We start from the raw sequence: 72,089 nt of genomic DNA on the forward strand, positions 1-72,089 counted from the left end.
TCTGAACTACAAACCCCATGATACTTTGCTCCAGCCAGCACTTTCATTTTGAAGTTGGCATGATAGCAGCATGGTATTGAACTTCATTAGCAGATTCAGCTCAACCCTGTGACAGATGTATACGGAATACCTAGTTGCTCAGTCTACAGTCACACAGCTGCAACCTACTACTTACTTCTCCCCAAACACGGTACACAAGATTTATCAGTGACCTCTGGTCTCCACAGAAGCAGGTATAAGCAAGAGCATTTCTGCACACCAATCCCTGGTAGTAACTCACATCAATCTTACTACTTGTAGAAGTGGACATGGCTATTAACTTCAGCAAGTACAGTCACTTAGAAGAGATTGAGCTGAAAAGAAAATCACTGAACAGAAAACTAGTTCAGTGCCAGCTCAAACCAGGACTCACCTCCATCAGGCTGTGGGACGAAGGTCAGTATTATAACATGATTAATTGAGGATCCAGTTGCTGTGTAATCCCGGTTTATCTCCTGGAAAGGCAGAGGAAACTGCACACACCACAGCCTCCCGTGGTAAAACAGAAAGCCACAAAGGCACCAAAACCGAAGAAACAAACAAAAAACCTCAAGCCAACCCCCTGTCAGCGACGGGACGCAAAGAAGGAGGGGCCGCAGCCGGCGGATGATCGAAGCTGCTCCCTTCAGCAGCCAGGTGGCGTCCTGCCTCCACCGCTCCACCGGCGCCGGTCATGTGGTTGCCGCGCGCTGCGGCCTGGCGGCTCCTGCCGCTGTCGTCGTCGTCGCCGCCGCCGCCCCTCCGGCGCGCCGGAGCCGCCTTCACGCCGCAGCGAGCGGCAGCTCGGGCGTTAGAGCAGGTGAGGCGCGGGGAGGGGTCAGCGGCGCGGGGAGGGGTCAGCGGCGCGGCTGGCCTGCGGCAGTTGGAAACGGGGCGGGAGAGGCTCTCAGACTTCCTGAATGTCCCGGGCGGGTGCTCTTCCTCCGGCTTAGGGTCCGTACATAAACCTGTCCGGGATCAGTCTCTTCCGTCGCCGGCGGAAGCGGTCCTGCGACAGCGGTTTGTGTTCTGCTTTCCTCTTCTCCACCCGAGGGGGGCCGCTGCGTCTGCCTGCGAGCAGGGCAGAGCCAAGCTTCTCGATTTAAAAATGTGGCGTTCGCTGTTTGGGGCGGTTTATTCCTTTTACAGAGAGAAATCGGACCCACAAATGCACTGTGATGTTTAATTAAGAAGCAACAGAACTAACTCGGGAGCTTAGCAGTTCCTTCAGGTTCTACCATCTGCAGTTCTTTAAGCTCGGTGGGGGCGGATGTTTGGCAGGAAAGGGAAACAGGAGGAAAGACAGTAGGGTGATTGAAGTGGGAGCTGCTGTCTCTGCTTAGAGAGGAAAATCTAGCAAAATGTAGTAAACACCTTTGGGGTTTGCTATTTGAATGGCATGCGTTTGCTTAGAACCCAAAAGTTCTTCCTTTTCGCCCAAATAAAATGCTTTTATAGGCTAGACAAAAGCGTTGTCTGGAAACTGGATTCTTTCCTTCAAGTGTGCAGTAAGCCAGTCTCATACACTGATAGGAGATGGAGATTTATTACAAAGCTGTGCAACCCTGGGTGCTAGGGGGTGTCCCCACAAGTCTGTCGTGGTGGATATTTAATACACAGAATATATTAGCAATGCCTTATGTCAACACCTGATAACCGAATATTAGCTGGTTTCTTACTTCACTTTAAAGATACACCTCCTTTTAAATTTATTAGGCATGCTCAGACGGTTAGGGGTTTATTTGGGTAGGGGGCTTTCTAGCTAGGAGATGTGGATTTTAACGTTATAATGAAGGTAGTTCACTGAAATCTAATCTTAGTTCTCTTACCAGTGTCCTGACACATCTCATTTCCCAACATGCATAAACCTAAGGACTCTCTTCCTTTCAAGAGCATGTCTTACAGTGTTTTACTTCGTTTGATAGGAACTTCCAGCACAAGCTAGGCATCATCAGTCTTTCACCCCCTCTTCAAGGATATGGGCCCTTAACAAGACATGTTGTGTTTGTACAAAGTAACCAATTTTACATCATAAAGCCTCTGATTAGTGCTCCTCCTTAGAAGACCAATGCAGTATATTCAGCTCCAACTTACACAGTATTCTCAAACAGTTTCACTTGGGTAAGAAAAGCACCAGAAGATGTAGCCAATATTTTTTTAACTTATTCCTGGAATCAGTATTTGCAGTGCTTTGTGGCTCAACTCCAGGTGACATCCACAATAACTCCACAATTTCTTTTAGTTACGCACATGGGTATATCTTGGCAGAGGTGGTTATAACTCGGGATCATAATTCTGCCTTGCTTATTTTGCTCCTGGAGTATTAGAGTCTCAAGAATCATGATATTATTAGCAAAGTTATGGAGGAGTGTTATCAGCAAGCTCTGAATGACCTGTTCACAAGTAGGAAAGAAAAGAGTATGCTATCTTAACTTGTTTGTTCTCTGAAATTTCTGTTAGATGTTGAATGCATGCATGATGTGATCTTGATATTTGAGCATCCTAGTATCGGTGATCTGAAATAGACTTAAATTGATAAAATACTCTTTTCATAATTCTATTGAGAACTAGGGAGGGTTTAATTTGTTTGGCTTTACTGCTTTTCTGCATTTTCTTTCTCTGAAGCTGGGATATAAAACAGAAGGGAAACGTCAAAAGCAGATTTGTCAGATTGTTCTGGATCATTTTGAGAAGCAGTACACAACAGAACTAGGAGATACATGGACACGCATCAGGTCTGTTGTTTTGGGAAGATGGGGGAGGGAAGGAGAGGTTCTGTTATTTTTAAGTGCTTCATGAAATAACTTTGAAAAGAGTCACAGACTGTAACAACTGCTTAAGTTTATTTTCAGTTTACAACCGGCATAAATGTGTTAAATAACAGAGGACTAAAATTTGGATTATTTGAGTTTATACTTGATTCTTCTGGATGTGATGAAATTTCTGTTCTCCTGTATGCATAAGCACTGCAAGGAGACTGCCATAGTTTGTTTGTTGACTCTTTTGTTAAAACATGTTCCAGAAAGCATCCCTTTATACTTAACAGCTGCTAGGGATTTGTGTTTGTTTTTTTTTTTTTTTTTCTCCGCAGCTTTATGGTATCTGGAGAGACTGGGACAAATATGTTAGAAGTACATCCCCTAATTTCTTCCATTAGAAGAAGCTGAGTATTAACAACACGTGCAGAAAGTCTTTTGGGTGTTGATTACACAGCTGCAGAAGAACTGCCTGTGGTATTGAGAGCTAGCTTCCCTGGTAGCTAGTGGTTGGCACTCACAGAAAAGCCATTAGAAGAACTGTTCTGAAGAAGTTCACTGCTTGGCTTTTAAACTTTTAAACAGGTATTTAAACTGAAGCAGCTGACTTTGACTCAAAGTCCATGAGAAATGCTCTCATGATCAGTGCTGTGTTACTTTGAAGAGAGAAGAATCTTACATAATTGGAGTCTTAGAAACCACATGATTCCTTTGAGTTACCGTTTTGGCTTAGCCTATTTGGATTAAAAGGTAGTTTAAAATAGGTGTCTCCATTGATTAACAACCAACCCAAACCCAAATAAACACACACAAAAAAACCCCAAAACCAAAAACCTGAACAACAAAAAAGGCATATATGTATAACATTAGTTTAAGTGAATCAAACTAAATACTCTCTTAGATTGGATCAAAGTATATTTTTGGTTTAGACAATGAATATTCCAGAGGAGTATTTTTTTTTTTGAGGATAAATGAGAAAAATACTCAGTGAAAGTTAAATACAAAATGAAGCCAATCATGTAAAAGAAGTTCTGAAAAAGTGAACTGAAATAGAAACAGTTGTGTTCCTACCATGTAAGTACTGCTTTTTTTTTACTTTCCAAGAAAGTAAAAAAAAAGTTGAAGTTTTTCTGGCCCAATGTTTGCAAAACATAAAAGGAAATTTTGAAAAGGACACTCATTAAAAACTGTGGTTTATGATGTTGGCTGGAATAAGTGTTGCAAAGCCAATGTGATTTTTTTTTTTTTATTGCTATGTTTACCACTAAGGTTATGGTTGTTCTTTGTCTCTAGAGAAGTAGACTTTATAATCAGAGCATTACACTTCATTATTTCTACAGTAGTTGGTTAAAGAATTATGAAAAATAGAGAATGTGTTTCAGGAAAAATCAGTGTTTTAAATGCAATAATTAAACAGTGGCTTGATTTCCTATTGAAATTATTTTCCTGTGTAGTCTTACTTAATTGTATCTAATCAAAGTATTTCCCTTTTGATTGTATCAGTTGTCCAATAGTGAGATCATTACCCTATGTAAGAAAAGGCTTCCTTACAGTATGGAAAGCTTGTTTTATTTGTCAGATTGCTAAATAACTTTTCCTGGTTTTCACTCTAGAGATGTACTCATGCATCCGTGGTGCTGGCAGTATGCTATTCTGCTTAACAAATTCAGCCAGTCTGCTGAACTGGAGGACACCTTGCGTGGGAAGGGATATTATCCTGCCTTTCAAGAAAGTTTGACCTATCTTCCATCATCATTTCAATGTTACATCAGGAGAAGTCCTGGGAGATTCCCTGCACAAAAACACCAGGCTGGTAAACTGAAAGAATATTTTCTGCTGAATGCTGCTTCACTATTACCAGTGTTGGCATTAGAAGTGAAAGATGGGGAAGATGTTTTGGATCTCTGTGCTGCTCCAGGGGGTAAATCAGTAGCTGTGCTGCAGTGTGCTTATCCAGGTAATGTATTGAGATGTTGTTAGAAGCTGATCTCTGGCTCGTGTGCCTGGGCTGTTTCTGTACAAGATTTGGACTGGGGGCAAATACGAAACCAACAGTAGTTTCATGCTATTCAGTAAGATTTTTATGAAGTCTGTTTACTTAAAAGAGTATAAGAAATGTGGTAGTTATATAGGTTACTGCAGACTGACAGGCAAAAGTGCAATAGCAAACGTTTTTCTTCCTCCATTGTTTCCCTTATTGCAGCTTCTCAAGAAGTTAATGAAAGTCATATAGATTTTTTGGCACAGGGAGGTAAATAATCTGCAGTCTCAGAATACTTTTACTTTTTTTTTCTTTTCCTTTGCTACCTCTCTGATCAATGCTATGCAAACAGTGTAAGTAAATTTAATTGTACTGATGTTAAACAGAGCATAATAAATGTGCAAGATTTAGGTAGAGGGAGAAAGCCTATGATAAGGAATTTTTCTATATTGGTATTTAATAAGCAACGTGTTTCAATCCACCTAGATGTTGCAGAAAGGCTCTAAGGTAATCACAGAGTTTAGAAGGCAACAGCAAGCAGGTCTGCTAGGCCAGGGAGTTAAGACAAGCTGTGTTGCTGTTTACAGGTTTATATGTTATCTTGGATAGTAATTGTCTCAAAGTGTTTACAGCACCTCATGTTCTTACTGATGAGATCATCACATCCTGCACCGGTTGATTATAGCCCTCTTCAGAGGAATGAGGTGATGCCAGTAAAATAAATTAAATGTGGATTTCCTTTTAGAAAGGTTTGAGAAAACCCCCACACTTTTACCTCATGGCTGTTTCTGATACAAAATGGTTGCTGAAAACCTAAAATGGAAGGAAATTGATTCTTAATATACCTCAGAGAATGCTAAAATTTACCATGTTGTGCAGCAAATGTGGTGTGAGATAACCTGTAGAGTCATGAAAGTAGAGATTTTACTACATTAGAAAACAGAAGTAAGGGAAAAATACCCCCCTGCATTTCTGGTCTGAGTACAAGCAAAACTGTTGTTTCTTCTCAAGGAGTAACTGCTCCAGCTACATTGTTAAAAGTGACTGCAACTAAAAGGCTTTTGTTAAAACCACTCAGCTTCTGATACATAAACCTGATGTTTTATTTATTTAAAATATTATCAATGGATTAATAAGGAGCATACACTTCATTTAGACAATGGCTGGAGTAGCCCAGAAAGGCACTCACTTAGCAGTGGTCTTTGGATGTGGATCATGTTTAAAGTCTGCTTCACTGTGGAAGTTTATTGCTACAGTATTTGCCAGTAAATATCATGGATTACTTTGTAGAAGTATGTTTAAATTTAGTCGAGTTTATGAAAACTCAGCGTTGTCAAAATGTGCAGTAACATAAGCACACAGGGTATAAGCTCTATAGCAGTCATGGTAAAACAGTAGAACTTCTGAAGTCAATCTAACTCCTTATATTTATAAAGAAACAAACCAAAAACCAAAGACTTATTTTAGGGTGTTTACTTACTCTTTTTTTTTATTTTCTAAGGTCAGTTTCATCTTAATGAATCTGATGTTTTGAGGTCAAGATGGTTGAAACAGACAATAGAATCCTTCATCCCAGATCCTTTTATTAATTTAGTAATGTTCTCTACACTGGATGGTAGACAGATCGGAGATCTTAAGCCTGAACTGTATGACAAGGTAATGTTATTACTTATTAGGAAATTATATTTCTGCATTTTCCTTAATTTTCTTCTTATCCTGCTCTCTTTTTATTTTTCACAGTCTTTTTTTCTGGCCTCCACAAAAATACCTCACCTGTCAAGGGGAACCAAGATCAAGTACAGGTTTTGCAGAGCCTCAGGAATCACTTTAGGAAGACTGCTGTGCATTTATCATGGTACTACCTACTTCACCTTGGCGGTGAACTGTTACAATCTTGCAGCAGCGTTCTGTGCACAGTATGCTATTAGGATGGAGGGGAGCAAGTGAGAGCTATTTAGAGAGAGGGTTTTGTAGTAATTTCTTATCTGGCCTCTCCCCAAATAACTCTCTGAAATTATCTCAAAATAATTGAATCATTTTAATTAATGAGACATACTTGCAGAAATCCCATGGGCTAAGACCCTGGAGGGTAAAGGAACCCAAGAAAGTTGGCAAATTTTTAAAGACCACTTCTTCTAAGCCCAAGCTAGGTGTGTTCCCTTGAGTAGGAAATCAGGTATATGTGCTAGGAGACCTGCCTGGCTGAGCAAGACGCTCCTGAAGGAAATCTTAGAGAAGAAACAAACTTACAATTCATGGCAGAAGGGATTTGTCACTTGGGAGAACTATAGAGAAGTTGTCAGGGCATGTAGGAAGGCCAAAGCCGTCTTGGAACTAAAACTTGCAAAGGAAGTAAAAGAGAACAAGAAGGCCTTCTTCAAATATACCAGTAGGAAAAGGAAGAATAGGGAAGGTGTGGGGCCACTTCTGAGCAAGGAGGCAGCCCTGATAACTGAGGATACAGAGGAGGCAGAGTTGCTGAATGCCTTCTTTACTTCAGTCTTTACACCCAAGACTGAACTCCCCTATGTACTCCAGTCCCTGGATGAAGGAGAGGAAGCTTGGAGGAGGGAATGCTCCCACTGGTCAGTGAAGACTGGGTTAAGGATCAGTTGCATCAGTTGAATATTCACAAGTCGATGGGCCCTGATGAGATGCACCCAAAAGTGTTGAGAAAGCTGGCTGATGTTGTCCCTCTGCCATTCTCCGTAATTTTTGCCAAATCCTGGCAGACAGGAGAGGTGCCGGAGGACTGGAGGAGAGCCAGTGTCATTCCAGTCTTCAAAAAGGGCAAGAAAGAGGTTCCAGGGAACTATTGACCAGTTAGCCTCACCTCCATCCCTGGAAAAATGATGGAGCGGCTCCTTCTGGAGGGCATCTCAGGGCACTTGGAAGAGAAGAAGGTTATCAGGAGTAGTCAGCATGTATTTACCAAGGGGAAATCATGCTTGACTAATCTGATAGCATTCCGTGATGCCATAACTGAATGGGTAGATTCAGGGAGACCAGTAGATGTAGTCTGCCTTGACCTTACCAAGGCCTTTGACATCATCTGCCATGACATCCTAGTGAGCAAGCTCAGGAAGTGTTGGATGGAAGAGCAGACAGTGAGGTGGATTAGGAACTGGTTACAAGATAGAGTTCAAAGAGTGGTGATCAATGCCAGGTCCAGCTGGAGAGCTGTAACTAGTGGAGTCCCCCAGAGATCAGTTCTGGGTCCAGTGCTGTTCAACATCTTCATCAATGACATTGATGAGGGAACAGAGTGTCTGCTCAGCAAGTTTGCTGATGACACCAAGCTGGGAGGCTTGGCTGGTACAGCTGAAGGCTGTGCGGCCATCCAGCAAGACTTGGACAGACTGGAGAGCTGGGGACAGAGGAACCAAATGAGGTTCAACAAGGACAAGTGCAGAGTCCTGCACCTGGGAAGGAATAATAAACTGCACCAGTATAGGTTGGGAGGTGATCTGCTGGAGAGCAGCCCCATGGAGAGGGACTTGGGAGTCCTGGTAGATAACAAGTTATCCGTGGGACAGCAATGTGCCCTTGTGGCCAGGAAGGCCAATGGGATCCTGGGGTGTATGGTGTCCAGCAGATTGAGGGAAGTTCTCTTCCCCCTCCAGTCTGCCCCGTTGAGACCTCGTCTTGAGTACTGTGTTCAGTTTTGGGCTCCCCAGTTTAGGAGGGGCAGAGACCTGCTGGAGAAGGTCCAGCGGAAGGCTACGAGGATGATTAGGGGACTGGAGCACTGCCTTATGAGGAGAGGCTGAGGGAGCTGGGGCTTTTTAGTCTGGAAAAGACACGACTTAGAGGAGATTTAATAAATGTTTATAAATATCTGAGGGCTGGGTGTCAGCAGGGAGGGGACAGGCTCCCTGTGGTAGGACAAGGAGCAGTGGATGTAAGGTGCAGCACAGGAGGTTCCACATCAACACAAGGGGGAACTTCTTTACTGTAAGGGTCACAGACCACTGGAAGAGGTTCCCCAGAGGGATTGTGGGAGTCTCCTTCTCTGGACACTTTCAAGGCCTGTCTGGATGCATTCCTCTGTGACCTGAGCTGGATTGTATGGTCCTGCTCTGGCAGGGGGGTTGGACTCGAAGATCTCTAGAGGTCCCTTCCAACCCCTGACATCCTGTGATCCTATGAATGTCAAATAGAAAATAAAAAGTCTATTCTAAGTGTTTGCAAAAGTAAGTTTGAATAGATTTTTTGCACACTGTTCAGACAGTGAATATCTTCACTGTAAATTGTTTCATTTCCTGTTATTTATTTTGCAGGTGCTGGTTGATGCTCCTTGCTCAAATGACAGAGGTTGGCTATTCTCTTCTGATATTCAACAAGCTACACTTAGAGTAATACAAAGGAAGGAGTTACCATCTCTACAGTTCCAGCTGCTAAGGTGAGAAGTGTAAAGGGATGCTATTAAAGGAGCTTTTGATAATTAATAACAAGGCATAGAGGCAAGATTTGTTATGTTTAGTAACCAAAATCAAGTTTCACCATGTGAAAAGAATGCGATGAGTATGCTGCTATAGTGCTGTTTAGATCTAGGTTAATGTGAACATGGAAGTTTGTATGGAGTAATATTAACAGTGAGGCCTAGGTCCTTTACTGCCATACTGCTGGGCAATCCTCTTGACTTGCTTATTCCCATATATGCTCTTTATCAGATGACTGAGAACAGTCTGGTACCATATCAAAATATTTTTGATGGAAACAGCTAAAATGGTTTCAGAAGTATTCCTCAGATGAAGGAAAAACAGACAAACTTTTAAATAGCGTTTTTTCTTTAACTGTATGTGAAAATATTCTATAAACCTGCCAAACTGGACATTCTTCCTCAAACTCTGTTTATTGCTGCTGTTGTTCTTTCACGTAATTACCCCTTATGGTTCTTTGTAATAGTCTTTTTCATAACTGAGCTCTAAATCAGGACTGGTTACCAACTATCACTTGATTCAGTAGTTCATGTAGCTTCAGAATTTACTTTCTGGGCTGTTTATATCACACAGTATACAGATATACACAGAGTATATGAGGGGCTGGAAGGGAACTCAAGAGATCCTTGGGTCCAACCCCCCTGCCCAAAGCAGGATCACTTAGGGTAGTCCACACAGGAATGCGTCCAGGTGGGTTTTGAAAGTCTCCAGAGAAGGAGACTCCACAACCACCCTGTGGAGCCTGTTCCAGTGCTCCGTCACCCTCACTGTAAAGAAGTTTCTCTTCATGTTGAGGTGAAATCTTCTATGTTCAAGTTTGAACCTGTTGTTCGTTGTGTTATCACTGTGAAACACCGAAAAGAGCCTGGTCCCCTCCGCTTGACACCCAACCCTCAGATATTTGTAGACATTGATGAGATCCCCTCTCAGTCTTCTTTTCTCAAGACTAAACAGCCCCAGGGCTCTCAGTCTCTCTTTGTAGGGGAGATGCTCAAGTCCCCTGATCATCCTTCTGGCTCTCTGTTGGGTTCTCTCCAGCAGTTCTCTGTCTTTCTTGAACTGGGGAGCCCAAAACTAGACACAGTATTCCAGGTGTGGTCTCATCAGGGCAGAGTAGAGAGGTAGAAGAACTTTCCTAGACCTGCTGGACACTCCTTTCTTGATGCATCCCAGGATCCCATTGGCTCTCTTGGCCACAAGAACACATTATTGTTCCATGGAGAACTTGCTGTCCACCAGCACTCCAAGGTCTTTCTCTGTGGAGCTGCTTTCCAGCAGAGCAGCCCCCAACCTGTACTGGTGCCTGTTGTTATTCCTCCCCAGATGTAGGATCCTGCACTTGTCTTTATTAAACTTCATGAGGTTTGCCTGCACCCAGCTCTCCAGCCTGTCCACGTCACATTGGATGGCTGCACAGCCTGATGTGGCATCTGCCAACCCCTCCAGTTTTGTATCATCAGCGAACTTGCTGAGGGTATTCTCAGTCCCCTCATCCAGGTCGTTGATAAAGATAGTGAGCAAAACTGGACCCAGTACCAATCCCTGGGGACCACCACTTGCCACAGGCCTCCAAATTGACTTTGTGCCACTGATGACGATTCTCTAAACTCTGTTGGAATCCATCTCACTGACCAACCATCTATGTCATGTCTCTTGAGCTTTTCTATGAGGATGTTATGGGAGACAATATCAAAAGCTTTACTGAAGTCAAGATATATGACATCCACTGCTCTTCCCTCATCTACCCGTTTGGTCATAACTTCATAAAAGGCTATCTCCCCTTGGTAAATCCATGTTGGCTACTCCTGATAAACCTTTTTGTCTTCCATGTGGTTAGAGATGACCTCCAGGATGAACTGCTTTATCATCTTTCCAGGGATGGAGGTGAGGCTGACTGCTCTGTAGTTCCCTGGGTCCTCCTTTTTGCTTTTCTCGAAGACTGGAGTGACATTTGCTTTCTTCCCGTCATCAGGCAGCTCTGCTGTTCTCCATGTTCTCCATGACTTTTCAAAGATAACGGAGAGGTTCAGCAACAGTATCAGCCAGCTCTCTCAGCACTTGTAGATGCATCCCATTGGGGCCCATAGATTTATGTGTGTTGAGATGGTATAAGAGATCTCTAACCATGTCCTGCCTGACCAGCGGGATGTCCACATCTGTCCAGTTCTGCTCCCTTGCTTCTAGAGACTAAGGTTCCTGAGGGCTGGTCTTAGGAGTGAAGACTAAGGCAAAGAAGGCATTCAGCAACTCTGCCGTCTCTGCATCATCAGTTCCCATATGTCCCATCTCATTCAGCAGTGGGCCCACCTCTTGCCTGCTCTTCCTTTTATGATTGATGCATTTGAAAAAAGTCTTCTTGTTCTCTTTCACCCCTCTGGCAGATTCAGTTCCAGGAGGGCCTTGGCTTTCCTTTTTGCATCTCTACATTCTCTGGCTATATCTCTATAATCCTACCAATTAACTAGTCCTTTTTTCCACATATTGTAAAGCTGCTTTTTGTTTGTGAGTTTTACTAAGAGTTCGTTGCTTATCCATGCAGGTCTTCTGCTTGCCTTACTTGAATTTTTTTCAAGGGAATACATTTCTCTTGAGCTTGGAGGAGGTAATGTTTGAATACTAACTAGCTCTCTTGGGCCCCCCTTCCTTCCAGAACCCTAGTCCACTGTATATTTTTAAGTAGAGTCTTAAAGAGGGCAAAGTTGGCCCTTTTAAAGTCCAGGGTTGAGTCTTTGTCTATTGGTATTAAACTCTTACCATGTCATGGCCTCTGCAACCAACAGTACCCCCAACCTTGATATTCTCAACTACTCCTCCTTTGTTAATATCAGGTCCAGCATTGCACTTCTTCAACTATTTGCAGGAGAAAGTTGTCATCAATGCACTGCAGGAACCTTTTGGACTGTTTGTGCTTGGCTGTGTGATCTTTCCAGCTAATATCCAAGTGGTTGAAGTCGCCCACAAGCACCAGGGCACTTGATCCTTGAGGCTACTTCCAGCTGCCTGTAGAAGGCCTCGTCAGTAGCTTCTTTCTGGTTCAGTGGTCTCTAGTAAACACCCACAACTGTATCATCCATGTTTGTACATCCCTTTACTCTTGCCCATAAGCTTTTACCATTTCCCTCTGGCTTGAGCTCAACACATTCTAGTTGCTTATTCACATAGAGAGCAACTCCACCACCTGGCCTTGTCAGCCGGTCCTTTCTGAAAAGTACATAGTTGTCCATAACCACATTCCAGTCATGGGAGCTGTCCCACCATGTCTCTGTAGTTGTAACAAGGTCATAATCATTTCAACTGCACACAGATTTCCAGTTCATCCTGCTTATTCCCCATGCTTCTTGAAGTGATATACAGACACTTCAGAGACTTAGCAGAGGAGTATGTTACCATTGTGGGTGTTGCATAATCCACTATCCCCTTCAGCCCCTGGGATAGCAGTGGAGCTGGTACCCTACCTCACAATTGTCCCAGGAATGTCCTCAATGAGGCTTGTTTTTTCCCTCTTCCCCTTCAAAATTAGTTTAAGGACCTATCAATCAACCCTGCCAGTTCTTGTCCCAGGATTCTTTTTCCTCTGAGACAAGCAGGTTTTTTTCTATAATCAGCAGGCCCGGAGTTTTGTAGAGTAGCCTGTGATCAAAGAACCCAAAGACCTGCTGTTGACACTAGTCCCACAGCTATGCATTAATCTGCTGGATTTTCATGTTTAGTCCATCATTAGGCATAGCTAGTGGGAGGACAGAAGCAAATACTACTTGTGCTCCTGACCCCTTAACCATTCGTCCCAGGGCTCTGAAGTCCTTCATTGATCTCAAACTTCCTTTTGAAATTTTATCATTGCCTACTTGGAAAACCAACAATGGATAGTAGTCAGATGGACAGACTAGGGCAGAAAGTTTTCTTACTACGTCCTTGACCCTGGCCCCAGGTAGGCAACAGACTTCCCTAAAGAGTGGATCAGGTCTGCATATAGGACTCTCAATACCCTTCAGAAGTGAGTCCCTGATGACAGGCACCTGTCATCTCTTCTTGACTGCAGATGTTTTGACAGTAGGTTTTCTCACCCCTAGCCTCTCTGAACAATGTAAACTAGATAAGCTTTCATAGCTGCTGTTAGTTGGCTTCACTTGCTGAACATTGGTTTTAGTGGAAACAGAAGAGACTGAGTTCACTACTGCACATTCGTACATGCTGCTCGAATTTAATATGCATATCACAGGATGTTAGGGGTTGGAAGGGACCTCTAGAGATCTTCGAGTCTGACCCCCTGCCAGAGCAGGACCATATAATCTAGTGTAGGTCACACAGGAATGCATCCAGATGGACCTTGAAAGTGTCCAGAGAAGGAGACTCCCACAATCCCTCTGGGGAACCTCTTCCAGTGGTCTGTGACCCTTACAGTAAAGAAGTTCCCCCTTGTGTTGATGTGGAACCTCCTGTGCTGCAGTTTACATCCATTGCTCCTTGTCCTATCACAGGGAGCAAGTGAGAAGAGCCTGTCCCCTCCCTGCTGACACCCAGCCCTCAGATATTTATATGCATTTATTAGATCCCCTCAGTCTTCCCCTCTTCAGACTAAAAAGCCCCAGGTCCTTCCTTACAGGGCACGTGCTCCAGTCCCTTAATCACTGTGGTAGCCCTCTCAAGTAGATCCCTGTCCTTCTTGAACTGGGGAGCCTGGAACTGGATGCAGTGTTCTAGGTGGTGCTTCACTAGGGCAGAGTAGAGGGGGAGGAGAACCTCCCTCGACCTGCTGTACGCACTCTTCTTAATGCACCCCAGGATCCCATTGGCCTTCTTGGCCACAAGGGTACATTGCTGTCCCATGGAAAACTTGTCCTCCAGGACTTCCTGTCCTTCTCCTCAGGGCTGCTCACTAGCAGATCACCTCGTAATCTGTACTGATACAGTTTATTTATTATTTCTTCCCAGGTGCAGGACTCTGCACTTGTCCTTGTTGAACCTCATTAGGTTCCTCTGTGCCCAGCTCTCCAGTCTGTCCAAGTCTCCCTGAATGGCCACACAGCCTTCAGGTGTATCATTAGCAAAGCCTCCCAGTTTGGTAGTGTCAGCAAGTTTGCTGGGCAGACACTGTCTGTCTGTCCCATCATCAATGTCATTAATAAAGATGTTAAACAGGACTGCACCCAGCACTGATCCCTGGGGAACTCTACTTGTTAAAGGTCTCCAGCTGGACCTGGCACCATTGATCACCACTCTTTTGCACTCTATTGTGTAACCATTTCCTAATTCATGTCACTGTCTCTTCTTCTATCACCCATCTCCTGAGCTTATTCAAAAGGATGTTGTGGGAGACAGTGTCAAAAGCCTTGTTAAGGTCAAAGTAGACTACATCCACTTGTCTCCCTGAATCTACCCATTCAGTTACACCATCATAGAACGCTATCAGATTAGTCAAGCATGATCTAGTCTTGGTATATCCATGCTGACTGTTCCTGATCATCATCTTCTCTTCCAAGTGCATAGAGATGACTTCCAAAATAAGCCGCTCCATTGTTTTTCCGTGTAACTATTTGTAGCACAGGAGACTACTGATCATAAATGATAGGGTAACAAGATAGAAGAATGTGGGGTTTGGTGGAAGAGGTAGGATTGTTTGTTTATTTTTCAAGAATATCCGCTGAATAATCAAAATCAATGTTGCTGTGTATTACACTTTTTAATGATCCCAGCCATAGGCTAGGATTTTTGAAACATTTCAAACTCTACATTCTCTCCAGGAAAAAAATAATAGTGACTTCCCAATAATACCTTCTAGACTTCAGTGTTTCTTTGCAAAGTAACAGTCACACCTGAAGTCTCTCTGTCAAAGGAAATTGAGGGAAAAATAGCATACTACAAAAAAGAAAAAGGAAGTTTTTATGGAGAGTTCCCATTGCTGCAGCTCACAATAGTTTTATATGACTTCCTGTTAAAAAAGGCCTAGCAGAAGCTATAACAGAAATAGGAAGATCTTATTGCAGTAATGCATCATGTCCTTTGAAGAAATCAATCACATTTAAAATACTGACCTGTTTAAGTTTTCCCTTTTCAATATTTGACACATAAAATCCAATTTTCGACCCCCTATTAAAACAATGCATATATTATGCAGAGTAATTTCAAGAATTTGCATAAATCAGTCCAGATCATAATCCTGAAGTAGAGAGCTCATGACAGCAGGAATCTTTTTTTAAAAGGAAGCATTCCTGTCAGACCCAATCAGATTGAATTATTCTGAAATCAAGAAGAGAACTTTGCTTCTATTAAAAGTATACTTTACTATAGTAACAGCAATAAGAGTTGGGTTTATGAGGACAAAATGCTTTTGATACATAAATAGAATTAAAAGGATGGTAATTTCAATTTAATTTCAACATAGATCTCAGTAGTTCTGTAAAGTGACCAATCTATTTTTATGTACAGTGGATTTTTTTTTCTTTTTAAAAAGATTTTGAAGCATAGGAAATAAATGGTTAGGTTCAAGAGTTAGAGATTGCAAGTGCTATCAGGTAAAATATTTGACCTATAGTAAATGGTATAGCTGTCCATTGTATTTTTATTGTTCCTTTGATCACTTTTGAATGAATATTCTGTACTGAAGATATCCCAGATCTGGTGTGATAGGGAAAAAGGAAATGATACATTAAGACCAGGAAAATCTAAATGATTCATACAAGCACATTAGAAGTTTCGCAAAACTACAGTTGTGGAATGCTACTCAATTCAAGGTTTGTGGCTAGAGTGCATGATTGTAAATAAAACATTGAGTTTGAATCCCATCTCTGATACATACAGTAATATTCAGGGAAGCTGAACCTACATTAATCCAGCTGTATTGCATCTTATAGGAGTCAACTCTTGCAGAGCTGCCTCTGATTTACGTATTCAGATTATGTGATGCTTTATGCTTGTGGGCATTTCTCACCTGGTTCCTGTATCCATGAAAAAAAATAAAAACTGGATCTCAGATATTTTGTTGAGACTAGCTAAGAAATATTGTGTGATTTGAAGATGAACCTTAAAATACAAGGATGAAGCATTATTTCAGTTTAACATTGTATTAAGTATAACACAGAATTGTGAAGAATGAAATGCAACAGGGAGGTCTAGTTTCATTTCTGTCAAGTGACACTCAGCCCAAAATTTCAGTTTCCCTCTTTCTTAATTAGGTAAATGCTTTGGTTGTAATCTTGGAATCTGTTTTTCTGAGTTTGGACATCTTCCTGCTCATCGTGCAAGGAAGGAAAATTATTTTATGTGGTATAGTGTAAATTTTTAAGTACATAGAGGCTTCAGAGAAGCCCTTTGGAAGAAGTGTTGAAATTGATGCAGTGATCTTCCTACTCCAGTTCAATAAAATATGAAATGTAAATAAGTCGCATAAATGCTGAACAGCGAATTTTATAAGCATCCCTGCTGAGTGCTATAATCCAAGAACATGTTGCAAATCTTGTTTTTATTTGATCATGCAGAAAACAAATTGCAAAGTAAGGAAAGAGCGTTCATCTCCTGATGCTAAATGCTAGCACAAAATGCAGTCGTTCACCTAAGTGAATTTACCAGTGTTAATGGTTCTCAGATAGAAAATCAATTTTGGGTTAAGCTTCAATGCATAGTAACTGACTGGTTAATGGATATTGTAATTTTTCCTTGCCCAGTTACTGCAGCTGAAACAAGCTGTGTTAAGGTCCAGCTGTAAAGAAATCAAACAGGATACAATTTAGAAAATGTGGAAAGAGCGTTCAGACTATTGTAACTCTTCTATACACAACATCTCCCAGTAATTAAACAGCAGTAATTGATGTTTAATAACAGGAACTCAGACTAACTTTAAAAGATACATATTGGTCGCCTCTTTTTCTGTCTAGTAGTTAGCTAGGAGGGAGTTTGTTTTGAATACCTAAGAAATGCACACACCAAGAGATATGGGGCAATTCAGAGTGCTTTGAACTGCTGTTTGCAAAGCCAGTCATACAAAATGCTCGTTTTCCTAGTTGATCTCTTTGAGATTGTATGCATTTTCATTTTTCAGAATTCTGGATAAAGCATTAAACCCATCTTGAGAAATCCAGAAAACCATTTATTCTTCCTAGCTAATGAAGTGCTTCAATCCCTGTTTTGCTTGTAAAAATAAATTCTTAAGGAACCATGTTCTGTATAGCATACGTATGTCCTTTTATAAGCCCTATGGAGGTGGAGCACAATAGTGAGATAACGTGAATGTTTTCCTCTGTACTAAGAACTTTTCTGCTTTGGGTATCAATTATAACATAATGTTTGAAATTGCTTATTTTTTTTTAAGAAAAGATTACCTGAAATTGTGAGGCTCATTGGTTGTTTCTTTGTTTTCTTTCTCCTTGAATAGTTCAGGAGGTAGGAGGATTTGTGCATGTGCTTTTATTTGGAAGGAAAAATAAAAAAAAAATCAACCCAAATATTCTGAACCTGTTTTTCTGAATTAAATGGTACTGAAACTGTCAATTAACATTGTATGTAATTACCTTGGTGTTGTGCAAGTGGCTTCATGAAGATTTAGCTCTGTTTGTCATGCTGCTTCAGTCCCAGAACAGAGACTGCTGATCATCCAGCCTCTGTATGATGGTTTACTAGTCTGCACACATGGGAAGTAAAATGAGATTGACTGTTTCTCTTAAGTCATCAGGTAGAATTGCCAGCCTGTTTCTAAAGGTTAATCTACATACCCCAGCACCTACTTTATTTTTCTCCGTTCCAGAATTTGAAAAAAATTTATCTTAGAATAAATGTTAAAAATACTGGTGAAAACCTAGGACACAAATAAATAATCTTAAGTTACAAGCTGTTCTGTTTTCTCTGATATGTGACATATAGACTTACTCTTTGGAAAAGAGTCTTTTTCACATTGTGTGTTGTAAATAATATGATTTACTGAAAAAATCTTCATACATCTCCACATTCATTCACCTTTATGTTTTCACCAAAACATAAGAGTTTTCCACATGAATCTAGAGGATGAATTTTGTGCTCTTAATTGTAGGAGTTGTGCTGGTTTGAGCTCTGACTGGAGTTTAGGAGCTCAAATGATAACAGATTCTTCCACCCTCTGTTTTTGTCCTGGCAAGGTAGAGAGGGAGGAAAGAAAAAAAGGGGTAGGGGAGAAGAGAAGTAAATTCACGAAAGAATAGTCTGGAATCGGTTTGGAAGTAGAAAAGGTAAATTTTTTTACACCCCCCCACCCACCCCCCCCCACCCCCCCCCAAAAAAAAAAATATAACAGTAATGGGGAGGGTTCACAAAGGTAAGGAATGAGGGTAAATGGGAAAATATAGAAAACCAAGCCTGGATGTCCTTGTTGTATTCCCCTGGAGGTGAGTGGATTCAGTTGGAAGAAATAGGCCATGGCCATGTGGTCAGTGCAGGAGGCAGCTGCAGCAGCCCATGTTCTTTCGAGCAGATGAGACAGGAAAGAAAGCAAGCAGCGAGATGTCTGCCCTTTTTATAGGCTTGCCAGAGGGGAAGGAGGAGTGGAACAGACCACCTTTGAGCCAGGGAACCCCTTCTCCTGGTGGGGAAGGAACCAAGTCCCACCTGGATTAAGTTTCTTTTGTCCACCTGGGGGCTGGGTTCTTTCAGCCCTATCCAGGATGGATGTAACCCAGCACAGTTCACCCCTTTATTCCACTTCCACTTTCTATCACAGTCTCTTTATCCAGTCATGAATTGTAGTGAGTGTTAAAGTTCTTGTTGTGAGTCCCTCTTTATCCCGGCTGTCTCTCTCTCAGGGCAGTCTCTTTCTCTGGTGACAGTTGATGCAGGTGGTGTTTGAGCTGGAGGAATGTGGAGAAGAGTAAGAAAAAATAGGAAACTGTCTCTCAAGGGGGATCAGGAACAGTCTATTGCTGTAGGGGAAACAGGAACAGTCTTTTGCTGTGGGAAGCAGGAACAGGTGTAGGTGAGACAATGCACAAGTCCTCTGGGCTGGTGCCTGTGTGCAGTGGGTTCGTGTTGGATCCTGGATGTCAGGTTGCTATCAAACTAGGAAAGAAAACTTTTAGCAACTTATAACTATTATACAGTGAATATATTACATTATTTGGTGTTACCCTCTGAGGCTATACTTTTTCAGTCAAAGTCACGTTTCGTTGTGGGACACATTGAATATCCCCAGTCTCTAGCATGACCCAGTATGTGTGACCAGGCCCCTCAGCAGAGAACACCCCTCAGGTTGGTTTGCCCCCACCAGCATCAGGGAAGTCCCATACTGATTTTCCCATAGCTTTTTCTGATAGATTACAGGAACTCCATCTCCAGCTACTGTTCGCAGCAGGTTGGACTGGGCAGGACCAGCTCGGTTTACAGATCCTCTGCTATTTGCTAACCAAGTGGCCTGAGCTAGGTGTCTTTCCCGGTTCCTAGAGGTTCCACCCCCTCATGGCTTTTAGGGTGGTCTTCAGCTAGCCATTGTAGCATTCAGCCTTCCCTGCAGCTGGTGCATGTTATAGGATATGGTAAATCCATTCAATTTCATGTTCTTTTGCCCAGTCCCTTATGAGATGGTTCTTGAAATGGGTTCCACTGTCTGATTCGATCCTCTCTGGGGTGCCATGTCTCCACAGAACATGTCTATCCAGGCCCAGAATAGTGTTGTGCGCAGTGGCATGAGGCACTGGGTAGGTTTCCAGCCACCCTGTACTTGTCTCTACCATAGTCAGTACGTACTGCTTGCCACTGTGAGATCAGGGAAGGGTGATGTAGTTGATCTACCAGGCCTCTCCGTACTTATACTTTGACCATCTCCCCCCATACCACAAAGGCTTCATGCGCTTAGCCTGCTTTATGGCAGCACAGATGTCACACTCATGAATAATCTGGGAGATGGCTTCCATGGATATGTCCACTGATCTGTCCTGAGCCCACCGGTATGTGGCATCTCTCCCTTGGTGACCTGAAGTGTCGTGGGCCCAGCGAGCTAAGAATAGCTCACCCTTGTGTTCCCAGTCCAAATCTATCTGGGAGATTTTAGCAGCCAGATCTGCTTGGTGGTTGTGCTTGTGTTCCTCAGTGGTTTTGCTTTTGGGAATGTGTGCATCGATGTGCCGTACCTTTATTGGCAGTTTGTCCAGATGGGCAGCAATGTCTTGCCACAGGTCTGCAGCCCAGATAGCCTTTCCTTTCCTCTGCAATCCGTTCTTCTTCCATTCCCTCAGCCACCCCCACAAGGTGTTTGCTACCATCCAGGAGTCAGTGTAGAGGTAAAGCACCGGCCAGTTCTCCTGTTCTGCTATATCCAGGGCTAGCTGAACAGCTTTTACCTCTGCATACTGACTGGATTCACCTTCTCCGTCCCTTGCTTCTGCCACTTGCCTTGTTGGGCTCCAGACATCTGCCTTCCATCTCCGCTTGCTTCCTACAAGATAGCAAGATCCATCTGTGAATAAAGCATAGCCCTTTTCATTATCAGGGAGGTCATTATATGGGGGAGCCTCCTCAGCACGAGTCACTGTCTTCTCTTGCAGCATCCCGAAGTCAGCACCCTCTGGCCAGTTGTAATTAGTTCCACTATGCCAGGGCATTCGAAGATCCCCATTCGAGCTCGCTGAGTTTTCAGGGCCATCCATTTACTCCAGGTAGCATCTGTGGCATGATGTGGGGTTGAGTCTCTCCCTTTAAACATCCAAGTCAGGACTGGAAGCCTTGGAGCTAAAAGAAATGGTGACTGAGTCCCAATCACCTCAGAAGCAGCTTGGACTCCCTCATATGCAGCTAGGATTTCCTTTTCTGTTGCAGTGTAGTTGGCCTCAGAGCCTTTTTACCCTTTACTCCCGAAACCTAGGGGCCTGCCCCTTGTCTCACCAGGAGCTTTCTCTCACAAGCTCCACATAGGACCACTCTCACCAGCCAGAGCATGCAGCGCATTCTTGATCTCTGGCCTGGTTCGAACGGTTCCCAGAGCCATAGCATGGACCACTTCTTGTTTTATCTGGTCAAATGCTACCTGTTGCTCAGTTCCCCACACAAAATTATTTTTCTTCCATGTTACATGGAAGAGGGGTTTCACTATTTGACTGTACCCAGGAACGTGCGTTTTCCAGAAGCCCACAAGCCCCAAGAAGGATTGTGTCTCTTTTTTACTAGTGGGTTGCACCATAGTGGCTACCTTATTCACCACATCCTGAGGGATGTGGCAACGGCCATCTTGCCATCGAACTCCCAGAAACTGGATCTCCCTGGCAGACCCTTTTACCTTGCTTCTCTTTATGGCAAAGCCAGCCTCCAACAGGAAATCGATTATCCTCTTACCCTTCTGATAGACCTCCTCTGCTGTCTCACCCCATACAATGATGTCATTGATGAACTGTGTCATGGTGAGGAGGATTAGGGACAAGGATGATGGTTATTAATTATGAATTATGAAATATGAATTATGAAATTATTTATGAATTGTTAAAATTATGAATGAGAATTAATCACCATATATATATATATATATTGATTTGATGCACGATTGTAACAATATAGTCCATAACTGGTTCAGTATATACAATTATACCCAATTATAATATTTACAGAATCAATTTCTAATTAAGGGAATGAAAGGTGTATTTCCGCCACTTGTCCACTAGATGGAGACTCGACAAGATGCTTGGCGGCTTGCAACTATGGACAGAGATATTTATAATGTTATCACGAGGCAAGTTAAGCTAGAAATATCACGCGGCTACAACCAAGGCGCTTTGAATAGAATGTTACTGAATGTTGCACACATGGAAAGATACATTCTGTCTTTCTGTGTAGCGAGGCAAATTGATGGATTACACAGGCTGCTTGCTGCTGCCGGCTTTCTGCCCGGGACTGGTCCCATTCGGGCGGCGACTTTCTTTCTCCCCCCCGCCTCTGCAGGTGGGGGCAAGGCTTTCTTTCTCCTCCCACGGTCGTGAGGAGGGGTGGCTTGCTTTCCGCCAATCGCGGTTTCCCTTAGCAGGGTTGGAGTGGCTCCCTGAACCGATGGTTGGCCAGGCAGGGCTGGTCTGGAGGAGCGGTTCTCTGCACGGCGGCGCTGGGTTCTTTCGGGGGTCGGCCCTCGTGATTGAGATGGCGGTTCCCGGTAGGCGGGTTTTGGGGGGGGGTGCTTTCCCCTTCGGCTCGGCTCGAAGTGAGCTGACTGCTCCCATTGAGGTTACAATGCAGTCTTTGCCTTGATCTCAATGGAGAGGCTATCTTTCACTCTCGGGGAACTACACAAGGCTATGGAGCAGTTACGGCTCCTTTTCTCTCCTGCAAACGGCGGGGGTTACACAAGATGCGTTTCTGCTTGATTAGCTGCTTAATTAGCTTGCAGCAGATCTGGACTGCCAGGCTTGGGCTAGTCCTTCCCCTCTCTCGGGGCTTCCTCAGTCCTTTCGACTGAGTTAGAGCTTACCCTCTCTCGGGCTTTCTCAGTCCTTTCGACTGGACTTACGACGGCTGTTTGGTGAAGGGATCACCCTTTGCTGGTTCCTTGAGCAGCTCGGTGAGCTGACTTCTTTCCGTGGTGCAGACGCTTCTAGTATGCTTGCATGTGGGAGTGAGAAGACTTAAGGGTTGCGAGCTTCTGTGGCTCAGCCAAAGTGAGAGAAAGCAATAGGAGAGAGCAAGGTAGTAAACAAATGGAGTAGTACTTATAGATTTCTCGAGGCTGGATCTGGCCAATGGGCACACTTGTCAACAACCTGCTTCAACCTATAGAAAAGGTGAAGCTAGAATTGTGCCATTAGATGGCAAGAGCATAAGCATGCCATGCGATGGGTGCATGCAGTTGTTTACCCCTTAGGAGACAGGTTGGCGGCTGGGCCTTTGTCCTCCTCTCCTGAAAGGAGGGTGGAAAGGGGGGACTTACCAGAACATGTTGGGACAAGTCTGCTGGTGTCTGGGGGCATAATTCTGGGCATTTGGTACCTTCACTACAAACTGCAGGTGCTCAGGGGCTTCACCTTTCTCCAGTGCAGTTTGGATCACCTCGTGGCAGATGGTAGAACTGTGTTTCCACCCCTGGGGGAGATGATTCCACTGGTATTGGACACCTCTCCAGGTAAAAGCAAACTGTGGCCTACATTCTTCTGCAATGGGAATGGAGAAGAAAGCATTAGCAATGTCTGTTGTGGCATATCACTTGGCTGCCTTCGATTCCAGTTCATACTGGAGCTCCAACATGTCTGGCACAGCAGCGCTGTTCTTTATTAAGGGTCATCAGTACCACTAAGAGGAAAAAACCTTGGAGATTAATTATCTTTAATGTGGTTTATTTTTAAACAATATAATAAGAGAAAGATGAAAAAATATATGATCTTTTGACCATCGTTCTAGATTTTTTGAACTTACAAAATACTTAGACACTGAATACCTTCTGCTAAGAGTTAAGGTTTAAGTAAGGATTTGGGGGATAATCATGGTGTCATGGTAGCAGTGGTGGATTCTGCTAGATGTCTGTTAAGTTATGCTTTAGATCTGATGTCTCCCTTAGATAACCTTGTTTCCCTCCATTGATAGGAACCCTAGTTTCTTAACTTTTATTTGAACACATACTCCTACGAATGAATTCTTGGTCATGCTGATGACGAGGAGACCAAAATCCCTGATTCTGCTTCTCCCAGTGCAGTATCACCCTGTGACTTTGAGCCCAGCACTTCACTTTGAAATTTGCAGCTCAGTGCAGGTTTATCAAAAGCCAAGCACAGCTTAATCAGGGATAGTGGTTAGCTGACTTTAACACAGTCCCTGAAACAACTGTTGCCAAACTTGGCAAGATATACAGATAATGTTGATTAATTTTGTAGCATAAGTAATCCTCCTTAGATATTTTAATTTGTAACTTAGTTATCAGAGTAGGTAAGTAAACTGAAAAGCCTTGCCTTTTTGCATCATGGGCCAGTGAAGATTCCCAAGCTAAGGAGACAGAGGGGTTTTTTGATGTGAGACTTTCAGGATTTCATTCAGAAACCTGTGCTGTACTTTCCTCTAAATAACTGCCTCTGTGACTCATTTGTAGGAGCATGGTTCTTTTAATATTGTCTTGAATGGTTGTTACTTTATTTATAGTAAGAAAAGGACACTTTGCAAGTTTCCAGGCTATTAACCCTGTAAGCTATAGCCCTACTGATTTTTTATATATATATGTGTGTGTGTGTATATATATATATATACACACACACCCCTTTACCTTTTCCACTTCTACATGGTAAAAATATTTTACCACTTGCTTATATGTTCATGTAGTATCCACCTTAAAGGTAGGAAAGCACTTGCCATTACCTGCTTCTATGAGTAACATTACCAGGTATGTTAGTTAAAAGTACATCTTTAATATCACACAAAAAGATGTTCACATTTTCAAGCCAACCAGCTGCTCTGTCATGACTCAGCATTACTGTATGCATGAAAAAGGTGTAACTGGAGGGGGCAATTATGAAAATTAGTAAAGTAGCTGGTTTCTAATAATACTGTTAGGATCGGTTCATCTTTATGAAAGCCTGTTTAAACTTCAGTCTTCTTTGAGTTCTAATGTGAAAGCTAGAAAGCAAGCAAGCATTACAGGGGAAAAAATGCTTTTATGTTTTCCATAACTGGTATGAGACCAAGGAGACAGAGGATCAGTGTGTATTTCTTTTTGGCTTATTTATGAGAATAGAAAATAGTATATTCCTGTTCTGCTTTACAGTAGTTACCTTCCATACATATGGATGCACTGTGGTTGCTCAGACAGGCCAAAGAGCAGCAGCATAGGCCCTGTCCTTTTAGATAGACAGCTGCAGCCACAGCAGATAACTGCAAACAGGGAAGGTAGCTGGAGACAGTGGGGACAACCTAGGGCCTTGGATGCAGTACTAGTGCTTTTGTAGTGTGCTGAGGAGTATATGTGCATTGGCATGCAAAAGGGGAAAAGGATGAATATCTGGGGCTGGGCAATTCAATTGTATACAGATGACTGCAGCATTTTAGAAAATAAGATCTGAAAGGGGAAATCAGAGGGCACCTGTTCTGTTTTGTGGTCTCAAGGCAGCATTGTAAATGTTGTCCTGTAGCAGGCTGTGTCTAAAACATTCTTAAACATATTTGCAGACTCTCAAAAGCTACTCACAGGTCTGAGATAATCTTTCTGTTTCATAAATAGCTTTAGTTAGGATGAGTTGGTTAGACCCAGTTAAATTAAAAGTATTCAGACTAAGTGCTCTGTAACCCATTTTTACCTATAATATGCTGAACTTGAACTGCACACTCAAGCTAAATGTGCTAGCTCTCTGCTCACTCTCCCATCTTTTTATTGAAGACTGATTTTCCTTTGAGCATCACTTGCTGAAAGAGCTCTGTTCTTTTAAGCTATCTAAAATTGGAGTAGTATAGACTCCAGTAAACTACGTACTTGGCTTGCTGATTAATGTAATTGAGACTCAGAGAAGAAATTAGTTAGATAGCATTTACAGTTCCCAGAGGAACAGGTTGACTGTAAGGCACAGGAGTTTTCACCTCGGAAGGTGAACAGAGTTGTATTATCTCTGAAACAGTCATTTGTTCCGGTATTTCCTTGTTGTTTTGGACAAGGACATTCAAAGAAGCTTTCATCTGTTATTTGCTCTGATCCTGCTTGTGATGAGGCTTTTTTGTATTGATTCTTTTCCTGAAAAGACCCAATTCAATTAAAAAGACTTATCTTTTCCCCTTGTATTTTCTGGTTTTTTTTTTGTTTGTTTTTCAACTTTTTTTGTTCAGCTATCACCCTTAGCAAGTCATCAGATTGTCTCTACAGGAGCTGCTGTCGCAATGGCATTGGTTTTTTTTATATCTGGGCTTAGAATCAGGTTTGCTGCATTTGGGGGCTGCTCACCTCATCTGCCGTTCTTTTTTCTGCCCTTTTTTTTTTTCTTGTTGTGGTCGTTTGGCCCTGCCTGGGGGACAGGTGCCCACTAAAGCTATTGCATCACTCCCATTCTTAGATGGACAGGGAAGAGGGAAATTATAACAAAAGGCTGGTAAGGTAGAAGCAATTTAATAGGATGAAAAGCAAGAGCAAAGGCAATGAGCAGAGGCAAGAGTAAACAAAGATATCATTCTCTACTTCCCATCAGCAGATGAAGTCCACTCCCTCCCTGAGAAGCAGGGATTAATATGAACAGTCATTGTTTTGGAGGACAGACACTTTCAACAAGTACCCCTACACTTCCTTCTTTCACTTAGCTTTTATATCTAAGCTGACATCATATGGTATGGAATACCCATTTGGTCAGTTTGGGTCAGCTGGCCTGGCTCTGTCCCCTCCCAAGATCTTGCCTATTCCTCAGCCTGCTGTTGGGGGATGGGAAGAGTTGGAAAAGCACAGCCTTGGTGCTTGGTTCAGCAGTAGCCCAAACACTGACGAGTTATCAGCGCTCAGCTACAATATTGCAAAACACAGCACTACAAAAGATGCTGTGGGGAAAATTAAGTACATCTCGGCTAAACCAAATACAGTTCTAGATTTTATTTGGAGGAGTCAATACAGTAATATCTACTAATCTAAGATTATTCAGTGTCTTTCCATACAGCAAGAATGTGTGTGTCATTCTGCTCCATGAGTCTGTACTTTCAGTACCTGCCTTGCCCCTTTTCATTTACCAGTTTCTCAGTGGCACGCTTGTAATTCCCTATCTTGTTGTCTGTTTGATATTCACAAGCTGAGTAACAACATTCAGCTTTTCAGATTCTTTTGTCTTTAACAAAAGAAGTTTTGTTTAGGGAGCAATTGTATCTTAGTATGGTATTCGCTTCAGCCCAGTAGCATCTGTTTTCCAAAAGCAGTGATCTGTTTGAATACTAGCTTACAATTCAGTCTATGAGCCATTATACTCTTGAAGGTTCCAAAGTGTATGATTAGAAAGGATTATCCTAAGAAAGCATTTTAATAGCAAGTGAACTTTTAGTGCAACTTCCTCTTTCACTTATATGGTGGTACGAGATTTGAAGAATGCTCATGTCATGCAAAATTTAGAATTTTTCTCCTTACTCTTCTAATTTAGGTTAGATGAATATGGCTTCCATATATCACTTCTATACTTCATTATTTTATCTGGCTGAAAAAGAACTTTGCAGATCTGCTTTAATGGAAAGTAAACAGTCTGTTACAACTCAGTTTCAGTGGGAAAGAGAAAAAGAACTTACAGTCTATCTGTCTACCAGTCTGTGAACAGACAATATGATCCACTTAGTTGTATTTCCTTATTAAATCAGGTTGAAAATAGTGATTCAGTGAAAACCCCAAGGCCTCTTACATTCTAAATAAGTTGCAAAATTTGCAGAAATCACTAAAATTAGAGCCCAGTAATTAGTTTAGGCTATTACTGCAACTGTATGTTCTAATATTTGTTCACATAAGTAGCTAGCTAAATGTCTAACTAGCAGTTTTGATGTGACGTTACCCATTTTATATACGCAGTTGCAGTATTTTTACAGTTGTGCTGTGCATATAAATGTTCTGTAACTCTGAACAAATGCTGCTTTCTGCTTGTCTTTGTTGTATAGAGAATACCTTCAGTTAACTGAAAATACATTCATTCCAAAATGTGTTGCAGGTGGTGTTATGAAGTATAACATATTGTTAAGATGTTTTTATTATGTTATTTTTGTCTTATTTATTTATGTCTATTTATAAACTTAGATTTATGAGTCTTTACATGTTCCTCTGGCTTTCATATATCACTGATTATACTGATTTTATTTTATTTTTTTTCACTATTTACAGGTCTGCTATTAAAGCGTTGCGTCCTGGTGGATCATTAGTCTATTCTACATGCACTCTTTCAAAGGCAGAAAACAGTGATGTAATAAATCTCATTCTAAACTCCTTCAGCAATGTAACACCTGTAGACCTAAGTGAAATGGCCAAAGCTGTTTCTCAGGAATTCACTTTTCTTGGCGGAATGCAACAACATGAGCTTCTGGTTCTTCCAGAAAAAGGGAGAGCATGGGGTCCAATGTACATTGCTAAATTAAAGAAAATGAAGATCATGTGATGCCTGTTAGTTTTGCATAAGAGGTATATGATAAAGCTAATACAGTATGTGTATATGAACATACCCAAGGCAACTGAATTTAGGGCATTGCATTTTTTTTATCAGCTGCTGCCTAATGCAGAGGAAACTAGACACCTTAATTTAGCTTGAGATACAGATGTGTTTTCTAATGCAGACTTGTGGGCATCTGTGAAGTCCATATTAGGTCAAGTGAGATTTGTATTATGTTCAGTAGGATGCTTTTAGAGGCCCAAGTACTGATTTTTTTTGCACTGAGATTTCTTTATTTTTATTTAATTATTAATTTGGGTTTAATACAGCATATTTTAAAATAAGTTACCTGAATGGTGGATGCTTCTGAAGTCATGGAAATCCTGCATTCTCTTTCCAGCACATCTAGAAATCTGTTTTCTGGTAAAAACTGATTTGTATGCAGAATGCATCAGTGACTATTCCAAGCACTGGCAAAACAGGCTTCATATTTGTGAAGTTCTTTACTGGTTAAAAACTGTCTTTTGTTTACAGTCGCAAAGGTCAGCAGCTGTATCAGTACCAACTCTTTCTTTTGTTATATTTTTGGTCTTACAAAAAAATGTCCTTAAAACACTAGATTTGGTAGACTTAGGTATGTTTAGCTTTGGTACTCGGTTTGCTGGATACATTGCATTATACCACAGTCTCTAGAGCATTTATTTTAAACAGAAGCTGTAGAGAAATGGCTAGAAGATAAAAGGCCACGAGCTGCACAATCCAGCCTTTTAGCTAAGCTAACTAACTATAGACAACCTGGCATGTCCTTTAGAGGCTGATAAGAGAAAGCTTGGCAAGCCTATAAACAGGACGTGAAGCCAGGTGCTGAAGCTGCAAGGTAGGAAGATATTGCTGATATTATATTCCAATCAGCATACAGCAACAGGCACGTGAACAATGTATGTTAGCCAGTAGCAAGCTAATGTTATTCGCGTGGACAGCACATAATACTATAAAAGCCTGTGACTTTTAGCAATAAATGAGCAAGATCCTGAACTCATATTGGGTCCGTGTCTTGACTCTGGCTGAGCAAGATTTTAACTCATATTGAATCCGTGTCTTAACTCTGGCCAATCTCCTACATTTGGCGCCTGAACAGGGACTAGATCAGGACGTCTCTATTAAGGATTTAGTTGCATTGCAATGAGAAAACAGGCTATGCTGAGAAGTAGTGGCAGAAGCTGGCAGAGAGGATGAAGATAAGGAAGAGGATAAAGATAGGGAAAAGGAAAGGTGGGAACCCTTGCATAACTTACCACCTCCTTATTATCGGGGCAGGGGTCGAGGTCAAGGTCCCCTAAATCCAACAGCTCCTCAGCTTACCCCTCGTCACTCACCCCCTCGAACAAGAAGCAGGGTCAGGGATGAACAAAGAGAAAGCAGTGTTGGGTTACATCCACTTAGGGAGGTGCCTCTGGGGGGTGCTGAGGGGGCAATAGGTTTCGTGGCCGTGCCTCTCAATACATCAGATGTGCGTAATTTCAAGAAAGAGATGGGTCTTCGTTGGACGACCCTTTAGGTGTAGCTGAGAGCTTGGATCAATTTTTGGGTCCTAACACATATACCTGGAGAGAAGTACAAGCAATTTTGAGTATTATATTTACTGCAGAGGAAAGACATTTGATCAGACAGGCCGGAATGAGGATATGGGAGAGACAAAGCCAAGGGGGGCCACCAGGAGATCAGAAGTGGCCTAATCAAGATCCTGGGTGGGACCATGAACAACCTCAGGGGAGACAGAATATGAGTGACCTGAGGACTATATTAATACAAGGAATTAAAGAAGCTGTACTCAGGGAAAAAAATATTGACAAAGCTTTTAGTGAACAACAGAGGAAGGACGAGTCTCCCACTGAATGGGTGGAAATCCATCTGAAATGGGTTAAGAACAGGCTGGAGGGCCGGGCCCAGAGAGTGGTGGTGAATGGTGCCACATCCAGTTGGCAGCCAGTCACCAGTGGTGTCCCCCAGGGATCAGTTTTGGGCCCTATCCTATTCAATATCTTTATTGATGATGTAGAGAAGGAATTGAGTCCATCATCAGTAAGTTTGCAGATGACACCAAGTTAGGAGCAGGTGTCGATCTGTTGGAGAGTAGGAGGGCCCTGCAGAGGGACCTTGTCAGGCTGGGTGGGTGGGCAGAGGCCAATGGGATGAGATTGAACAAGGCTAAGTGCAGGGTTCTACACTTTGGCCGCAACAACCCCAAGCAGCGCTACAGGCTGGGGACAGAGTGGCTGAAGAGAAGCCAGACAGAAAGGGACCTGGGGGTGCTGGTTGATAGTAGGCTGAACATGAGCCAGCAGTGTGCCCAGGTGGCCAGGGGAGCCAATGGCATCCTGGCCTGGATCAGGAATAGTGTGGCCAGCAGGACAAGGGAGGTTCTTCTTTCCCCTGTGCTCAGCACTGGTCAGGCCACACCTTGAGTCCTGTGTCCAGTTCTGGGCTCCTCAATTCAAGAGAGATGTTGAGGTAGTGGAACGTGTCCAGAGGCAACAAAGCTGGTGAGGGGTCCGGAGCACAGGCCTGTGAGGAGAGGCTGAGGGAGCTGGGGATGTTTAGCCTGGAGAAGAGGAGGCTCAGGGGAGACCTCATTGCTGTCTACAGCTACCTGAGGGGAGGTTGTAGCCAGGTGGGGGTTGGTCTCTTCTTCCAGGCAACCAGCAGCAGAACGAGGGGACAGTCTCAAACTGTGCCAGGGGAGGTCTGGGCTGGATATTAGGAGGAAGTTCTTCACAGAGAGAGTGATTGCCCATTGGAATGTGCTGCCCAGCAAGGTGGTGGAGTCATCATCCCTGGAGATGTTCAAGAGGAGACTGAATGAGGCACTTAGTGCCATGGTCTAGTTGATTGCTTAGGGCTGGGTGATAGGTTGGACTAGATGATCTTGGAGGTCTCTTCCAACCTGGCTGATTTTATGATTCTATGATTCTATGAAAGACTGAAGAAAAGTTTACAAATGTATTTGGGAATAGACCCCGCTTATGCAGCTGGAGTGATACTTCTCAGAACGCAGTTTATAGTGAAATCATGGGGAGATAGTAGAAAGAAGTTGGGGAAGATCGAGGATTGGCAAGACAGAGGGTTAGAAACTTTATTACGAGAAGCTCAGAAGGTATATGTAAGAAGAGACGAGGAGAAACAAAAGGCTAAAGCTGACTTGTTTCCAAATGTTTGAAGAGAAAGTCAGAAAACACTAGGAGTAGAAACAGACTGACAGGGTTCGGAAGGAAAAATTTACCATTTGCTATTACGGCAATATAAAGGTAGTGATTGATAGCTTAATGACAGCTTGTAAACGGTAGGACAAGAAACTTTTCCTACTCCGCATCCTCTCACCCCCTTTCACGCCCCCTTTTTACTCTCTGTTCTCTCTCCCATGCCTGCAGGCAGCTGCACGCGGCGAAATTTAAAATAACAGTGTTAAGGTTGAAGAAAAAGGTATTTGATATGGGTAGTGTTTCTGGTATTATTTTTGATTGTATGTAATTTTGGACACTTACTCTTTTGATATTTGTAGTCATTGCATTTTTGCACTAAAGATAATGCTTAATAAGTAGGTGTAAGTTGTTTTATAAGTTTGTAGGTTAAGGGTTTTTTTGGGGGGGTTCGAACCTTTTTTTCTTTTTGAGTGTGCTGGCAATTTTTATTTTTTTTTTTAAAAAAAGAGCTCTGTAAAGAAATTTTCGTTTTGAGAAGCACGCTTTATGTGATATACCCTCTTTTTGCACTTTTCTTGTACATTACCTTGATAGTTTAATTTTCATATAGTTCATTAAGTTTGTAGGATGCCTATTTGGCAGGATTTAACAGCTTATTTTAGAAACGTTATAGAATGTTATTTTGGTCTTTGTGTTTATAAAGGTTGTTAAGATAGGGATTTTATTCCTGATGGCAGACTCAAAGAATGGGACAAACGGCAATGTTGCACAACTGAAAACTGTTTTGAATAGTCTTAGAGATATTGTTAAAGAGCAGGGGAAAAGTATGGCTCGGGAGCAGAAACCTGTCCTAGAAGCCTTTCAGAAACTCTTTAAGCAACATGAGAAGTTTATCGGTACCTCTGCTCTTCATTAGATGCTCTTTTCAGCAACCGAGCACCCCTTGTCTAACACTAGAAGGATAGTTTATGATCCAGGAATCTGGGATAAGATCAGACCACTGAGTCTGACCACAGTGCCTGTTTAACTGCGATCAGAAGCGTAAATCTGAAGCTGATCGCATGACGGTCCCCTGAGGAAACCTCTCATTTGGGACTGAATGTCTCAATGCCTTAATGTCATGTAATTAGGGAATATGTTTATGTGGATTTATATGTTAACTCACCAGAATGTTGTAGTTAAACATGTTTACCCAGGAACAGACCCCAACCTACCTATCTGGTAAAGTTAATTCGTTATTGCAATTGTGGGCTATCACTCATGTTCCTGGTATTCCCCATTCCCCTACATGGCACACTGAAGCAACTTTTGCAAAAACAAAGAGGGTGAATGGCAGGAGATTCTCCAGAGGCCTGGTTAAACAAAGCTATGTATGTTTTAAACCTTTTGCAATTCTCGAATGATTCCCAGGAAACACCAATGATACATCATTTCAATTCTTTGACCACCACCAGTGTAGTGCCATCAGGTATCAAAGTAAAAGTTCAGGATCTAGAAACACGTCAATGGTCTGATCCCAGTGAATTAATAACCTGGGGTGGAGGATATGCTTGTGTCTTAACAGGTTTTGGACAGCACATAATACTATAAAAGCCTGTGTCTTTTAGCAATAAGTGAGCAAGATTCTGAACTCATATTGGGTCCATGTCTTGACTCTGGCTGAGCAAGATTTTAACTCATATTGAGTCCCTGTCTTAACTCTGGCCAATCTCCTACAAGAAGCAAAATAGTTAATAATTGCAATAATGGCACAGTATTCAGAGAGTTTTGTTACATATTTACAATCATGAGAAGCAAAACAGACAATCTGGAGAATGACTTATCCACTAAGTTAAGAAATGGTATGTGAATTCATGGTGTCATGTCAATGGTGTATAAGGACATAGGTGCTGGTGTTGCTTTCAGGTTCTCTCAATTCTGGTACACAATGCTATGGATAAATGTATAGAAATATGTACACATGTTCATGTAGATGCTCATGCAAACTGTGTCTTTCCATGTACAGCCTTGGATTAGGTACAAAATCTGATCCAGCAGTGCTTCAACTATGCCTATGAGTGGCTCAAGTAACTGTGTATATATTAGATCAAATGCTTGTCTTGAAGCAGATTCATCCCTCACTGAGCAGGGGTCCTTTCCCTGACTGAAGCTTATAATAATTGTTTCTTTAAGGAATGATGCTTCAAAGAACATTTTTTATTTTTCTGATAGATGAGTTGCTTGTGTGGGGATGTGTGTGTCAGATTGTGTATATTTATGTATTTTGTGGTTTAGCTGTACATATCTGTGTATACACGTAATTGTAATTCTTTTCAGTCAGAAACATGTCTTTTTAATGCAGATTCACTATTTATTGTTTTTCCTTGAATACAACAGAATATCATCTTGTAAATACTGGAAAAAAAGCCTACCAAAGTGGCGATTCTGCACCTCATTAACATAGGCAGGAACAAAGTTGGTTGCCCAAGATCTTCTGTAAGGATTGCCATGTAACCACACTAGAAATGCAGTACTGCATTCTCCAGTGACTCTGTTACTGTGAGCACAGAAATACTTGTTATAACTGTGGCTGAACTGCCTTATGTCTCTAAAACACTCAGCTGAATTTTCACTGCCTTTATTCTCTGCTCACCTTGTTGCTCAGATGACCCTTGACTCTGCATTCACACCAGTTCTCCATCAGTACATCTGTGGTCATGAAGCACTCAATATCTGTCCCCAAATTGGGGCTTCTGTGTAGGTCCTGTCCGTAGTATCTAGAGGAGCAAGAAGGCAGAGTTCAAAAGCACAGCACCTGAACCAAAATAAATTTTAGTTGCTTAAAAGCAGATTCTGCTTGCGATCAGAAGCTGTGGTTCTTCAGGCTTCTGTGACTAAGAGGAGCATGTATTTGGCATCTTTTCTTGCTGCTGCACCTTTTCCTGAAGGAAATAAGTACATAAATTACTAATTTTTGCCCCTTTGGTGCAACAGCTTCCACAGTTATTCTTTCCCCTACTTTGTGATGAAAACTGAGGTGTCCCTGTGGTACTAAATTGTCAGCAGTGCCTCTGAAAACTTTAGAGGCAATAAAGCATATGCAGTTTGAGGCATAGAAATTACAAATGTATGCTGATACTACTATGTTTCTATGAAAAGACCTGACAGCATCTGTCCCAGAAACATCAAATGTGATATCTAGATTTGGAGTCATCTCAGGCTACTAGATGCTGTAACAATGCCCTTGTCAAAATGCTTTCCATCAGTTTCATTTGCCCTCAGGGAATTGAAATGGAAAACCAAGAATGCTCTCAGGGATGTACTTAATATGTGTGGTTAAGCTAAATGGTTGAGGAGAACATGGACTAGTGTAGTTAAGGCACCATATGCCCAGAATTATACCCCCAAGTACCAGCAAACTTGTCCCAACATGTTTTGGTAAGCTCCCCCTTTCCGCCCTCCTTCCAGGAGAGGAGGACAAAGGCCCAGCCGCCAACCTGTCTCCTAAGGGGTAAACAACTGCATGCACCCATTGCAAGGCATTCTCATGCTCTTGCCATCTAAGGGCATAATTCTAGCTTCACCTTTTCTATAGGCTGAAGTAGGTTGTTGACAATTGTGCCCACTGGCCAGATCCAGCCTCGAGAAATCTATAAGTATTACGCCATTTGTTTACTACCTTGCTCTCTGCTTTTGCTTTCTCTCACTTTGGCCAAGCTACGGAAGCTTGCAACCCTTAAGTCTTCTCACTCCCACATGCAAGTGTACTAGAAGCGTCTGCACCACAGAAAGAAGCCAGCTCACCGAGCCACTCGAGGAACCAGCAAAGGATGATCCCTTCGCTGAGAACCAGCGTTGTAAGCCCAGTTAAAAGGACTGAGGAAGCCCTGAGAGAAGGTAAGCTAGAATCCAGAAGGGGAAGGACTAGCCCAAGTCTGGAAGTCCAGATCTGCTGCAAGTCATAAGCAGCCATAAGCAGAAACGCATTCTGCGTGACCCTCGCCGTTTGCGGGAGAGAAAAGGAGTCGCCTACTGTAGCCGCTCTGCTACAGGGAAAAGCGCCTGGGATTTCCCCGAGAGCGAGAGAGAGAGAAAATATCCTCTCCATTGAGATCAAGGCAAAGACTGCAGCATTGTAACCTTAATGGAAAGCAGTTGCTGATATTCGGCAGAGTCAGCTCACTTCTAGTCGAGCCGAGGGGGAAGCATCACTTCACTGCACCCCCCACCGAAACCCGCCTACTGGGAACCGTCACCTCCCCGCGACCATGGGAGGAGGAAAGCCTCGCCCCTCCACGGCCATGGGAGGAGAAAGAAAGCCTTGCCCCCACCCACGGAGGCGGGAGGAGAAAGAAAGTCACCGCCTGGATGGGACCAGTCCCGGGCAGACAAGCAGCGAGCCAGCATAACCTAGCAACTTACCTCGATATAAAGAAAGAATGAATGTATCTTTCCAAGTGTGCAACATTCAGTAACATTCTATTCAAAGTGCCCGCGCGTAGCTGCGGGATATTTCTAGCTTAACTCGCCTTGTGATAACATCATAAATGTATGTGTACATAGTTGCAAGCTGCAATGCATCTTGTCGAGTCTCCATCTAGTGGACAAGAGGTGGAACTGCACCTTTTCGTTCCTTAATTAGAAATCGATTCTGTAAATATTATAATTGGGTATAATTGTGTATACTAAACCACTTATGGACTATATTTTTACAACCGTGCATTCGAATCAATATATATATATATATATGGTGATTAATAGTTATTCATAATTTTAATAATAAATAATAATTTTCATAATTAATATTTTGTAATTCATAATTAATAACCGTCATCCTCCATCCATAATAATCCCCTCCCACGACAACTAGATAATCACTGAAGGAAGAAAGGGATCCTGGAAAACAGAACTTCACCTAATCTCAGGTTATGGGCAAGTCTCTCTGAACTGCATCACATTAGACCTAAATTATGCAGCAAGGCCTCCTGATGTGTGTAAATCTGCACTGATTTCTGTATAAACCTTTGCTGATCTGGAGTTTCTTTGCAACTAGTGTAAAAGTGCGCTGAAAAGGCAGGAAAAATATAGCTAATTGATAAGTGATACTTAGCTTTGTAGCAGATAACTGCTACTGCAGAGTTGGGGTTTTTTTGTTGTTTTTTTTTTTTCTCTCATTAGTTCTGGGATATGGTAAGTATGTGTGAAGGGAGAGAAAATGTGGCAAGAAAAGCAGAAAGGATAAGAAACGTTCCTGTGGAGGTAAGAGGCAAGGTTTGCACATAGGCTTGCATGTGGAGAAGTAGCAGGATACTATACAAGGGTTGTTTAAAAGCTTTCATGTTTGTTCAGGTACGTCTTAGAGACTTCTGATGTGCTAAGGAAACTCCTGCTCACCTTCAGAACAAGGCTGCAACATTTTCCCATTTATCACCTTTTTCTCAGGGAACCATAAGTTAATTCCTATGTCCTGCCTCCTCTTTTTACATACAACTCTGATGGAAACAAGTGAGGCTCTCTAACTTAGAGGAGATTGCACTCTCAGGAAAAAGGAAAGTAAGCAAGCTAATGGCAAGAAAATTACTTTTTTTTTTTGATTGCAGAGTGGCTAGAGAAATCTGTACCCAGAGTAATCTCTAATGAAGCAACTGATAAAGTGTTTTTCCAGATGCTCAGAATCATGTTGTATATAGCATACATCAGTGCCACTTTATTTCAGAGCCAGCAGAGATAACAAGCTCAAATACTGTCATGCTTTACTGCCATTCCCTTTTCAAACAGTAAAAGAAATTTCCTTGATTTTGGGGGGGAAAAGAGGGTGGTGACACAATAAGGAATTAAAGCCTTATTGTGGTGATTAGGAGGAGGATGGTTATTAATTTATGAATTATGAAATATGGATTATGAAAATTTTATTGTTAAAATTATTAATAACCAATTAATCACTTTATGTATTAATTCTAATGCACAGTTGTGAAGATATATTCCATAACTGGTTTAGTGTATACAATTTGACCCAACTAGAATATTTACAGAATTAATTTCTAATTAAGGGAATGAGGGGTGCAGTTCCACCACATGTCCACCAGGTGAAGACTTGACAAGACACTTGGTGGCTGCAACTATGTACAGACATATTTACAATGTTATCAAGAGGCAATTCAAGCTAGAATATCACATGGCTAGGTGTGGGCGCTTTGAAATGAATGTTAGCGAGTTTTGCACACATGAAAAGATACACGTGGAAAGGTACACTGTGTCTTTCTTTGTAGCAAAGCAAGTTGCTGGGTTACGTTGGCTGCTCGCTGCTGTTTGTCTGCCCGGGGCTTGTCCACCCGGGCAGGGGAAGGCTCCTGGGGCTGAGGCTGTGGCTAAGTCACTGGTGGGCTGTGGGGGGGCTTTCCTCCAGACGATGACTTTCTTTTTCCTCCCACCTCCATGGGAGGGGTGAGGCTTTCTTTCTCCTCCCACGACTGCAGGTGGGGCAAGTCTTTCTGCTGGTCAGTGGTTTCCCTTGGCCGGGTAGTCCCACAGTGCAACTGTGGCAACCGGGGGCTGGCAGGATTGATGCGGCTTCCTGGACAGAGTCAGCCCAGCGGCCCGGTCTGTGGGAGTGGTCCGGCATGGTGGGGGCTGGTTCCTTCGGGATCAGCCCTTGTGGTCGGGGTGATGATTCCCGGCAGGTGGGGTCAGCTGTCTATGATCCTGGAGACGAGCTTTGGGGAAGGGGTGTGGTTATGCTGCGATTCCCCCTTGCTTGGCTCAAAGTGAGCTGACTATGCTGATCTCAGTGACTGCTTCCCATTTAAGGTTATGATGCAGTCCTTGGCTTGATCTCAAAGGAGAGGATGTCTCTCTCTCTTGGGAAATCCCAGGTTACGTTATCCTGATGGAACAGGGTTGTGGAGCAGTGACAGTGGGCGTTTCCTTTATCTCCTGAGAACAGCGGGGGTCACGCAAGGTGCGTTGCTGCTGGTCAGCTGCTTATGGTTGTAGCAGGTGTTGGGCTGCCAGGCTTGGACTAGTCCCTCCACTTCGGGGCTAAAGCTTACCCTTGGGGTTCCAGTCCTCTCGAAGACGTGACTGGGCTTACGATGCTGGCTTTCGTAGCTTCAGCAATGGGATCTCCTTTGCTGATTCCTCGAGCAGCTCAGGGAGCTGGCTTCTTTCCATGTTGCGGAGGCCTCTAGTATGCTTTCATGTGGGAGTGAGAAGACTTACAGGTGCTGCGAGCTTACGTAGCTTGAGCAAAGTGAAAGTAAAAGGAGAGAGCAAATTATTAAACAAGAGGGGAATACTTATAGATTTCTCAAGGCTGGATCTGGCCAGTTGTGAACAACCTGCTTTACCCTATAGAAAGGGTGAAGCTAGAATTATGCCCTTAGATGGCAAGAGCGTGAGCATGCCATGTGATGGGTGCATGTAGTTGTTTACCCTTTAGGAGACAGGTTGGCACCTGGGCCTTTGTCCCCCTCTCCTGAAAGGAGGGTGGAAGGGGGGACTTGCCAAAAAATGTTGGGACAATTTTGCTGGTATTTGGGGGCATAATTCTTGGCATATGGTGCCTTCACCACACATATAAAGGCAACTTCAGTATTTGCAGTATTTTATCCTTTACACAGTGGCATCTGACACAATTCAACTGTGGCTTCTCAGGAGTATTCTTCACTGTGGAATAGTGGAAAAATAGATTGCACACAAATGGTGGTGGATTTTTACAGTCAACTAGGGGACTAACAAACTCTTGGCTACCTTACTCAGGTGCAAAGAAAAGGTGAAGTACATTGGAAGAGAGGTAAAATGAAGAGATCAAGAATAGAGCAATGGAATGAAAATGTGAAATACTGGAGAAGAGATTGAAAAGCAGCAATGCTGCACTGTCTGCAGCGAAAGATCTGTGAGTGTCTGGGTGGTGATGAAAAGAGGAGAGTGGGAGCCACAGTTATCTGTGCTGGGGTGGAAGGATCCCATTAGTTCATTTGGCTGTGTTGGCAGGGGGAATGTCTTTGAGAACTTCAAGTATGAAAACTGCAGGGGACTTGCTTTAGATTTACAGCATATTTAAATTAGTTATGAACACTCAATAGAGCATGGTTAGTTGTTTTTTGAACAATGAATCAGCTCCTATCAGAAAAATTGATCTGGTGGGAAGAACTTTTGAGAATCTGATCTGGCTTAAATAGTCTATTCTGTCATAAAATGTGGTCTGCTGCTAAGATGATTTAACTTTATGTTATGTTCGCTATATATGAGATCTCTCTTCCAGGGAAGCTTGAACAACACATTATTTTCATCTCCTAACTTCTGTGTATCAGGTAAAAGTGAAACTTTTAAATTGTCAGTTACCAATTTTTAAAACTTGGGTCAGAGAGGGCAAAAAAACGGTGCTGCTCTGTCCCCAACACATGATTTTTTTACTAAAGATAGGTTTTTATGAGAGAGATCACAGCATTATTTGTCAGAAAATGCTGTGGTTGGCTGATCTTCCTGGCCACCTCTTAAGATTTTAAGTCCAGGGCTAATGACCTTGGAAAGTTTTCTTTTCATAATAGTTGTACATAGGTTTTCAACAGAGGCAAGCATCATAGACCTCCCATGGCTCCATTCAGGTCATGCCAAAATAAAATATGTCAGTCTAAAAGTCACAAGTACCTTTGAGAGAGAGATGGAACATAAACTTAGGTTCCATGCCAGACTGAAGATTTTCCAGTAGTTACAGCTTTTGAAGGTGGTCACTTACATAAAGGCTTCCTCGCTGTTGTACCTCATTGATGGCATGGTAGTACCATGGTTACTTGCCAGTGTGTCATGACAATCTAGTCCTTCAGGTTCACAGAGGAAAAAGAAATGCATCTACTACCCCAAAACCATAAGTAATAATCACTTCTCTAGTAAGAAGTGGTCCAGAAGTTGCAGAACTGAGACTTTTGTTGAAGGCAGGAGCACTAGAAGACAACAGCTACCCAAATTTGAATGAGGCTATCTTTTCATCTGATCAGTGACATTCTTACTTTGTTCTTTATAAAATGATGCTTCCCTGATGTATGGCTTTTATCTTTAATGACCATAACAGTTTGAACTGATCTTTACTTCTGACAAGGCTAATCAAATAAAGCAGGCAAAACAGGCAAGAGACTTGTTTACATGCAGCATCAGAGTAGTTCTTGCAGCAATCTGAAAGAGATTTGGGTTAACTGTGCTGTTTGTAGCATTACACCATGCTACTATGATATAATACTTGTATAGCAGCACCTGTGCCAGTTGTGGGCCCTGACCTGACTCCTGATTCTGCCTTTGTATAAAGTAACTTTTTGTGATACTGGGGAAATCTCTTTAGGTGCAAGTCTTGGATCAGTGAGAATCAAACATAGACCTTCTACCCTTAAAGAGAAGGGAGGCTGGTGTTCTCTGGTCTAATTAAAACAGGATAAAGAAGTGTCATAAAGCATTGTGGAGTGGCTGGGCAAGGAGAAGCATGAAAGTAACAACAGAATGATAACTTAAGTTTTTAATAATTTCAGCCTTATTGAGAACTGTAAGACAAGCATGTGTATGTTACTGAGAATTAAATTGTGGTTCTTAGACTGAATATTTTATTAGATTTTCCCCAGAGATAACTGTGGCCCCAAATTCCTCATTTGATATGGTTGACAAAATAAGGACAGCCTGTATCAAGGGAGCTGGCATTGTGTATGCCTTATGAACATAATGAAAAGGGTCTCTGGTGTCATCGGTTTGTTCCCTCCTTTGGCAGGTCTCCAGCATGCCTGCCATAAACTGATAATGCTTTACCTCAAAGATTTCAGGTTTCTTGTTTCTACTGAAGCACGTTCCTGGAATTACATTACTCAGAATTCAGGCAACTAAATAATCAGTTCACCTTGCTGCCTACTCTGGTGTTCACCATCTTGCTAGTAACAAATGAGCCAGTACTACTGTGGACTGTGAAAAGCAGGGATATATGTAACTGGTAACAGTTCTCAAAAGGTATTTTTCAAATTGGTTCAAAGTAAACTGAGATGATAAGAGGAAATTCAGAGCAATATATGGTTAGGGTTTTGTACTTTGGATTTATTTTCTAGGAAAAATCTATCTTGGCTTGAGTGTGTGATTAAGTAGTTTACGGAATAATTCTTTACAAGTAGAAGATGGCACAACATTAAAGTGGTGCAAAACTAGACTGCACAGAGGATTAGAAAAGGTACAGGGAGGAAAATTTTTGTGCTGGCAGGAAGTAGACCTAAGAGTACTTTTTTATCTGTATATTTTATGATTCTGTGCCTACCAAGAGAAATGTTTAATGTTCCTGACATAGCAATTGAATGTAGAAGACAGAAGATTGACATACCCAGCACTGTTTAATTCATTTCATTACTTCACACAGAGCTTTTATATTGTCACACCCATAAAGTGCCAGTGTATGTGCTTATAGCCAATTCATCTTTATATACTACTGCTGATCTCATTCAAGTGAATGGCAAAACTTCCATAAATTTTAATGGAACTGGCATATGGCCTATTTTATAGATACACAATGTGTATTTACTTCACACACTGTTTTTTTGGGTATAACCTGTCTCTCCTTTGATGTTTGGAGAATATTTTATAAAGCAGCTAAGTCACAACCATTGATGTGTCTTCCAGATCATGTGAAATAACATGATCTGTGTGGTAAATGAACTAACCAAAAGTGTCTTTTAAAGGGATGTATGCTGTGGGAAAAATGCAAATATTGAGAAGTTTAATAATTTGTTTTCCTTGAGAAGGAAAGAGATATGTAAAACAACTGCTTGCTGGTTTTTTCTCTCACTTCTGTTAAGCAGCAGTACAAGTGCAAGTGCAAATTTTAGAACTTTGTTCTCAGGAGCTGTTTTCTTTCTGACAAACACTTTTGTAGATTCATTTTTCAGGTGGTGAAGTAGCATGGCCTTATGAACAGCAAGCATACTTATTAAACCAACTTAATAAGGATAATACAAAAAGGGTTATTTCAGTTTAATATAATATTTTTCACTTATGGTCTATATACCAGCTGATAAAGAACCAAAGCAAGTCAAACTAGCATTTCCAGTGATGAAACCACATGGAGTTTGACCCTACAGGGTCCTGAATCTGTTGGAATCTTTTATTTTGGGCAAGGGAAGATATAAAAAGAGAAGGCATAAAGAATGTAGTGAATAAACTAGATAAAAATGTCTTTTAAAGTTTTATTGGGAATAAAGAAGCAAGCAAGGAAAACAGCATGCTGGGCTGAGAAAAAAGGACGAAAATACAGCAAAGGCAATAGCTTTTTATCCTTCTTATATAGCTATCTCATTTACATAAACAGAATTATGTTAAATAGAAGGCAGGGATATGACAATGTGTCCCCAGAATGTTCTGAAGTGCTCGGGAGGAAAAAAAAGGATCAGAGAGTAAGACAATCTTTCTCACAGAATGCTGAAGGGCCTCCCACATTCTTATCTGACACACACATTGCAAGGCAGAGCCAGGCAAGGCTGCCTTTATCTATGGTCTGTCTGGTAAGAGGTCAAATCGAGCCCCTTGAAAACAGCTTTTTACGATCTTCCAAAATAAATTACTGAACTTAACTCTTCACTTAGAATCATAGAATCATAGAATCAAGAAGGCTGGAAGAGACCTCAAAGATCATCGAGTCCAACCTGTCACCCTAAACCTCATGACTGTCTAAACCATGGCACCAAGTGCCACGTCCAATCCCCTCTTGAACACCTCCAGGGATGGTGACTCCACCACCTCCCTGGGCAGCCCATTCCAATGGTCAATCACTCTCTCTGTGAAGAACTTTCTCCTCACCTCCAGTCTAAACCTCCCCTGGCGCAGCTTGAGACTGTGTCCTCTTGTTCTGGTGCTGGTTGCCTGGGAGAAGAGCCCAACCCCCACCTGGCTACCACCTCCCTTCAGGTAGTTGTAGACAGCAATGAGGTCACCCCTGAGCCTCCTCTTCTCCAGGCTAAACAGTCCCAGCTCCCTCAGCCTCTCCTCACAGGGCTTGTGCTCAAGGCCTCTCACCAGCCTTGTTGCCCTTCTCTGGACATGCTTCAGCAATTCAACATCTTTCCTAAACTGAGGGGCCCAGAACTGGACACAGTACTCAAGGTGTGGCCTAACCAGTGCTGTGTACAGGGGTACAATGACCTCTCTGCTCCTGCTGGCCACACTATGCCTGATGCAGGCCAGGATGCCATTGGCTCTCTTGGCCACCTGGGCACACTGCTGGCTCATGTTCAGCTGGCTGTCAACCAGTACCCCCAGGTCCCTTTCCACCTGGCTGCTCTCCAGCCACTCTGACCCCAGCCTGTAGCTCTGCATGGGGTTGTTGTGGCCAAAGTGCAGCACCCGGCACTTGGATTTGTTGAATGCCATCATGTTGGACTCTGCCCATCTGTCCAGCCTGTCAAGGTCCCTCTGCAGAGCCCTTCTACCTTCTAACAGATCAACACCTGCTCCCAGCTTGGTGTCATCTGCAAATTTACTTATGATTGACTCAATCCCCTCATCCAGATCATCAATAAAGATATTGAACAGGATGGGGCCCAGCACTGATCCCTGGGGGACACCACTAGTGACAGGCTGCCAGCTGGATGTGGCACCACTCACCACCACTCTCTGGGCTCGGCCCTCCAGCCAGTTCCTAACCCAACGCAGAGTGCTGCTGTCCAAGCCACAGGCTGCCAGCTTGGCCAGGAGTTTGCTGTGGGGGACAGTGTCAAAGGCCTTGCTGAAGTCCAGGTAGACTACATCCACAGCCTTTCCTACGTCCACCAGGCTGCTCACCTGATCATAGAAGGAGATCAGGTTGGTGAGGCAGGACCTGCCCTTCCTAAATCCATGTTGGCTGGGCCTGATTCCTTGGCCATCCTTCAGGTGCGCAGTGATTGCCCCCAAGACAATCTGCTCCATGATTTTCCCTGGCACTGAGGTCAGGCTGACAGACCTGTAGTTCCCAGGTTCTTCTGTCCGTCCCTTCCTGTGGATGGGCGTCACTTGACACAAATCACATATTCTTTTATGAATATTGTGAAAATATTCACAATAATTCCCCCATTTCTCTTTTAGCCATAATTGATTTGTGTTATGATTTCTAAGTTTTCAAAACTACTTGCCATCTACCTTTTACCAAGAGGACCTATCATCTTAGAACAATAATTGCAAATTACTAAGGCATATACAGACCAGTGTTACAATTATTCTAAGAAACATTACAAACAGTACCTATTCATAAAGAAAATCCGAAGCAGCATCTGTTGTCAATAAAACAAGAAACAGTCCCTCCAGAGGGGAAATCTGATTAATTTCATAATTTGTCCTGATTTGTCCTGATGTGAGGGGTATAAAGGTCCAAGGCCAGCAGGATAGGCCCACAGGACCTCCACAAACATAAGAGTTACCTAAATTAAAAGCCTCACTTGTAAATTTTGCCAACAAAATAAACTCATTACCCCCAAAGTGGTTATGTGGATAAAGAAGAGAAGAAGGTAACTTCCCTCTCTCTATACAAAAAAGGCTAGCTTTATCACCGAGAAGCATGACCCACGCATGACCCACACATTTTTCTGTGGTTGTTTCTGTGGCTGTTTCTGAATCTGCAGTCAGCGTTCAGAAGATGATAAAAGCACCAGTTAAACCCATCTTGCTGAGACCCAGCATAGTCCAGAACCTGTTGAGACACAAACATATCTACTACCCCAGCTTATTAATTCACAGAAATCAGACCACTGACCTGTTTGTAGGTTTCAAACTTTTACTTTGGCACCTGAAGGTGTGGCATTGGTAGTGGTCAAGGAATTAGAATGGTGTATCATTAGGATCTCCTGAAAATCGTCAGAGAAATGCAAAAAGACTTTTTAAAACTGTGCTGGTTTGAGGCCAGACAGATCCTCTCTTGCCCCGAGAGTGACAAAAGAATGACACTCACACAAACGGATTGGAGAGTCATGGAAAGTTTAAATGGAAAAGCAATTGGTGAAACTACACAAGAATACTAAGCATAGTGGCTAAGAATATCCCAAAGCGTACAGAGCCCCTCACATAATACCCAAAGGCTTCCCAATCCTTCCCTTCTCGCACCTGAGGGTATACCCAAAACCCCCAGGACATTTTCTTCCCCCCCCACCCCCCACTGCTAGGCAAGTCTCAGGCTGGCCAGGTCTGAGACTGCCCCCCATCCTTTCTCCTCCTGGCATTAGGCCTAGGCAGGCCTAAGAGGCCTTGAGATACACCTACACCGTTACTCGATAAAAGAGTATCTCCCATGGGAGCAGAGGGGGAAGAAAGAGGAAGAGAATGACTTTGCAGATGGATTTATAGGGTGCGGGATTTATGGGTAGAAATATGCCGTGTCCACTTTATTGGGTGGGCATTCAGGACACCAGAGGTGTGATGTATGTGGCAGGAATAGGAGGCACCCAGCCTAAACTGCCACAAAAACATACATAGTTATCTGATATGATACTCCAGCAATCAAAGGCTCGCTGCCAATGGCGAATGATATCTTTGGCAGTTTCTCCTGTATGAACAGTAGCAATGATGACTAAGGAAAATGTATTAATAGTTACATGAGCAAATTTTTAAGCTGCCAAATTCAGTAATATGCCAGACCTGAAAAGCTCACAACCCCCCAGGGTAGGTCTCATAATAATGAGGGATGTGATATTATTGTTTAATCTTTCAGTGAGTCAACATATAAATCCACACATGAACATATTCCCTAATTACACAATATTAAAGCACTGAGATATTTAGCCCCAAATAGGAGGTTTCCTCGGGGAGGACAGTCGTGAGATCCGCTTCAGATTCATAGACATTGCCATTTGTCCCATCCTTTGAGTCTGGTACTTTGCCATGCCTGCATCAGGAATAAAATCCTTGTCTTAACAACCTTTATAAACACAAAGACCAAAACCACATTCTATAATGTTTCTAAAATAAGCTCTTAAATCCTGCCAATACCAAAAAGGCATCCTAAAAACTTAAGGAACTATGTGAAAATTAAACTATCAAGGTAATGTACAAGAAAAGTGCAAAAAGAGGGTATCAAGTTTACTTTCACAAAATGCTGAAAGACCTTTCTTTTCAAGCTTAACATTGTTATTTTAAATTTCACTGCTTGCAGCTGCCTGCAAGCATGGGGGAGAGAACAGAGAGGTAAGGGGGGGGGGGGAATGAAAAGGGGTGAGAAGATGCAGAGTAGGAAAAAGTTCTTGTCCCACCATTTACAAGCTGTCATTAAGCTATCAATCATTAGCTTAAGGCCCCCCTTTTTATTGCCGTAATAGCAAATGGTAACTTTTTCCTCTGAACCCTGTCAGTTTGTTTCTACTCCTAGCGTTTTCCGGCTTTCTCTTACAAGCAACTTGGCTTTAGCCTTTTGTTTCTCCTTGTCTCTTCTTACATATACCTTCTGAGCCTCTCGTAATAAATCTTCTAACCTTCTGTCTTGCCAATCCTCGATCTTCTCCAACTTCTTTCTAATATCTCCCCATGATTTCACTACAAACTGTGTTCTGAGAAGTGTCACTCCAGCTGCAGAATTGGGGTCTATTCCCGAATACATTTGTAAACTTTTCCTGAATCTTTCCATCCATTCAGTGGGAGACTCGTCCTTTCTCTTTTGTTCACTAAAAGCTTTGTCAATATTATTTCCCCTGGGTACAGCTTCTTTAATTCCTTGTATTAATATAGTCCTCAGGTCACTCATATTCTGTCTCCCCTGAGGTTGTTGCTGGTCCCACCCAGGATCTTGATTAGGCCACTTCTGATCTCCTGGTGGCCCCCCTTGGTTTTGTCTCTCCCATGACTGGATGTAATTGAACACTGCCTTCTCTTTGTTCATCCCTTGCCCTGCTTCTTGTTTGAACGGGTGAGTGAGGAGGGGTCAGCTGAGGAGCTGTTGGATTTGGGGGACCTCGACCTCGACCCCTGCCCTGATAATAAGGAGGTGGTAAGTTATCCAAGGGTTCCTATCTTTCCTTTTCCCTATCTTTATCCTCTTCCTTATCTTCATCCTTATCTTCAGATTTTAATGCTAATATTGGAACGGGGGAAGGGCACAAGACCCTAACCCAAATAGCAGCATATTCAACTCTCTTCCTGACTAAAAGGCTTTTTAGAGTTCACATGAAAATTCAGTGCTTGACAAACCCAGTTCTCAAAAGATCCAAAACCAGGCCAATATACACATAATCTTAATGGTTCTTTTGGCCATAGCTTCATACAGTAGTGGATCATCTTTTCCTTTGACTTACCTTTTAACAGCCCGCATTCCCCCCAAAACTCTACCATCAAACTGCGGGTGGATAAAGGGAAGAAGCTTTCCTCCTTCCTGTTCTAAAGATTTACTCTTCTTTTGTCCCATTTTCTTAATTAATTTTTCTTGTGGCTACCGCAAATAATCATGCAAGTGAAAGAACCTCAATAATTCTTACCCACGAATACTATTTCATAGCTACTCAAAAACCTCATGCAAGCAGGAGAATCCCAGCCCCCTGCCGACACAGATTATCTTAAGTACCTAAACTTAAGCACTCAACTTCAGTCTTTGACAGGCGGTAACCAAGGTTACCAAGGGTCATGACCCTGGCAAATGGCTCAGACAGAAGCTGCAACTAAGAGATCCTGAAATCCGATCACCTCGGAACTCAAATACGTAGCCGAAAACAAACACAGGTAGCCTTCCCCAAACGGAATACAATTTTACTCATTTTACTCACTATCGTCCAGGTCTTCGTGCACAAAAATAACGTATTGCCAATTGAACAAAAGGAATTTCTTTGCTTGCTCTTATTCGGGTTCAGAAAGCACTGATTTCCTGTCTTCCGAAGCCACACTGAAGCCACTGGAACTTTCGGTGGGGGGCCCCCTTCAAATGAGGCCGAAACACAGAAAAATCAAAACTTTTCCCAGCCAATGCACCAAATTGTAGTAAATGAACTAACCAAAAGTGTCTTTTAAAGTTTTATTAAGAATAAGGACAAGCAAAGAAAACAGCACGCTTGGCTGAGAAAAAGGGACGAAAATATAGCAAAGCAATAGTTTTTCTCTCCTTCTTATATAGCTATCTCATTTACATAAACAGACATGTTAAATAGAAGGCAGGACATGATAATGAGCCCCCAGAATGTTCTGAAGTGCTCTGGAGAGAAGAAAAAAGGATCAGAGAGTAAAAGCATCTTTCTCACAGAACGCTGCAGAACTCCTACATGCTTATCTGACACACGCATTCCAAGGCAGAGCCAGGCAAGGCCACCCCTATCTATGATTTGCCTAATAGGAGGTCAAACCAAGCCCCTTGAAAACGATCTTCCAAACAAAATTCACCGAACTTACCTCTTTACTTGACACAAATCACATATTCCTCCATGAATATTGTAAAAATATTCACAACAATCTGTCTTCAAAAGAAGAGCGAAAGGTTGACATTTATGTATCATCTATATATGTATGTATGTATGTATGTATTTATTTAAAGCATGGTATGCATGTAGAAAGTCTCCAATGTGTTAAGTACTCTTTGGAAAATTTGCTGTAATGATTTGCAGGAGGCAACTATGTTAGGTATAGATGTTATATTTGCAATGTAAACATAATCTGAAGCATTTGAAAAATAGAAAGCATTAAAGAAAATTGAAGACAGTATGAGATCAGTAGATTGGTACATTAAACAGCATCTACACCACCAGAGACTAAGAAAGGTTACTTTGGGAAAGCATTTATTTGGATAGTAACAGACTTTATTAGCAACATACAAACCTAAAAAGAAATATATTTACTGATTCTTTGGATATTTTAACTACTGTTCTTATTGAGAAACATTTTAAACAGTGGTAAGGTGTCTCTTCCCTCCAGACTCTGTTATTAGGCATTGAAAGATCTGTATTCATAGCAGCATTCAACGTTTTGTGTACTGGAAAAGCAATTGGTTGAGAGGCTCATGCCTTTTCTCAAGAAGCTTTCTTTCTTCATAATAGAGTATGCTAGAGAGCAGCCACATTTCCAGCAAGAGAATAAGGTTTGTAGGGGACCGTGTGTCTTGTTTGCTCTTTAACTGAAACTCTTAGAATGTACTTGTGAGTTATGTAGCACTAGAGGCTAATTGATCTGACTGCACTGTGTACTTTCTATACATTCTTCCATTTAGTGCTTGCTGCAGTCCCAGGTCCTGAAACTGAATTATATGAAAACTTAGGGACTCTTTCCTTGATCAGATGTATGCAAGTGTAGGTCCATCTTGTTGAAGTATGCTTGCCTTTAGTTAGTGCCATGTGTAATCTGATATCCCTGCAATGGAGTAGTAAATTGTCCTTATCTCAACTAACAACTTTGCCTCCTGGACCCTTTCCTGACTTACATGAAAACAGACTGTGTCGGTGTGAGCTGAAATTCCCCCCCCCAACGACAATAACCAGGCTAGCTCAGTCTGGAAGCAAATGAAGGCTGTATTTACAAGCAGATGAAATGCAATGAATATGTACAAATATACAAAATTCACAACATTTACAAATATATACAATCAACAGAAAAACACAACCGATCTCCCTTTGCTTCCCCCAAAGGGGACCCTCCCAAAGGGGGCCTCCCTCTCCCAGGAGCTTCCCCCCAGACCCCCCTGGACAGAGAAGCAGAGTTTAGTTAGAGCAGAAAGTTGTTAACTTAGCTGCCAAGGTCAATGTGTTATCTTCAGCCAGAAGAGAAGAAGAAACAGCAACCAGACAGCCCAGCAACTGCCCCCACTGCCGAACGCAGAATGTGCCGAATGCCTACTTTGTTTTGGGTAATAGTTCTTAAACATTTCTATCTATCCAATGGAAGTGTTTAGAACAATCGTTATTTTGCTTTCTTACACCCAATAGTGACTTATTTACATTCTTTCACTTTCTCTGTTCTGAACTTTGCAAGGAAAAATTAAAAAGACAGTTTCAAACCATCACAGTCCACCCCTTCTAAACAATTCCATTGGCTGCTACTATCATTTATCTAATCTAAAATAATATCTACAACACTAGGTGAATAAAGACCATAGTCCATTCCGGCTATCTCAGATGTAGATGATTCAAAAGAGTCAAATCACAGGAAAAACAGCAAACAGCTTGTTTCCTCACAGATGGAGCGAAGGAAGGAACAGGGACTCTGTGCTGGTTTGGGGCCAGACAGATCGTCTCTTGCCCCGAAAGGGACAAAAGAATGAGACTCACACAAACGGATTGGAGAGTGATGGAAAGTTTAAATGGAAAAAGCAATTGGTGAAGCTACAGAGAACTACAAACCACAAAGCATAGTGACAAAGAGTATCCCAAAGCATACAGAACCCCTCACAGAATTCTCAGAGGCTTCCCAATCCTTCCCTTCTTCCCACCTGAGGGTAAACCCAAACCCCCCAGGGCTCTTTCTTCCCCCTCCCACTGCTAGGCAAGTCTCAGGCTGGCCAGGTCTGGGACTGCCCCCCCCTCCATTCTCCTCCTGGCATTAGGCCTAGACAGGCCTAAGAGGCCTTGAGGATACTCCCCCGGCATTACCTGATAAGAGAGGACATCTCCCGTGGGAGCAGAGAGGGAAGAAAGAGGAAGAGAATGACTTTGCAGATGGCCTTATAGGGTGCAGGATTTATGGGTAGAAATACGCTGTTTCCTGTGTCCACCCCTGTGGGTGGGCACCCAGGACACCAGAGGTGTATCTCATGCAGCAGTGGCAGGGGGCACCCAGCCTAAACTGCCACATTCCACCCCTTATTTCATACCCATAATTCCTGCACCCAAAACATATCATCAAATTAGAAACAACTTTCAGATGACATGTCTGGCAAAGTCCAAGTCTCCATCTGGGCGTCCTTCCAAAGAGTCTCTCCCTCGGGCTCAGGTAACAGTTCAGTCCAGCTCTTCTCCCTCATCCTATGGAACCTCCCAGCGACGCAGAGTTCATTCTTCCGCATGGTGAACTCTTCATGGATCCGATGGAGCATCCTGGCCACCTGGAAACAACCTCATAACTTCTCAACCAAACATTTCTCCATCCACTCAAGTGGCATGTTTCCACCTCTCGGGGCAATCGAGTCTGAGCAATCAGGCTCCTCAACTCGACTCCTTCCACCCCTTGCAGGCAACAGCACGCTGAGACTTTCCAAAGCTGCACGGACCTTTCCCAAGCCCAGTGCTGACCGCTTCCAGCCGCGGCCCGAGGCTAATACGGATGCACACCGCGCACAGGCACACCGCTCCCCCTGAGCGTACGCATGCCAAGGCATGGAGGCATCCGGCTACACAGCCCTCCCCCGGAGAGGGAGTGGCTGCACCGCAACCCGCCGAGAAGAGAGGCAGAGCCAGGTGCTAGGCGCCATTTTCGGAACGCGTCCGAAAATCAGGGGAGAGAGAACAGCGAGAGCCGCCGTCACCTCTGCAGCCGCGGTACAGATCAAAACCGCCGCCACCCCTCGGGCCACACGAGTGGCTTTTCCAGCCAAAGGTACACTCGCTCCCTGGGCCCTTGGAAGCAGCTTTTGAACTGGAGCCACCGCCCGCCTTCTTGAATTGCGGGAGCCACCGCTCACCGCCCCGCTGCGGCTAGCCCCCACCGCCGCAGGACAAGCCGACCCTGGTCTGCTTCCGACTGTCCCTCCCCCTTCCTCGGCTCCGCGCCGCTCTGCTCGCCGCTGGCGTCGCGGGGAACAAAAGGGAAAGGGACAGGCACCGCATTCTTAAGCTTTCCCCCAGTGCCTGCAGCTATAGAATCGCCGCTGCCGCTTCGGAACAGCAGGAGGGATTCTACGCCACGGCTACGCACCAGGGTGTCCCCTCGGAACCCATAAAACGCCCACACGGTCGCCCCAGCACAAAACCTTGAGCCCAGCCACCAAAAACCAACAACGCCCAGATACCATTTTAACTTTTCCACCCCTGCTCTTCTCCAATCCAATTTGCAGAGTTCAGCACAGGAACCATCCTCTACTACCAAAAATCTGTGCTGGTTTGGGGCCAGACAGATCGTCTCTTGCCCCGAAAGGGACAAAAGAATGAGACTCACACAAACAGATTGGAGAGTGATGGAAAGTTTAAATGGAAAAAGCAATTGGTGAAGCTACAGAGAACTACAAACCACAAAGCATAGTGAGAAAGAGTATCCCAAAGCATACAGAACCCCTCACAGAATTCTCAGAGGCTTCCCAATCCTTCCCTTCTTCCCACCTGAGGGTAAACCCAAACCCCCCAGGGCTCTTTCTTCCCCCTCCCGCTGCTAGGCAAGTCTCAGGCTGGCCAGGTCTGGGACTGCCCCCCCCTCCATTCTCCTCCTGGCATTAGGCCTAGACAGGCCTAAGAGGCCTTGAGGATACTCCCCCGGCATTACCTGATAAGAGAGGACATCTCCCGTGGGAGCAGAGAGGGAAGAAAGAGGAAGAGAATGACTTTGCAGATGGCCTTATAGGGTGCAGGATTTATGGGTAGAAATACGTCGTTTCCTGTGTCCACCCCTGTGGATGGGCACCCAGGACACCAGAGGTGTATCTCATGCAGCAGTGGCAGGGGGCACCCAGCCTAAACTGCCACAGACTCTCAGGTGACTCAGGGCTCTCAGGGTTCGTGCACCGTAGATCTCATGAACTCTCCTCTTGGGCACGATGCTGTGTCTCCGCAACACTCTGAATTTAACCTCTCTCAGCCAAAGTTAGATTTCTTTGTGGAATACACTGAATTTCACCATTTTCTTGCATCACCCAATAGGTGTGACCAGGACCTTCAGCAGAAACCACCCCTCGGACAGGTTTGGCCTCTCCTGAAGGAGAAAATACCCAAACCGTTTTGCCTAACAGATTCTTTTCTCTGATAACAGGAACTCTATCACCTTCTTCCTTTCACAACAAATCTGATTGGGCAGGTCCAGCTCGATTCACTGAACCTCTACTATTCACCAACCAGGTCGCTTGTGCTAAATGTTTCTCCCAGTTTTTTAAGATCCACCCCCCCATGGCCTTAAGAGTGGTTTTCAGCAAACCGTTGTAGCGTTCGATCTTCCCTGCAGCTGGTGCATAGTAGGGAATGTGGAATATCCACTCGATGCCGTGCTCTTTGGCCCAGTTTTTTCCAAGATTGTTCTTGAAATGAGTTCCGTTGTCTGACTCAATCCTCTCTGGAGTTCCGTGTCTCCACAGGATTTGTCTCTCCAGGCCAAGAATGGTGTTACGTGCAGTTGCATGAGGAACTGGATAAGTTTCCAGCCATCCAGTGCTTGCCTCTACCATAGTCAGCACATACTGCTTACCAGATCGAGAACGAGGTAGAGTGATGTAGTCAATCTGCCAGGCTTCACCATACTTGTACTTGGACCATCGGTCACCGTACCACAAGGGCTTGATCCGCTTTGCCTGCTTAATAGCAGCACAAATGTCACAGTCATGGATGACTTGTGTGATAGCATCCATGGAAATGTCAATGGATCTGTCACGAGCCCATCGGTAGGTTGCATCTCTGCCTTGATGTCCTGATGAGTCATGGGCCCACCGAGCTAAGAACAGCTCACCTCGGTGTTTCCAGTCAAGATCAGGATCAAGATCAGAGTTTGTGTCCACCTGGGAAACTCTTGCAGCTAGATCTGCCTGATGGTTGTGTTGTTGTTCCTCAGTAGCTTTGCTCTTAGGAATGTGAGCATCGATGTGTCTCACTTTCACTGGGATTCTCTCAATGCGAGCAGCAATGTCTTGCCACAGATCTGCAGCCCAGATTGGCTTTCCTTTCCTCTGCCAGCCATTCTTCTTCCAGTCTTTCAGCCAACCCCACAAGGCATTGGCTACCATCCACGAGTCGGTGTAGAGATAAAGCTTTGGCCATCTCTCACGTTCAGCTACGTTAAGAGCTAGCTGGACAGCTTTTACCTCTGCAAATTGACTGGATTCTCCTTCTCCATCTCTCGCTTCTGCAACTCTGCGCATTGGACTCCACACTGCAGATTTCCATCTCCGCTTGTTCCCAACAAGACGACAGGAACCGTCTGTGAACAAAGCATATCTCTTTTCATCATCAGACAGATCACTGTAAGGAGGAGCTTCCTCAGCACGAGTTACTCTCTCCTCTGGAGGTTTAGCACAGCTTGTGCCTTCTGGCCAGTTTGTGATCACCTCCACCAAACCAGGCCTTTCGAGATTTCCCATTCGAGCTCTCTGTGTTATCAGAGCCATCCACTTAGACCAGGTAGCATCTGTTGCATGATGTGGTGAAGAACCTTTGCCTTTGAACATCCAATTCAGAACTGGCAATCTAGGAGCTAGAAGAAGTTGTGACTCAGTTCCGATCACTTCAGAAGCAGCTTTCACTCCTTCATAAGCAGCTAAAATCTCTTTCTCTGTTGGAGTGTAGTTTGCCTCTGAGCCTCTGTAGCCACGACCCCAGAAACCAAGAGGACGTCCTCGTGTCTCCCCTGGAGCTCTTTGCCATAAGCACCAGGTTGGACCATTGTCACTCGCGGCCGTGTACAGAATGTTCTTAATGTCTGGACCAGCTCGGACAGGTCCCAGACCCATCGCTTGGACTACCTCTCGCTTGATCTGGTCAAAGGCTGCTTGTTGCTCAGGACCCCATTGGAAACTGTTTCTCTTTCGAGTCACATCATAGAGAGGTTTCACAATCTGACTGTATCCAGGAATGTGCAGTCTCCAAAATCCCACTATGCCTAAGAAACGCAGAGTTTCTTTCTTGTTGGTGGGATTTGCCATGGTGGAGACTCTGTTTATCACATCCATTGGGATGTGACGGCGACCATCTTGCCACCGCACTCCCAGAAACTGGATTTCTCTGGCAGGTCCTTTCACCTTGTCTCGCTTGATAGCGAAACCAGCTTGCAAGAGAATGTCAAGGATTTTATTACCTTTCTCGAAGACTTCTTCAGCAGTCTCACCCCAGACGATGATGTCATCGATGAACTGAATGTGTTCTGGAGCTCCACCTTTCTCCAAAGCATCATGGATCACTGCATGGCAGATGGTTGAACTGTGAATCCACCCCTGGGGCAAACGATTGAATGTGTACTGAATGCCTCTCCAGGTGAAAGCAAACTGAGGCCTGCATTCCTCTGCTATGGGAATAGAGAAGAAAGCATTAGCAATGTCTATGGTAGCATACCATTTGGCCTGCTTGGATTCCAGCTCATATTGGAGTTCCATCATGTCTGGTACAGCTGCACTCATGGGTGGAGTTACTTCATTCAAGGCACGGAAATCAACTGTCAGACGCCACTCTCCATTCTGCTTTCTCACAGGCCAGATTGGACTGTTGAAAGGTGAATGAGTTTTGCTGATGACCTTCTGACTCTCCAACTGACGAATCAAGTTTTGAATGGGCACCAAAGAGTCACGGTTGGTTCTGTATTGTCTGTGATGCACAGTTTGAGAAGCAACCGGCAGCTTTACATCCTCTATCTCATGTTGTCCCACAACTGCAGATTCATCTGAAAGCTCAGGTCTAATGGACAACTTCAATTTTCCTCCATCAATTTCTACAGTTGCTATTCCAAAAGCCCATTTGTAACCCTTAGGGTCTTTAAAACGCCCTTCTCTCAGAAAGTCAATTCCCAAAATACAAGGTGCATTAGGACCTGTTACAATAGTATGTTTCTTCCACTGCTTCCCAGTTAAACTTATATCAACCTCTATCTTAAACAACTCTTGAGATCCACCAGTGACTCCCTGAATAGTTATAGATTCTCCCCCTTGATAATTTGATGGTATTATGGTGCACTGAGCTCCTGTGTCAACCAAGGCCCTGTACTTCTGAAATTTTGAAGTGCCAGGCCACTGGATGTACACATCCCAATAGATTCTGTTATCTCCATTATCCCTTACCTCCCCCTGGCGGAAGGCAGGGCACCCCTAATGGTGGGGATTACCTCCACATGTACAGCTGGCACAACGTCCAGCACCAGAATTAGGATCACTGTTGGAGCTATCAGAGTTGTTCTGGGAAACTGAGGAAGCGACAGCTACCCTCCTGGTATTGCTACCTCGGGATCTGCCCCTCTGCAGCTCCCGTAACCTCTTGAAAAGATCAGAAGTTGGTTGACCATCCCATCTGTTCATGTTCTCACCAAACTGATCACGCAGAGTTATCCAGATACTGCCACGTGATTGCCTCTGCTGTCTGTTTTGGTTTGACCTGTTCTGGAATGGCCTCCTTGGAGCACGTCTGTTCCTAACAGCTGAAACTTGTATCCATCTGGAGGAAGAGGAATCAGAATCATCCCCCTTCATCAAGTTGGATATGGAGGTTTTAAATTCCTCCTTCAGCTCTTTCATGCAATTCTTAATCTTTCCAGACAAAGTTTCAATGGCTGAAACCAAAGAAGTACGTGCAAGACTATCCTCCAATTGCCTCATTTGGTCAGTGAAATAGCCAACAGTGGGAGGCACTCCACCATAATTTCTTGCCACAATCGTGCTTGCCAGAATAGTAGCATAATTAGGAGGAGCAAGCTTAATGATCTTTTTGGCAAGGCCTGTTCCAACAGGAATTTCATCAGGATTCAGAGTCTTATGATCTCCGTATATTATTTCTCTCACGGCAAATTCTCTCAGACGCTTGATTCCCTCATCTATTGTGGTCCAAGGGTTAGGGTTCCATGGTAAATCATCTCTGCTGGGGTACCTCAGCGAGACTGCCAGTAGGAGGCATGCCCACAGAGAAGCTTTACCAATGCACTTGCCTAGATGCCTGTCTATGCCAGTATCCTTTGAGAGCATCCCCAACTGAGAGGCCGACTTGTCACCTACCACCAATGCTGGTGCTCCCATATCAAAACACCTGGCTAGCCAAGACAGGACTGGCTCATTATCTCCTCTGATGTAATCCTTCCTCACATGTCTAATTTCCTGTCTGGGTGCATTAGCTGACTGTATGTCATCCTCCTCATCATCATCATCCTGAGGTCGCTGTCCCCATAATCCTATTTTAATCCTCCGTTGAATTTCCTTGAGTTCAGAGGCACTACCAGCAGTTGCTAATTTAGCAGGGTCTACATCTCCATCATCCATGTGGGGTCTCAAGAGGTCTGCCGGAGTTTTAAGGCTAACCTTCTCTTCCTCACCAGAAGGATCTTTCTTAACAGAGGGACCCTGAGTAGAAGGACCCTCATCTCCATCTGCACCATCTCCTGCAGCATCTGCATCTCCTCCTGCAGCTCCTTTACGCTTTCTGCTTACAGTGGCCACCAAATTTACTGGATTTGCTTTCACATTCACAGCAGAGTTGGAGGGAGTAGAGGAATTTTGTGCAGGGTTAGCAGGAGCAGAGGGAGTCTGTGCAGGGTTGGCAGGAGGTGTGCTTTGAGATCCTGCAGACACTGCTGCGTCCGTCTGGGCAGCAGAGGGAGGAGGAGGAGACTGTGCCTCGTTAATGGCGTCTGCCTGCACAGCTATGTCTGTCTGCGCAGCCATTTCTCTCTGTGTAACTATGTCTGCCTGGACAACCATTTCTCTCTGTGTAACCATGTCTGTCTGCACAACCATTTCTCTCTGTGTAACTATGTCTGTCTGCACAACCATTTCTCTCTGTGTAACCATGTCTGTCTGCGCATCCATTTCTCTCTGTGCAACTGTGTCTGTTTGTGTACCCCTGTCTGCCCGTGTACCCCTCTCTGCCTGTGTAATCGAGTCTGTCTGTGTCGCCGAGTCTGTCTGTGTAACTATGTCTGCCTGTGTACCCAAGTCTGTTATCTCAGATTCTGGCAAAGGTCCCGCAGCTACTGCTGCTGGCTCTGAGTCAAAACTATCGGCAGTTTTCTCACAAACCTGAACTGTGATTTCCTGGTCACCGTAATCAGAATCAGAAACCAATTCCGAACCTCTCTGAGCTTTTCTATGTTTCTTCTTACATCTACGCAGGTTGGAAGAGTGAGTAGCCTTACGTCTTTCTTGACACAGTGCTATCAGCAGCCATATGATTATTCCAAGAAACAACAAAATTAAGGCTAGCACAAGATATCTAGGGTACCACTGGTTCCAAAGACCCTCTGTAGTTGTAAGAGGAGTAACAAACTCAAATGTGTCTGCTAGCAGATTCATAGTTGAGTTACCATATCTTCTAAGCCCAATAAGACCACAACAGAATTCAACAGCATTCAGTAACTTGTTCTTAACCCAAAGAAGCGACTTATATGCCACATATCTCACAATCTTTTCTATCATGCAGGAAACAGCCCATCTGTAGACAATCACACTGATAATAGATAAAATAGAATGACTCAGAACCCAAAACAGCTTCATTTTGCTTCCTAATCTGAGCAGAAATAAATCAAACAAGCAATCGAGCCCCGAGTTGGAGCGCCAAAAATAAAAAGTGTGTCGGTGTGAGCTGAAATTCCCCCCCCCCAACGACAATAACCAGGCTAGCTCAGTCTGGAAGCAAATGAAGGCTGTATTTACAAGCAGATGAAATGCAATGAATATGTACAAATATACAAAATTCACAACATTTACAAATATATACAATCAACAGAAAAACACAACCGATCTCCCTTTGCTTCCCCCAAAGGGGACCCTCCCAAAGGGGGCCTCCCTCACCCAGGAGCTTCCCCCCAGACCCCCCTGGACAGAGAAGCAGAGTTTAGTTAGAGCAGAAAGTTGTTAGCTGCCAAGGTCAGTGTGTTATCTTCAGCCAGAAGAGAAGAAGAAACAGCAACCAGACAGCCCAGCAACTTGCCCCCACTGCCGAACGCAGAATGTGCCGAATGCCTACTTTGTTTTGGGTAATAGTTCTTAAACATTTCTATCTATCCAATGGAAGTGTTTAGAACAATCGTTATTTTGCTTTCTTACACCCAATAGTGACTTATTTATATTCTTTCACTTTCTCTGTTCTGAACTTTGCAAGGAAAAATTAAAAAGACAGTTTCAAACCATCACACAGATTTAGGACTTACTGACGCATGTGTGATGTTCTATCCTCAGAGTTGTTAGGTCTCTTTTTTCCATCCATATACTGAGAATTATATGTTTTATTCATGTCAAGGATTAGGGCTGGGCTGGCCACTAAGCAAGTGGCAGATGTTGTCTCCTAACACCTCTCCCTTCACAGAAGGAGAAGAGAAAGGGAATAAGGGAGAAAGACTTGTGGGCTGGAAAAGAAAACTAAAACAGCTTTAATGAAAATAATAACAATGAAATGAAATATATATATACACACACAATCATTATTGAACCCAGCCTCTAATGACAATTACATCACTGTCACCACTGATGCTGCAAGCAGGCACTGAGGAAGTCTCAGACTGGACTCAGTGGCAGTCAGGAACCAGATTCAGGTAGTGGATTCAATAACACACAAAATTGTGGTCTGTGTCAGAATGATCATTCCTTAGATGCCAGCCACTAAAGAAGAGAGCTTGATCTTTGTGATCCTTCAGCTTTATGCTGAATATGACATGTATGGAATTAAATACTTTGTTGGTCAGTTTGGGGTCACCTGAACCTTTTGCTTCTCCCACAGGTGCAGCCTTTTATTCAGCAGCCCCAATGCAGTATACAAGATTTAACAGTGACCTTGACCTGCATAGCGGTTACTAGTACTAACTAGAAACATTGAGCATTGCCACTACTAGAAGCAGATGCTGTCTGCAAAAGCATGCAGTCGGTTTCAGGAAGTGCAGCTACTTAGATGGAGCTGAAAAGTAAAATAATAGAATTTGTGATGTTCTAACTCAAACCATAAGAACTCACAGAATTGTTGTGAGGATAAACTCATAGTTTCAGAGCAACAAAGGCTACACTTGGCCCAGTATCACGTTTTTACATTCTAAAGGTCTGACTCTACCATTTTCCAAAAGCTGGCTAACCTGGGGATTTATTTTTTAAACTGAAACTGCTTTGTAATGAGGGGATTCATTATTTTTGCTGAGACTCTACAATGTTTTGATAGCAAAGAGTGGAGATGAAGAAAATATTTGTGTGAGGAATTTTCTTCATATGTCATCTCTTAAAAGACTGTCTTCCAACCTACAGCAGCAGATTATTTCTGATCTCTATAGTTGGTGTCACAGTGGCTCAGTACACTGTAGTCTCCAGAGATGTTAAAGATTAAAATAGGTTAAACTTATTAAATAAATACAATATAAAATGTTCTTTATTAGACCAAAATAAACAAACAAAACAAAAGAAAACACAAAACAGAGCACAAATATCTGGGCTTCTGATAAAAGCATATCTCCCTTACATCTTATTTGCTCCACATTTCCCCATGCTGGAACTAAAATATTGTAGAGTGCACCAACTATTTGGAAGAATGGGAAAATCAAGATAAATATTGTGATGACAGGAATACCAGTTTGTCAAGTTATTTTTAGGTGTTTTCAAGTGCCATAAAAGTTGAATCACTGGCTTAGACTGAAAAAAAAGAGTCTCAGAAACAAAGCAGAACTCTGGACTGGTGGGTTAGTCCTCTTTCTATGGCCCAATTTGCATAAACTTGTAGATATGGAGCTTCTCACGCTATGCAGGCAGCAAGTTCTTTGTCATTACAACTTGGGAAACTCCTCATTCAGAAAGCTGAAATGAAATGATTATATTTAACTGGAAGCTCATTTTCACATGATGTTTCTGAGATTGAGAGCATAATATGCTGTAACTCAGAACAAACTGAATTATTGTTACTACTGACCAGTTTTAGTTGAGTTGTTGCATGAATTCATGCAGTCTCTTGGGAGTACTATATGGACGATGATACAGCAGAACTGCTCTTTGCCAGATCTGCTGAATAGATCTGCATATTCCTCTGAAGTGTTTGACTGTGACTCTTTGCAGAGATTCAAGACTGATCTAGATTGGACTATCCAGGCTTTGTTTGTTATTCTTCCCCTGTACTCAGCCCTGGTCAGGCCACACCTTGATTATTGTGTCCAGTTCTGGGCTCCTCAATTCAAGAGAGATGTTGAGGTACTGGCACGTGTCCAGAGAAGGGCAACAAAGCTGGGGAGGGGTCTGGAACACAAACCCTATGAGGAGAGGCTGAGGGAGCTGGGGTTGTTTAGCCTCGTGAAGAGGAGGCTCAGGGGTGACCTCATTGCTGTCTACAACTACCTGAAGGGAGGTTGTAGCCAGGAGGGGGCTGGTCTCTTCTCCCAGGCAACCAGCAGCAGAACAAGAGGACACAGTCTCAAGTTGTGCCAGGGGAGGTATAGGCTGGATGTTAGGAGGAAATTCTTCACAGAGAGAGTGATTGCCCATTGGAATGGGCTGCCCAGGGAGGTGGTGAGGTCGACATCACTTGAGACGTTCAAGAGGAGGCTGGATGAGGCACTTAGTGCCATGGTCTAGTTGATTGCTTAGGGCTGGGTGATAGGTTGGACTAGATGATCTTGGAGGTCTCTTCCAACCTGGTTGATTCTATGATTCTATGATTCTATGATGTATATTTTTTCAGTGAGCCTAATGACATGAGATCTTATTCTTTCCTCTTTCTGTCTTTAACTTGTATTCTCTAATGACAAATCTATGATGATTTCTTTCAACTTTTACTCTTGTGCATAACTTGTTACCATTTTGTGATTCAGGAGCTTCAGATAGTGTTTTTCAGTCGAATAACTGATTTTCTCACCTTTTTCAAAAGGTCTGATTATGTTTACTCTAAAATGCAAAGTCTGTAAGTGAATGACTAATAAAACTACTTGAGGGAAAACAGTGAAAGTTAAGTGGTTGTTTTCTTTTAGGAATCCATGGAAACTGGAGTAAAAGTGAAGTTTGGCATCAGTCCATGGGCTTAGTTAATATTGGATCTGAGCTATTGAAGCCTTGTCGTGAGGCACCATATGCCCAGAATTATGCCCCCAGATACCAGCAAACTTGTCCCAACATGTTTTGGTAAGTTCCCCCTTTCCACCCTCCTTTCAGGAGAGGAGGACAAAGGCCCAGGTTCCAACCTGTCTCCTAAGGGGTAAGCAACTGCATGCATCAATCACATGGCATGCTCATGCTCTTGCCATCTAAGGGCATAATTCTAACTTCACCTTTTCTATAGGTCGAAGTAGGTTGGTGACAAGTGTGCCCATTGGCCAGATCCAGCCTCAAGAAATCTATAAGTACTACTCCATTTGTTTACTACTTTGCTTTCTCCTTTTGCCTTCACTGGCCATGTAAGCTTGCGCTGCGTAAACTATAAGCCTTCTCACACGCAAGCATACTAGAAGCCTCTGCAATACGGAAAAGAAGCCAGCTCACCGAGCCACTTGAGGAACCAGCAAAGGATGATCCCTTCACCTAACCAGCGTCGTAAGTCCAGTCAAGAGGACTGAGGAAGCATGGAGTGAGGGTAAGCTCTAGCCCAGAAGGGGAAGGACTAAGCCCAAGCCTGGCAGTCCAGATCTGCTGCAAGCTAATTAAGCAGCCATAAGCAGAAACGCATTCTGCGTGACTCCTGCTGTTTGCGGGAGAGAAAAGGAGCTGCCACTCCATAGCCCTGTGCCATCAGGGCAAAGCACCTGGGATTTCCCTGAGAGAGAGAGAGAGAGAAAATATCCTCTCCACTGATATCAAGGCAAGGACTGCAGCATTGTAACCTTAATGGAAAGCAGTCACTGATATTCGTCAGCTCACTTCAAGCTGAGCCGAGGGGAAAGCTTCGCTTCACCGCACCCCCCCACTGAAACCCACCTACCAGGAACCACCACCTTGATCACAAGGGCCAACCCCACTAAGGGAAACCACCGATCGGTGGAAAGCCAGCCTCCCCTCCCTGCGACTGCAGGAGGAGAAGGTAAGCCTTGCCCCTCCACGGCTGTGGGAGAAGAAAGAAAGCCTTGCCCCACCCGCAGAGGTGGGGGGAGAAAGAAAGACACTGCCTGGATGGGACCAGCCCCGGGCAGAAAGCCGGCAGCAGCAAGCAGTCTGCGTAATCCAGCAATTTGCCTCACTACACAGAAAGACAGAATGTATCTTTCCATGTGGTGCAACATTCAGTAACATTCTATTCAAAGCACCCACACACAGCCGCATGATAATTCCAGCTTAACTTTCCTCATGATAACATTATAAATATCTCAGTACATACTTAGCAGCTGCCAAGCATCTTATTGAGTCTCCATCTAGTGGACAAGTGATGGAACTGCACCTTTCGTTCCCTTAATTAGAAATTGATTCTGTAAATATTATAATTGGGTATAATTGTATATACTGAACCAGTTATGGACGATATTTTTACAGCTGTGCATTCAAATCAATATATATAGATTGATTAATCAGTTATTCATAATTTTAATGAGTAATAAATAATAATTTTCATAATTCATAATTAATAGCCATCATCCTCCATCCCTCTATGTTGCCCTCTATGTCAGTGACGAGCTGGAATCAGTGGAGCTCCACCTGGGGAAGGATGAAGAGCTGGTTGAGAGTGTATGGACTAAAATTAAAGGCAAGACAGGGGAAGGAGATGTTACGGTAGGGGTCTGCTACAGGCAACCTGACCAGCAGAACCAAGCAGATGAGGCCCTCCACAGGCAAATAGAAGCAGCTTCCAGGTCACAAGCCCTGGTCCTCATGGGTGATTTCAACCACCCTGACATCTGTTGGAGGGACAACACAGCAAGGCACCAGCAATCCAGGATGTTCCTGGATTGCACAGATGACAACTTCCTCCTCCAAGTGGTAGAGGAACCAACAAGAAAAGGTGCTATGCTGGACCTTGTTCTCACCAACAGGGGAGGGCTGGTAACCAATGTGAGGCTCAGAGACAGCCTTGGCTGCAGTGACCATGAAGTAATTGAATTTAAGATCCTCAGGGCAAGCAGGAGGACATATTCTAAGCTTATGACCCTAGACTTTAGGCATGCAGACTTTGATCGCTTCAGGGATCTGCTAGCCAAAGTGTCGTGGGACAAAGTCCTAGAGGGAAGAGGGGTCCAGGACAGCTGGTCAGTATTCAGGGACCACCTCCTCTGTGTCCAGGAGCAATGTATACCAACCAAGAGAAAAGCAGGGAAGAATGCTAGGAGGCCTGCCTGGATGAGCAAGGAGCTGCTGGACACACTATCACTTAAAAGGAAACTCTACAAGGAGTGGAGGAAAGGACAGCTAGAATGGGGGGTATATAAGGAAGCTGCCTGAGCAGCAAGAGACCTGGTTAGGAAAGCTAAAGCACAGTTTGAATTGAATCTAGCCAGGGAGGTTAAAGGGAACACTAAGAACTTCTACAGGTATATTAATGGTAAAAAGAAGACTAGGGAAGGTGTGGGCCCCCTCAGAAAGGCAACAGGTGAAATGGTCACAAGTGACATGGAAAAGGCTGAGGTTCTCAATGACTTCTTTACCTCAGTTTTCACTGCCAGGGCCTCCAGCCACATTCCTGGAATAGTCATGGAAGCTAATGGCAAGAACCAGAAGGAAGAACTGCCCACCATAAGTGAAGATCAGGTTCGTGATCACCTGAAGAACCTGAAAGTGTTCAAGCCCAAGGGACCCAACGGGATACACCCACAGGTACTGAGAGAACTGGCAGATGAGGTTGCTAAACCCCTCTCTATTATATTCCAAAAGTCCTGGCAGTCTGGGGAAGTCCCCACTTACTGGAAAAGGGGAAACATAACTCCCATTTTCAAAAAGGGTTAGAAGGAAGAACCAGGGAACTACAGGCCAGTTAGTCTCACCTCTGTTCCCAGTAAGATCATGGAGCAGATCCTCCTGAAGGCACTACGGAGACAGAAGAATAGTGAAGAGGTGATTTGGTACAGTCAGCATGGCTTCACCAAGGGCAAATCCTGCCTGACAAACCTGGTGGCCTTCTATGACAAGGTCACAACATTAATAGATGAGGGGAGAGCAACTGATGTCATTTACCTGGACCTGAGCAAAGCCTTCGACACTATCCCACACCACCTCCTGGTCTCTAAACTGGTGACACATGGGTTTGATGGGTGGACCACGAGATGGATAAATAACTGGCTTGATGGCCGCACCCAAAGAGTGGCTGTCAATGGCTCCATGTCCCAGTGGAGGCCAGTGACAAGCGGAGTCCCTCAGGGCTCAGTCCTGGGACCAGTCTTATTTAACATCTCTGTCGGTGACATGGACAGTGGCATTGAGTGCACCCTCAGCAAGTTTGCTGATGACACCAAGCTGTGCGGTGCAGCAGACACGCTGGAGGGAAGGGATGCCATCCAGAGGGACCTTGACAGGCTGGAGAGGTGGGCACAAGCCAACCTCATGAGGTTCAACAAGACAAAGTGCAAGGTCCTGCATCCGGGTTAAGGCAATCCCAAGCACAAATACAGGCTGGGCAGTGACTGGCTGGAAAGCAGCCCTGAGGAGAGGGACTTGGGGGTGCTGGTGGACAAGAAGCTCAACATGAGCTGTCAATGTGCACTTGCAGCCCAGAAAGCCAACCAGATCCTGGGCTGCATCAAGAGAAGTGTGGCCAGCATGTCAAGGAAGGTGGTTCTCCCCCTCTACTCAGCTCTGGTGAGACCCCACCTGGAGTACTGTGTCTAGTTCTGGAGCCCCTATTACAAGAGGGATATAGACATGCTGGAACGTGTCCAGAGAAGGGCCACCAGGATGATCAGAGGGCTGGAGCACCTCTCCTATGAGGACAGACTGAAAGAGGTGGGGCTGTTCAGTCTGGAGAAGAGAAGGCTCCGAGGTGACCTTATTGTGGCCTTCCAGTATCTGAAGGGGGCCTACAAGAAAGCTGGGGAGGGACTTTTTAGGATATCAGGTAGTGACAGGACTAGGGGGAATGGAATAAAGCTGGAAGTGGTGAGATTCAGGCTGGACGTGAGGAAGAAGTTCTTCCCCATGAGAGTGGTGAGAGCCTGGAATGGGTTGTCCAGGGAGGTGGTTGGGGCCCCATCCCTGGAGGTGTTTAAGGCCAGGCTGGATGAGGCTCTGGCTAGCCTGATCTAGTGTGAGGTGTCCCTCCCATGGCAGGGGGGTTGGAACTAGGTGATCCTTGTGGTCCCTTCCAACCCTGACTGATTCTGTGATTCTCTTATTCTATGATCTTGGAGCATTTTGTTATCTCCTCTTTGTTTCTCTCCATTTATCTTTTTGTTACTCTGGAGCCCTTCTGATGTGCTTCATCATCCACATGGCCACAAGATCTTGAGGGTTTTTTGCAGTGATGATGACATTATTACTACATTACATCAGTGAATACTGGCTTCAGAAGTTACTGTCAAGAGGGCAGTTTTTCTGAAGAGCTGACGTCTTGCTTGACCATAAAATTTCAACATCATCTCTTGGGGTTTTTTTTTTGGTCCATCAGCTGTGAAAGAGTAAGTAATGGACTCTGGAAAGGACAACAGGTGAGATTACCTGATACTGGCTCTTTTATTGCTTGACCAGGTCAATTTTTTTTTTTATCATTTGTTTGTTTCTTTCGAATGTGAAATGATGCATGATTCTGATTCACTTGGACAAAACAAATCTGTGACTAACAACATACTTTTAATAGATTCCTCCACTAATGATTAGACCAATGTAATAGTAGCAATGCTGGAATTGTTATTTACACTCACATATGAATATTCAGAGATTAGTATTTTTGGTGTCACAAATAGTTTTCAGTAACTATAGTAGGCTTGCTTGTCAGATAACACCAATATCCTGATTGGCATAAAATGCCACTAATTAGGGAAATCTGAAAGGTCTGGTGGGTTAGAGATGCATTCCTTATTATTGGTGTTTATTTCTTTTGACTAGATTAAGATATGTGAACTTGATTCTTTCTGACCTGACAGTTAAGGCATAACACTATTATATTAATACAAAATTGCTGTTGGTGCTGAATTTCTGTAATCTCTTTTCTGTCCTCTCACATTTGTGACTTCTGTTCACTGAAATTATTAAAACTCTTGACCATTTGGAATATGAATAGAAGCAATTAAAACTGTGCTACCAGTAAGTAGTAATTATTTTTCTCCACCGGACATTGCTGTGCAGAATATTTTGAGTTACAGCTTTCTTTACTTTCATCCAAGAACTTTGCAGCAAAGAGGCTGTTAATAAATCTAAGCCAAAAGGGACAAGCTAAATATGGAAACATATTCAACCTCAGTACAAGGTAAACTTGTTTCAAGTTTAATGCAAGTTCTCTGACATATATAAGAACATGCCACAGAGACATGGAGGAGAATTGAAGGTGTTGGTATGGGGGAGAACCCAAACATTAGATACAGTTTACCTGCCTTACTTTATGAGCTTTATTTTGTTGCTCTCATTCTCTTGCTGTGTTGACTGACCACAAAATGGCTAGAGATTTCCATCTTCCATCCTGTCTCAGATTTTTCAGGCAAGAAATCCAAGTACCGTAGAGGAGAGATATTCTGCAGTGTAGGTTATGGCATTGAAGACTGCACAGGGTAACTGCACAAAGTTAAAGCAGTGCAGCACACCAGACACTCTGGATGTGTTGCAATGCTGAAGAAAACTATTTCTGAAATTGACTGCATGTTTTTGCAGACAGTGTCTGCTTCCAGTAGTGATAATGCACAATGTTTCTAGTTAGTACCAATGACTGGTATGCAAGCTAAGGTCACTGTTAAATCTCATGTGCTACATTGAGGGTGATGAGTAAAAGACCACACATGTGTAGAGAAGCAAACAGTTCAGGTGACCCTACACTGACCAACAAAGTATTTCATTCCATGCACATCATATTCAGCATAAAGCTGAGGGATCACAATGGCCAGCATCCAAGGAGGACTCTGTCCTGTCTTCAAGCCTGATTCCAGTTCCAGAATCCACCTCCTGAAACTGGCTCCTGCCTGCCCCTGAATCCAGTCTGGGACTTCCCCAGTGCCTGCTTGTAGCATTAATGGTGACAGTGACATAATTGCCATTGGAAGGGAGAGTGGGGTTCAATATTTTGGTTATGTAGTTTTTGGAGAGCAGCCAGGTGGAAAGGGACCTGGGGGTACTGGTCGACAGCCAGCTGAACATGAGCCAGCAGTGTGCCCAGGTGGCCAAGAGAGCCAATGGCATCCTGGCCTGCATCAAGCATAGTGTGGCCAGCAGGAGCAGGGAGGTCATTGATTGTACCCCTGTACATGGCACTGGTTAGGCCACACCTTGAGTACTGTGTCCAGTTCTGGGCTCCTCAGTTTAGGAAAGATGTTGAATTGCTGGAGCATGTCCAGAGAAGGGCAACGAGGCTGGTGAGAGGCCTTGAGCACAAGCCCTATGAGGAGAGGCTGAGGGAGCTTTGACTGTTTAGCCTGGAGAAGAGGAGGCTCAGGGAAGACCTCATTGCTGTCTACAACTACCTGAAGGGAGGTTGTAGCCAGGAGGGGGTTGGTCTTTTCTCCCAGGCAACCAGCACCAGAACAAGAGGACACAGTCTCAAGCTGCGCCAGGGGAAGTTTAGGCTGGAGGTGAGGAGAAAGTTCTTCACAGAGAGAGTGGTTGGCCATTGGAATGTGCTGCCCAGGGAGGTGGTGGAGTCACCATCCCTGGAGGTGTTCAAGAGGGGATTGGACGTGGCACTTGGTGCAATGGTTTAGATAGTCATGAGGTTTAGGGTGACAGGTTGGACTCGATGATCTTTGAGGTCTCTTCCAACCTTCTTGATTCTATGAATCTATGATTTTATTGTTACTATTTTTACTAAAGCAGTTTTAGCTGTCTTTTCCAATCTGTAAGTTTCCCTCTCTTATTCTTTTTCTCTTCCCCTTCTGGGAAAGGGGAGGTCTTAGTAGAAAGCATCTGTCATTCATTTAGTGGCTGACCCAACCCTAATCCTTGACATTTACACGAGCTAGTCATTGATACTCTGCTTCCTAATTATGAGGGTGAGCAGGAAAGAATCAAGGATTTCCTATTATATTAAGAAAGAGATGATTATGATACTTCAGTCTGATTTTCCATATAACAAAGGCCATTTGCCAACACTTGAAGTAACACACATTTTCAGATTTTTTGTTTTAATATTGTTTTGTCTCTGTCAAGCAAGTGCAAAAGGTGTAGAAAGGAGCTTCAGCAAGGACTGAAAACCAGGACAATTTGGAATCTAGCTGTTGGGATTGAGATGAAGAAGAGCTAACCTTGCAGTTCAAGGTGACTGTGAGAGGTAGGGAAGAGTTTTGTAGCAGCAAGAGGATAAACGAGGAAGGGGAGATGAAAATTTCTATTTAAGAGAGCAGAAAGAAAGTAGAATTTTAATCTTGAGATAATTAATACAGACTGCGAGCTGTGAGGCAACTGCATCAGCACCAGCTATCTCTGTGCTGTGCTGAGATCTTTAGAAGAGAAAAAGAGGGCTCCCAGAGACAGGGAGACTGAGAGAGAAAGAGAGGGGAAGAGGTGACCTGACATGACTCAGCATCTCTCCGAGGGTGTCCGAGAAGGCGACGTGGCTGGGGCGTTCCCAGAGAAGCTACAGGAGTTTTAAACCTGTTGAAACCAGAAGAGGCTCTCAGACTGTGAGCTGTGAGGCAACTAGTCTTCTTGCTCGTTGGAACCCAGCGAGTGGGGTGTGTGAGAGGGAAGGGCGTGGTCAGACAGCTGGAAGCACTTGGCCTTTGGTACAGGCAGGCTAACATGCACAGGGAGAGCAAATAGATACTGTGGCCCAGGGGCTCCTTTTGAATTAGCTCAGTAGTCAGCACGAGAAGGGTGTGTGGGCAGGACACAAGGTGCTGCAGTTTTACTGAAGGCATGATGTTGGCTGCTTGGAGGAGGAAGACTGTGCTCTCTGCACCCACCAAAATGGATATTGGTATCCAGGCCATAGACTGGGAGGAATGCCACAGCCTTTCACAGGCAACAGAGGGCAACACTGGCTAGTGTGCAGTGTGGATCAGGTTTTTGACCTGCGCAGCTGGGTGGCACAGCTCCAGGATGAAGTGATGGAGCTCAGGGTAGAAGTGAGTAGGCTAAGAAGCCTCAGGGAGAGTGAGAGGAAAATTGATAACTTTCACAAGTTGATCTTTATAAATATAGAACAAGAACAAGAACAAGAGTTGACTCTTAGTGGGGCAGAAGATTCAATATCCTCTCATCAGCAAGCCCCCCAGCCTTTCTGTAGTAACTGTACTAATTCACATACGAAGGGTCAATGGGAACAGGTAGCTACCCAAGGAAACAAAGGGCAAATATAGAAACGTGCTCCTTCAAGAAGCGCACCACAAACAATACCCTTGCAGAACAAGTATGAGGCTCTGCAGGAGGAACTGGTTGTGACGAGGGCTCACAAAAGCCAAAAGTGCCACAAGGGCCAGGAGTGCCAACAAGACAGACTCGCCTCAGGCCAGCCATGCATGAGCACTGACTTTAAAAAGTAAAATCTAAGGGTCATAGTTGTAGATGCCTCCCTGCTGAGGGGAGTGGAGGGCCCAATATGCAGACCAAATCCCCTTCATGGAGAGGTCTGCTGTCTCCCTGGTGCCCGGGTAAAGGATGTCATACATAAAATTCCCTCCCTTGTGAATCCTTCAGACTATTACCCACTTCTGATTTTTCAGGTGGGTAGTGATGATGCAGCAGCCAGAGGCTCACAATCAATTAAAAGAGTCTTCAGGACCTTGGGGCAACTGCTAAAGGGATCGGGAGCTCAAGTTGTATTCTTGTGATGGTTTAAAACTGTCTTTTTAATTTTTCTTTGCAAAGTTCAAGCAGAGAAAGTGAAAGATTGTAAATAAGTCACTATTGGGTGTAAGAAAGCAAAATAATGATTATTCTAAACACTTCCATTGGAGAGAGAGAAATGTTTAAGAAGTATTACTCATAACAAGTTTAGGGAGCTTGGGCAGTTTGCAACTTGCTGGGCTGCCTGGATGCTTCTTTTGTGGCTGAAGATAGCACACTGACCTTGATGAGCTAAGTCTAACAGCCTCTCTGCTTAACTCTCTGCTTTCTGCCAGGGGGGTCTGAGGGGGATGCCTTCTGGTCTGGTGGAGAGGCCCCTTGGGGGAAGCAAAGGGAGCTTGGTTGTGTTTTCCTGTTGATTGCATATATTTGTAAATGTTGTGAATAGTGCATATTTGTACATATTCATTGCATTTCATCATAGATTGTAGATTTGCTTGTAAATAGAGCTTTCATTTGCTTCCAGACTGAGCTAGCCCTGGTTATTGTTGGGGGGGGGGCGGAATTTCAGCTCTCACACTGTTACAATAAGTTTTATTTTTTGGCGCTCCAACGCAAAGCAATTGCTTATATGATTTATTTTTGCTCAGATTAGGAAGCATAATGAAGCTGTTCTGGTTTGTTTGGCATTTTATTTATTCTTGTCCCACCCTGGTGGTCTATAGATGGGCCGGTTCCTCCATGACAAATAAGATTGTGAGATATGTGGGATACAAACTGTTTCTTTGGGGTAAGAGCAAGTTACTGAAAGTTGTTGAGTATTGTTATGGTTTTATTGGACTAGGGAGTTATGGTAACTCAACTACATATCTGCCAGCAGAAGCATTTGAGTTTGCTATTCCTCTTGCAGAGGGTTAAGTGAACCAATGGAACCCTGAATTGATTCTTATGCTAAGCTTAAATGTGATATTTTTTGTAATAACCATATGGCTACTGGTAGCACTGTATCGAGAAACACATAGGGCTACTTGGTCTTTCAGCCGGTGTAGACGTAAAAAGAAACATAGAAAAGTTCAGAGAGATTCATAATTAGGTTCTGATTCTGATTGCAGTGTACGGGAGATCACAATTAAGTGCAGGGAAGAGAAGGTTTGTGAGAAAGCTGCCGATAACCTTGACTCAGAGCCAGAGGCAGCAGCTGCAGGAACTTTGCCAGCAGCTCTGG

The 72,089-nt window shown here is 43.6% G+C and overlaps 1 protein-coding gene across 1 annotated transcript; it reads left to right on the plus strand.

The window, feature by feature from the left end:
- The first annotated feature begins 712 nt into the window (after window positions 1-712).
- NSUN3 (NOP2/Sun RNA methyltransferase 3) lies at window positions 713-29,212 on the plus strand. Its single transcript, XM_054390959.1, has 6 exons — window positions 713-1,150; window positions 2,644-2,753; window positions 4,388-4,731; window positions 6,257-6,411; window positions 9,036-9,157; window positions 27,928-29,212. The coding sequence occupies exons 1-6, from the start codon at window positions 713-715 to the stop codon at window positions 28,196-28,198; spliced, it is 1,440 nt and encodes a 479-aa protein (XP_054246934.1). The 3' UTR covers window positions 28,199-29,212.
- The last annotated feature ends 42,877 nt before the right edge of the window (window positions 29,213-72,089 follow it).

Source organism: Indicator indicator, chromosome 1 (genome assembly GCF_027791375.1).
Source record: "Indicator indicator isolate 239-I01 chromosome 1, UM_Iind_1.1, whole genome shotgun sequence".
In the NCBI taxonomy this organism is placed as follows: domain Eukaryota; kingdom Metazoa; phylum Chordata; class Aves; order Piciformes; family Indicatoridae; genus Indicator; species Indicator indicator.

Bases quoted from the DNA above. Each gene is read 5' to 3' on its own strand.
- NSUN3 (XM_054390959.1), top strand. From the start codon at position 713: ATGTGGTTGCCGCGCGCTGCGGCCTGGCGGCTCCTGCCGCTGTCGTCG. The intron at 2,754-4,387 runs GTCTGTTGTTTT...TTTTCACTCTAG, and splicing joins GATACATGGACACGCATCAG to AGATGTACTCATGCATCCGT. The intron at 4,732-6,256 runs GTAATGTATTGA...TTATTTTCTAAG, and splicing joins GCTGCAGTGTGCTTATCCAG to GTCAGTTTCATCTTAATGAA.